General features: G+C 43.0%; 20 non-coding genes across 20 annotated transcripts; 17 read left to right on the top strand and 3 right to left on the bottom strand.

The window, feature by feature from the left end:
- The first annotated feature begins 26293 nt into the window (after positions 1 to 26293).
- On the top strand, positions 26294 to 26365 carry trnag-ucc (transfer RNA glycine (anticodon UCC)). The gene has a single exon. It is a non-coding gene; the product is annotated as a tRNA-Gly (tRNA).
- Positions 26366 to 27239: 874 nt separating this feature from the next.
- On the top strand, positions 27240 to 27321 carry trnas-aga (transfer RNA serine (anticodon AGA)). Its single transcript has one exon. It is a non-coding gene; the product is annotated as a tRNA-Ser (tRNA).
- Positions 27322 to 27680: 359 nt separating this feature from the next.
- trnaa-ugc (transfer RNA alanine (anticodon UGC)) lies at positions 27681 to 27752 on the top strand. Its single transcript has one exon. It is a non-coding gene; the product is annotated as a tRNA-Ala (tRNA).
- A 2071-nt stretch (positions 27753 to 29823) lies between these two features.
- trnas-aga (transfer RNA serine (anticodon AGA)) lies at positions 29824 to 29905 on the top strand. Its single transcript has one exon. It is a non-coding gene; the product is annotated as a tRNA-Ser (tRNA).
- A 655-nt stretch (positions 29906 to 30560) lies between these two features.
- trnas-aga (transfer RNA serine (anticodon AGA)) lies at positions 30561 to 30642 on the top strand. Its single transcript has one exon. It is a non-coding gene; the product is annotated as a tRNA-Ser (tRNA).
- Positions 30643 to 32262: 1620 nt separating this feature from the next.
- On the top strand, positions 32263 to 32335 carry trnas-aga (transfer RNA serine (anticodon AGA)). Its single transcript has one exon. It is a non-coding gene; the product is annotated as a tRNA-Ser (tRNA).
- Positions 32336 to 33020: 685 nt separating this feature from the next.
- Positions 33021 to 33102, bottom strand: trnas-aga (transfer RNA serine (anticodon AGA)). Its single transcript has one exon. It is a non-coding gene; the product is annotated as a tRNA-Ser (tRNA).
- A 438-nt stretch (positions 33103 to 33540) lies between these two features.
- Positions 33541 to 33622, top strand: trnas-aga (transfer RNA serine (anticodon AGA)). The gene has a single exon. It is a non-coding gene; the product is annotated as a tRNA-Ser (tRNA).
- A 987-nt stretch (positions 33623 to 34609) lies between these two features.
- On the top strand, positions 34610 to 34681 carry trnag-ucc (transfer RNA glycine (anticodon UCC)). The gene has a single exon. It is a non-coding gene; the product is annotated as a tRNA-Gly (tRNA).
- A 2962-nt stretch (positions 34682 to 37643) lies between these two features.
- Positions 37644 to 37725, top strand: trnas-aga (transfer RNA serine (anticodon AGA)). The gene has a single exon. It is a non-coding gene; the product is annotated as a tRNA-Ser (tRNA).
- A 439-nt stretch (positions 37726 to 38164) lies between these two features.
- trnas-aga (transfer RNA serine (anticodon AGA)) lies at positions 38165 to 38246 on the top strand. Its single transcript has one exon. It is a non-coding gene; the product is annotated as a tRNA-Ser (tRNA).
- A 3159-nt stretch (positions 38247 to 41405) lies between these two features.
- On the bottom strand, positions 41406 to 41487 carry trnas-aga (transfer RNA serine (anticodon AGA)). Its single transcript has one exon. It is a non-coding gene; the product is annotated as a tRNA-Ser (tRNA).
- A 4354-nt stretch (positions 41488 to 45841) lies between these two features.
- On the top strand, positions 45842 to 45913 carry trnag-ucc (transfer RNA glycine (anticodon UCC)). The gene has a single exon. It is a non-coding gene; the product is annotated as a tRNA-Gly (tRNA).
- Positions 45914 to 47072: 1159 nt separating this feature from the next.
- trnas-aga (transfer RNA serine (anticodon AGA)) lies at positions 47073 to 47154 on the top strand. The gene has a single exon. It is a non-coding gene; the product is annotated as a tRNA-Ser (tRNA).
- A 451-nt stretch (positions 47155 to 47605) lies between these two features.
- trnar-ucu (transfer RNA arginine (anticodon UCU)) lies at positions 47606 to 47677 on the bottom strand. Its single transcript has one exon. It is a non-coding gene; the product is annotated as a tRNA-Arg (tRNA).
- A 9205-nt stretch (positions 47678 to 56882) lies between these two features.
- trnag-ucc (transfer RNA glycine (anticodon UCC)) lies at positions 56883 to 56954 on the top strand. Its single transcript has one exon. It is a non-coding gene; the product is annotated as a tRNA-Gly (tRNA).
- Positions 56955 to 57961: 1007 nt separating this feature from the next.
- trnag-ucc (transfer RNA glycine (anticodon UCC)) lies at positions 57962 to 58033 on the top strand. The gene has a single exon. It is a non-coding gene; the product is annotated as a tRNA-Gly (tRNA).
- Positions 58034 to 59020: 987 nt separating this feature from the next.
- On the top strand, positions 59021 to 59102 carry trnas-aga (transfer RNA serine (anticodon AGA)). The gene has a single exon. It is a non-coding gene; the product is annotated as a tRNA-Ser (tRNA).
- Positions 59103 to 59461: 359 nt separating this feature from the next.
- Positions 59462 to 59533, top strand: trnaa-ugc (transfer RNA alanine (anticodon UGC)). Its single transcript has one exon. It is a non-coding gene; the product is annotated as a tRNA-Ala (tRNA).
- Positions 59534 to 63606: 4073 nt separating this feature from the next.
- trnas-uga (transfer RNA serine (anticodon UGA)) lies at positions 63607 to 63688 on the top strand. Its single transcript has one exon. It is a non-coding gene; the product is annotated as a tRNA-Ser (tRNA).
- Positions 63689 to 71082: the final 7394 nt, after the last annotated feature.

Raw genomic sequence — 71082 nt, 5'->3', positions numbered from 1 at the left:
AAATAAAAGTCAGGCGCACACTGTGAAGAATCAACTCTTGTGAGGGGGTGCTCTTAAGATTCTTGTAAAAAGGGTTTAAGTCTCCTGAGTCAAATCCCAGTGCAAGAAAGCAGAGGGAAGCTTACTGGCACATTGTTTGGCACAGTGCAAGACAAATTCTTTAAACCCAACCTTTGCTTCCCTAATAAAAAAGCCTCAGTGAGTTTGGTGTAGAGTCACAGATACTCTATATCTCTCTGCACCACAATGCACAAGCACAGACTACAGCAAAATCCTTTCGGAGATAAACCCTGAAAGGCCATCCTTTGAGTATTGAACCAGAGCGCTTGAAATCACAACAAGGCAGCGGTGTCCTCTCTTCCGAGACGGAAACTCGGCACCCGCCGGCCGGGCATTGCTACACCCCTCTTTTACAACAAACTGCCCACACAATGGGCACTTTCTTCGGATGAAAGGAGAGGCGGGGCATGGCGGGGGGGGGGGGGGGGAGTGCAGGGAGTAAAGGTTGGGGTTGGGGTGAGAACAGGACAAGGGGATGACAGTGCGGCTCCGAGTGTGTGTCATTTTTTGGAGTCGGCTGGGAGGGCACCGCTGAGGGACATAGTGGAGGCCTGTGCGAGCGACACTTTGAATGCAGATTGTGTTACACTGTACACGGCTCCCCCAGAGTTCAGAGGGAGACGCTCATTTATTTTGTGGATATTATGAATGTCGGGTTTGTTTTTCGGGTCGAGCACAACGCGGATGTTTTCGCTTATGGCTGACATGGGCGGGGGGGGGGGGCTTTTATTTTGGTCATATGGAAACCATGGGATTAATCACTCTGTAACGTATTTACACAAGCGGAAAGCGTTTATAGGAAAAGTTGCAGTCGGGTTACGGTGTCAGAAAATGGTTCGGTTTCAGTCTTAGCTTAGCCGGGGATAAACGAGTGCGTGTACACAGTTAAAGCATGATGTACACAGTTTGGAAATTATAGAAGGGTTAAAAGCTTTCTCTCCGCTGGCTAAAGCACCCAGAGGTCAGCAATAATAACCCAGAGCAGACTTCGCCTGATGAGGGAAGAAGATAAAGCCTCACATGGCAAAAAGGAGGCCCGGGCCAACACAACACCAACATTATTGGCCTTTTTTCACTCTCTTTCCCTCACTCTCCCTCCACTAGACAATGTCTGTATTCACATTTTTTTTCTTTCTTAAAAAGCAATATCGGTCACACAGGAGTGAGGCAAACGTTGAGAGACATTCCATGCGGAGAGGGGCATTTTTCCATGAGAGGCATCGCCGAGAATCAAAAGCCGGGATTTATCTGGGAGATATGGCCGCATTCCACAGTGTCTGTGTGTGTTGTTTTAAAAGCGCGGGCGGGAGGGGAGCCGGAGAGGCGGCTTGTTGGTTTTGCGCTGATGGTGCATATTAAATATTTTTAGAGTGACTACTTAGATTTAGAGGGTGAACTCGGGGGTTTGATCACTTTAGTGCAGCGGCTATTTTAATAAACCGAGCAAACACGCTCGGACAAACCGCTCTTTGTGTGGAAACGCGGCGGTTGTGAAAAAACGTTTAATAATAACTCCCACGACAGGCCCAGGACAGAGCGTGTGTGAGCGTTTTCGGGTGTGTGCGCATGCTTGTGTGGGAAAGTTCTGTCCCCAAAACACTCGCTGTGGTTTTTGTGCTAATCCTTGACATTTGCCTACACTAGGACTTTTTTTTTTTTTTTTTTACCCTTCTTTTGAATTATAATCCCATTTTCCACCTCAGTGTGACTTCCTCCCTCGACAGTATTCTTAATTAAACTGGCCCCGAGTCTGGGGAATTAGCACATATCACTTTTAATACGCTCCACGTTGAGCGCCAGCAAAACTAATGGCTGCCATTAACCACACCGATACGCCGTCCCAACAAGTCCCGTCCCGCTCTGATGAGAAAGATGGGGAGAGATTGCCATCTACTTTTCTTTTTTTTTCTAGTGTTAATAACTTGACCTCTGCGGAAAAAGGTCACACTGTGTGTACCGAAACTGTCTATTAGCTCGCGCCCTGAAAGGCTGTTTCTGGTATTTAATCACGGGGAGGAATTTGAGAAGGTCACTGCTCCCCATATGTGATGGATGCCTTACAACTAATAAAACAGTGCAAGTTCAACACCCCCCCCCCCCCCCCCCCCCCCCCCACCCCCCAGGAGCCAAAGGCCTGAGACAATGGTGTGTGTGTAGAGAGAGAGAGAGAAAGACAGCCATGCAGGACTTGTCTTTTCTCACTTCCATACATTACACATTTAGTGTCAATTCTTCGCTTCCAGTGTTTTCTCCACATTCAAATTAAATGTATAGAAACTAGCTTTTACACCGCAAAAGCTTCCGTTTGATAAGTAAAACTATGTGTCCCATGTAACGGAGCTCGACATCCAGTGAGTCTAAGCAAGTGTTCGGTGTAACTTCTTTTGTTTGTGACCCTGACCTCCATCCCGGGGGCCCCTCTCCCATCTCCCCCTGACACCTAGAGAAAGGCCTTATTAAAGGACGGGGAGGGCTGCGGAGAAATGGGGGAGACCCCCGCCGGCTTTCTTGGGAAGGGCTTTTCCCTTTGAGACGGGCCCAGCTGACTCCATCACTCAGGAGCATGACGTTCAGAGGGAGGTGTGTGTGTGTGTGTGTGTGTGTGTGTGTGTGTGTGTGTGTGTGTGTTGGGGGACGTTGGGGGGGCTGCGTCGGACAGAGAGAGGTGGAGGGTCAGTTGTAGAAGCCCATATTGAAACTGGGACCCCCTCCATAAGCAGTGGACAGACATGCTCAGCAGGCCTGAGGCCCCCGAAGTCCCATGGCAGACTGGAGGTGGAGGTGGAGGAGAGAGGGGGGCATTACAGGGATCAAAGATCATCAGGACCTCCAGTGGGACTCCCTCACCGTCTGTCCCACTCTCTCTCTCTCTCTCTCTGTAGCTATGTTTCCATCCGACTGTTAAGTGAATGTTAAGGGAGCAGGAAAACAGGGGAGAGAGTGCCACATTTGTGTTTATCCAGTGAAAATCTAAAGTAGAGGTTTGCTTGTTGGTGTGGGGTCAACACATTGGAAAGGAATGCAAATCCAAGGCACTCTTCATGAAAATAAAGTTAAAAAGCCTTTAATCCACCGGCTTGTTCAAAGAACAGGGTTAAAAACACAAAACTCTGTTTGGGAGCAAAGCAGATCATACTTCAGCATCAAACTATTCCATGTTCCCATCTATGTGAAGCGATTAGTGACAGTACACATTATATTTGAATTGCATACATTTGAATTTGTCATGCTCATATTGAACTGTAATTTGTTTAATGAATAAACTCAAAAATTGAATTTGTAAGGCACAATTTGAAATGAAATGTGATTATTATTGAATCCAACTATAACTATGATTTCAAATATGTGTTTCCCAAATCAAGTTCAGTTGTGTTTATTCCTGTTCATCTCCTTGAGACACATGGGTGGGCACAAGAGACGTTTCTTCCCAGAGTGTTGACTGGACAACAGCCGCCTCCTCCAAGGCTGCCAACAGTGGGCCTTGTTCTCACTCCTCACTCAGTCCGCCACAAGCCATGTGGCTCCGTGCCTCGTTCACCTCCTCAGCCAACGATCGAGTCATTCTCTCCCAAAATGTATTCAACAAATCTATTTTTTTAATTCACAGGTTCAATATGAGCATGACAAATTTGCAGATTTATGCAATTCAAATACAATCTCTGCTGGCACTTTCTCTGTTTTTTCTACTCTACATAATGTGCATACATTATGTGCAGACTCTGAAAGACTGGATGTGCGCATATCAATGTGTGTGTATGTTTGTGAGAGAGAGAGAGAGAGAGAGAGAGAGAGACAGTCTGATGAAGGGAGTTTACTTGCTTATAGATGTTTATATGTTGGTTGATGAATCCACGGGTGGTTCTCTGGCTTGCTAATGAGAGAACACTGGTGTCTATAATCTAGCTGTCCTCCCTCTCTCTCTCTCTCTCTTTCTCTCTCTCTCTCCCTCTCTCCTTCTCTCTCCCGCTCTCTCTCTCAGTTCCCCTTCTCATTGAGGGATAAACCATTGCATTCTGGTATAATCTTTACCCAAACACGTCCAAAACACCAAACCAGAAAAGCCTTGATAGAGTCGACATCCTGGTGAACTGCAGCATTTAGACAGAGTTCATCAGATGGCGGTGATGCTGTGTGTTTTGGGGCTGTTTCAAGGCAAGGAAACCAGGAAAAACAGCAACGAATGAGAAGCGAAACACGTTCTCTAAAGACACTTCCCTTGTGGTGCCAGTAGACCCTCTAAATATCTCTTTCTATTTCTTGCTGTCTTTTACTCTCTCCTCCACGTTCTCAGGGGTATTTCATCCCTCTTTTCCTCTCGTTCCCGTCCTCTCTCGTTCACTGCATCTTTGGCATGAGAAAAACTTGCTGTGCAGTGTAACACAACTCCACTCTTTTGGTTAAATATTGTCTGAGCAGGTCTAGAATATCTCTGCAATGCTCCGGAGCGGGGAAACTTGAGGGTGGCCTATGTGTCTGCATGCAGCCACACATGTGATTCTCCTCAAGAAGCATAAAATCGACCCTGATCTGCACATACATGTCGGAACACACACACACACACACACACACACACAAGGACACACACCCACTGCGTTTCTCACCGTAACGAAACAGGAGTCTCAGTGTTTCAACCCGCATAAATCTTGTCTTTTCAACTGTTTTATGTGCAAACAGGTCAGCCAATTACGAGCACATAAATATATCAGCTGTCGGTGCACAGCAACTGAAGGTGCCAGACCAGGGAACTTCCAGGATGTTTTATCCCTTGTCAGCAGGCGTGTAGGCAGGCAGGCAGGCAGGACAAACCGGCCGGAGAGCCTTGCAGCTGGGGAGTCGGAGGGTTTGGATAGTGCTGCGTCAAAATAGGAAGGGATGTGGGAGAAAGGAACATAGGAAGAAAGTTTTAATATAGTAATATAGACTCTTCTGATTCCCCCAGACCAGATAGACCTATGTAACACCTACTGGCCAGATCGTGTTACATATTGGTTTATATGGGAATCCCACAGGACAGTACGCTGTTGAGGTGCAATGATAAGGACAGAAAAGAAACAAGGCCTCGTGTTTCTCTTCTGTCTAAATGAACCTTTTTAGCTTTTTATTCACTGTAGCAAACTGCAGCAAATTTTTAAATCACACTTAATTCAAGTATCAACTGTGAAACTGTTGGATTTTAAAACACACTTGGAAGTATCAGTTGTGAGTAACAGTAAGAATACAGTACAATACAGAATCCAGTAAAGAGGGCTCTATAGTGTCCCAGTTGTACTGTTGGTCCAAAAGTGGCATTAATATAGAATGCAAATGGAGATGTATTACAAAGGTCTACGTCTATATCAATATGAGGGAGAAGATGATAACAGCCTGATCATGGCTTTAGAAATCTAGTTCAGCACTGCTGCCAGCCTGAGAAAGTCACACTGACTTCATGAGATTCTGTAGAACTCCAGTTTCTGACTTCAGAGCCAAAAACAAAAGCAAACAACAAGAGACAACATGAAACAGCGAAACTTTTACCACCTTTGATTGGAAGGTGACTTTTTGACTTTTTGAAATGCCTCCCAACCTGTCACTGTCTCGGGACTATGGTGAGTTTTAGACATTCTATTTTTTTTACTGTTTCAGTAAACTAACTCAAAAGAGGCAAAGCATCAAAATACAAGAGTATTAGACAGGATGTTTATCTGACATTTATCTGAAAATCCTTCTACCTGTGACTTTACTGGTGTTGTACTAATTTTTTTGGCTTATACTTCATAGATCCAAGGATCATCCAACCGCCATTTGATAATGAGGAAGAGGAGGATTCTTATGAGTGGACTGATGAGGAGAGCCAGTCATCAAGCTCCTCGTTAGAGTCAACATCAGCAGAAGAGGAAGAGGAAGGGGTGTGGTGAGGGGTGTTGCTCCATCACTTTGCCATCATGCCATCTTCACCTCCCAAAGCTACGATGCTGATGATGAATACGAGGATGAGGAGCTCGCTCCCCTGGAGTCTGATGTGGACCCATCTTTCCCTGTTTGGAGCAGACGGTCTCCTCTGGACTGACCAGAGTCTATGGAAAGAGGAGCAAGGATGAAGAGGAGGAGGATGAGGATGAGGAGGAGGATGGAGAAGGCAGCAACGCTAAGTGTCATCGCTACCGGGCCACTTCTGACTGATTATTCTGAATTGGACCTGATTTTGCTTGATATTTGAGTGCATTTTGAATGAATGACTGAAAACTCAAATTGCATTATGTGTGATGTACATTTGTAAAATTTGAATTGACATAGAGATAAGTGTGCATTACGAATCTCTTCATAACAAATGTGCTGCTGGAAGAGGAGACACATCATCCTCTGATAATGAAACTGTAGAAGAGTGCCTGTGCTGCCACAACCGAAACCTTATTAACCTGTATAAAAACTCCAAAAGCTTTTTTTTTTCTTACTCTGATATTGTGTATCATTAACAGAGAAGGTTTCCAAATGAGTGGGAGGGAGACAAACTGTTTCAATGCTAAAACATTTGTTTAAATTCCCTCCTCTGACTTTCCCCTTGTGTGACTTACAGTAATGGTTAACACATGGTCATCCATACACTCCCTATCTGTCCGTTCCTCTTTCTCTGTCACCCAGCCGAGACGTTTTTCATCTAATGTTGCTTTGACACACACACACACACACACACACACACAAGCACACACCACTAAGAAAGAACGCATGAATGGACACATATATATTCACATGAACTTCTCATGACTTTTAACACCAAAGGCTTTCTGTATCTGCTCAGGGTCTGAAGAGGTCAGAGGTGAGTCATTTATACATGTGTATGCCTTTCTGTGTGCGTGTGTGTGTGTGCGTGTGTGTTGTGCAAGTCGGAGACTAAATCCACCACTGTGCTAACAGCTATTTAGCTCCATCCTATACTTATCCCGTCCTTTACTGGCGCTGTTCTTGCGCAGTAGCTTAACCTCAACACTTTAAATATCCCCGTTTCCACCTTGCTGAGTCAGCGCTGTTGTTTCTAATGGTCTCAGTATAATGTGCCCATGATGCATTACAAACAAAGAGACCTTATCTTCAAATAGCAACCCACTCTTCGGTTTTAAACACACTTCCCAAGAGCCCTTTGAACTTGTTTCCTTCTTAGTGTTAATAAAATCCATTACCGGTCCAAACATCCTCCTCAACTCTCTCTCACACACACACACACACACACACGTGCGCGCACATAGACAAAAGCAAACATAAAGGCACGCACAGATCTCTGGTGCCCCTTGGTTGAAAGAAAACAGGAAGCGAGGGGACTTGGGGATGGGACGGGACGGTTCCTCTGTCTCTCTCCAGTGTTTTGGTTGGACCGTCGCTCCGTCCTGGCCTTCCTCACCTAAAATAGGCTCCATTGACTTTTCCTCAACACACCGGGGGCCCCCAAACGTAAGGCCCCGGGTCTACAGAAGCTCACCGGAACCGCGCCGTCCAAAAATACACACATCCTACATCCAACAACACAATGGCCCGGCCTTCGGGACGCGAGTGAGTCAGCGGAGTTCCTGCCTGCCATGTTTTTTTGTGCCGTCTTTCCTCCCCCTCCCCCCCTCTCTCTCTCTCTCTGTTTCCTCTCAGCCACACAAGGGGCAGCTTGACTCGTTTCTGCGTATCCCCAAGACTCTGCTTCATGAATCCAGCTTTTTTTTCCCTCTCCCCCTCTCTCTCTCTGCTTCCTGTGTTTAGTGCGAGATACATAAACCGGCCTTTATGTAAGAGAGCTTCTGCTGTGTTATTGGAATTGACAGTGGTTGAATAATGTTAAACACTGGCGGTGGTTTCCGCCTCTAGCCACGCAGATCAAACGCAACATTAATTCTGCGTTTCCCCCCGAAGCCCTGGCCTCCCCGGCTGATTTTTATCGCAACACCTCAATGAGGAGCACTGTGTCTGTCTCCGACCCCCGACCCCTACCCCCCGCCGAAGTGTCAAGGTCGTGTGTGTGTGTGTGCGTGTGCATGTGGGTGAGTTGCGTGCGTGCGGTAAGCTGCGTGGTGTTTCCTGTTGGCTCCGGTGCCCAGGATGTGTTCGACAGGCATACCAGCGACAAAAACAAACCCCGTGAGATTGTTTGAACTGGGCTGGATAACACATGTGCCAGTGGTGGTCTGCGCTGCGGAGGCCACGCTGCAAGAAATGTCCATCTTGGCAAATCATTTAGTCTGATATTCAGTCGTAAAAAAAAACTTAGGTTGAAACAAGTGAAAAATTCTGCCAATGGGGTGAGATGATTCCACTTTTCACCAATGCAGTTTAACAAGTTTGGGGAATTTTCCTGAAAATTGTCACTATCTTTAAACAAGGTAGAATAGGGCAGGTCACTCCTCTACTATAAATAAAATGACACTTCTATCTCACCCCAGTGGAAGATTTTTTCACTTTTGTTTTAAAGGACTACATCAACTTTTTGTGACGAGAGGAATTGCTACCAAAATCATCTCTGTGTCTCTGGTAGATAGTTCTGTCTGTTTATGCTAATGCTAATGCTTTAGCATAAAGTATGTTAAGTAAACAAAGTCAACTAGCGTTTTCCTAAAAGTATAAAGTTGGTGTTGGCTTTTAGATTCATAACTTCTGAAAACAAAATCTCAGTCTTCATAATTAGCGAAGTCCATTTCGTCTGGCTAATTTCACTCACTTTCTGTGTCAACAAAACAAACACAAGTGTCGTTGGAAGAGAGATCTGACACAGAAAGTAGTTCTGAAGAGTGCATTTTTTGTCAAATTTTATGTCAATTTTACCAATCCCCTAAACAAGCCTGGCAGGTTTAGATGCATGTCATTAAAATTAAAACCATCAGCCTTACAGCTACTATAAGTTCTTATTTTCTCACTTTTAGGATCATGCTAGTCGCCTATATGATTACTTAACATACTGTATGTTAAAGCGTTAGCATACACACCAGACAGAGCTATCTACTGGAGACACATAAATTATTTTGGTGGGTGATATTGGGTAAGGAGATGAATGGGCCAAACTCCCAAAAAGTTGGTGTGATCACATGACTCAAGTTGTATATTTTTTGCAGAGCAGGTCTAGCTTGGCCAGTTGAATGAGAGAAAGAAGACCTTTCTGGTTATGCTAAGGAAAGCACACACTGTAAATCTAGCTAGTCTAGCTCACTGCCTCACACAGACCCCAGTTGTTTGCGTGCAAAAATGGGAGAGAATGAGAGACAGTCCTCGCTCTGTGTATGTGTGTGTGGGAGTGTGTGTCTGTGTTTAGAAAGAGAGAGTGAATGAAAGACAGTCTTCTCTGCTCGAGCGTCACGACCCTCCCCGCGCCTAAAGAAAAGGCAGAGCACAGCATTGTGAAGAGAGATCATGACCCAAACGGAAAAGACACAGTGTTGATTGTGCCACACTTGTTCGTCCCAGTGCCACTAAGGAGTGTGTGAGTGTGTGAGAGGGACACTCTGGTGAGGAGAGAGAAAGGAGGAGAGATGGAGGGCTGGGGAATATCTGCGGTCTCACTGAGCCGCATGCCAAACCTTGCTCCGGATACCAACCCGCCCAGGATGCCGTGTTTCAGTTTTTTGGATTTTTTTTGTCAGAACAGACCTATGGAAAAACGGAATGTATTAATTAAAAAACGTCCACAAGCAGGTGGGCAAGAGGTCAGCCAGAGTCCCTTCACATTTTGGAAAAACACGGATCAGAGGCCCGGCTCGGTAATGAACTTAGGCCCTCGTCCCGTTTTGTTTAAACTGCAACTATTGATTCCGTGTGAGAGCGAAAAAATACAAGATGACAGTTCAAAGAAAAGACAGGGAGGAACTATAAATACGAAGCAATAACGACAGCACTATCGCCCACTACCGTCACTGGCTCACAACATGCACTTCAAATGCAGCTTCGCCTGGCGGGCTGCAAATTGAAAAAGACAACACTGAACCGGCGTCATAAACTTGAAAGCAAGCGAGTCTGAATTGAGTTGGATTTTCATCTAGTGTAATTGCTTCATATGTTTGTCATTTCCCCTCGGAAAGTTATTATTCAGCCGGCCGAACAAAGCCCGGAGAGATAATGGCTTTTTTTTTTTTCCTCGTTCCCTTCTCTTCTGTTAGTTATTGTTGTTGCTTTAGAAGTGGAGGAGGGAGGATGATGCCATTGACTGTTTTGATTATTCAAAAGGCTGCAAAGGTCTCCGCGCCGCGCGGCTCTGCTGGGACGGAGGCTCAGACGTGTAATTAGGGTGAGATCTGAGGGGCTGCGGCGGGCCTGGGCGGGGCCGCGGGACAATGACAGCAACACACGGTACGGGGAGAGGCTGAGGCAGGAGGCCAGAGACACACGCCAAGGGTCAGCAACCTTTCAGCTTGGCCATCTTAACAAGTCACTCAGGTTTTCCTTAAATCAAGTTAAAAAAAGATATAATTTTGCTTGTTTCCAGTGCAGTTTCACCTGTATTGAACATTTTCTTGAATTGCTAGTTTGTTAATTTGCACTGAATCAAGTGAAATTACCTCAAGCTATTGACAGATTTATTTTTCAATTGTTTAAAAAAAAGTACGATTTTAAGACTCAACACTCTTGAAGTTTACGTTCTGGTGCATTTATTTCTAAAGCCCTTTATCACAAGCATGTCACAAAGGACTTAGAATAAGAGAATAAGCCTAACTAGATCTAACTGATCAACAATCAACCATAGAACAGAATGATGTTAAGTTAGGTTTTGTAAGTTAACAACTCTTCGAAATGATTTGTAAAGATACTTTTTTTTTTTTGCATTGCACTTAAGAGAAAATTGCACTTCCTATTGTGGAAACAGAATAGAGGAGCATGGAAAATATGAATACAAATGGAATATATTTGCTATTATTGCATTATCTCTTGATAATTAGTACTAAAAGCCTAAAAGTATACTACTAATAATATTAATAATACTAATACTACTTCCACTACTACTACTGATACTACTATTATTATTATTAATAATAATAATAATAATAATAATAACAAGTAAGAAGAAGAAGTAGAACAACTACAAAAAGAAGAAGAAGAAGAAGAAAAAGAAGAAGAAAAAGAAGAAAAACAGTTATCAGTTTGAGTTTCCAAATAAACTTTTAAAAAGATCTTTCCTCCATAGTGCACCACCCAGTGGCTACCATTAGGCCCTCTCCTGCCACAGGTACTACTTTTTAAGAGGGTGTTGAGTTGTGTGAAGTGAAAAGAGAGTGAGTAATGCCAAAGCTGGCACATGGATCAGGAAGGAGGGGCGGCGTGGTGCGAGAGGCTCCTCCCGGGCCCAGGCCTGCCCTGCTGTTCTGTCCATCTCCTCGGGAAGAATGAGAGCGTATTTTTTCCTGAGCTGGGTTTAGAAACTCACACATTTTCAGCGTGCTCGGAGGTTAAGCCCCGCGGCCCCGGCAGGCAGTATTAATTTATAACAGCGGGGTGGTGGAAAAGCGTCAGCGGTGTTTATACGTTTCAGCTCAAGGAATAACATAAATCCTTAAGTAAATGTAATCTGTCGGTGATTGTAAACAGTCTGTCACAGTAATGGTCCCGGGAACAAATGAGGACCTCATGGTGGGGCCTCCAGTAAAAGCCTCGGGACCCCCCCCCCCCCCTCACACACACACACCCTCCATCCACTCACCCCTCCCCATCCTTCATCTAGCCCCTTCCCATCTAAAACTCTCCACCAGTACCTCCAGTGTCCCGATCTGGTCCTGGGCTCGGAAGGAGCCGCTATAGGAGCTTCCTGCCTTCTCTCTAAACTCTGGGGGGTTGCGGAATATGAAGGGTGGGGGAGGGGGAGGTGCAAAGCAACCCCCCCCACACACACACACACACACACACACACACTCTGTCTATCTCCTCAGAGGGGAGCTAGAGGCCTGACACCAAAGCAGACCAGGCCAGGATCTCCGTGCGAGATAAGACAGGCGAGCAGGAAGGAGACTACCCAGAACCCCGCACTCCCCGACGTGACAGAGCCACTATTCATTTTTCAGGAAGAAAGAAAGAAAAACAACATCAACAATATCAGATGCAGGATAGGAAAAGGGGAGGGGAGAATGAAGCCCGTCTCTTCCCATGGAACCGCTGGCTGCTTTTTTAACTAGATGTTGTTTTGAGAGACTGAACATAACTTATTTGCCTGTAAAATCAGCCTCCTGGCCTTAAAATTTCCCTACGCCTCAGAGCTTCAACCGGATTTGAGCGTGTCGCCGCGGCATAAACAACTTCCACTGATCTCTCGTTTACCATTTATGCAAATGTTTTCCACAAATAAACAGAGAGTCCGCGCTCCTGGGCTTCAGCCGACTCCGCGGGATGAAAAAGCTGCTTGGCGCCACCGCAGCCCAAACACTTGTTGTTGTCACTACACACATAAATCATTCCTTTCTCTTCGTGCGCACACAGAAGCTGTGAACAATAGCAGGTAAACAGAGATGGTGCTGGAAGAAGCGTCTGTTAGCTCAAGCGCTGTCCTCTCCCACACACATTCCTGGCAGCCTGTGTGTCTAGTTAAGGTGCAGATAAACGGCCGCGGCACCATACGTCAGCGCTGAGCAAACACACTGCGCAGACAGGACAGCGAGAGAGAGACAGAGCGACGATTAGGGTCACACACAATGCAAACACACACTGGCCGCATACATGTGTACTCGCACACTGAAAACCACACGCACACACACGCTAGCAAGAAATGTCAGAGGCAGCACAGACCGCCGCCATAAATCCACCTCCTTCACCTCGGACTTGACTCTCTGTCCTCCGTGAGCCTCAGTTCAGCTTCACCTCCTCTTGTTCCTCTTTTCATACAAACCAAAGGTGCCTTTTGCACTCCACCAGGCCAATAAAAGTGTGAGCTCACCTTGCAAACAGACGTAAGCAAGAGGGAACGTGAGGTTGGCCAACATGACAAAGTGGAAGGTTACAACGGTGAGCTATGAGAGACAGACATCCACAGTGATTCACAGAGGTGTACATTTTTGTTCTTAGTTCCACCTCGTCTGAGAACGGAAGATGGAGGAGGGTAATTTGTACAGCTTTGTCAAGATTTCCTGAATATGACCCAACTCGAAAACGACAAACGAAATACGAATGTAGGAATGTGGCAGAGATTTAGTCTTCCTGGTGTGTAATGTTACCTGAAGTATCCCAATATATTTTAGCTGCTAACTTTAGCTCTGGTAGGCCAAACAAGTAATGTTATCTTGCTAGTATTCCTATTTCTTCACATCCAAATAGCTGTAGCCACTTAGCTAGCTAGCTTGCTAGAGTAAAGCAGTATTTCAAGATTCTTATTTGCATTATCCTGACATAAGATTGTGGACTTTTTGGGGGGCAAATTAATAAAGAGATAAAATACAAAATAGATCTACATAAACAAATAATGTTCAACAAACCCAATGCTTGATCCAAGAACACACCCACGCTTTTGAAGTCATGCTTGGCCTGCATGTCAGGGTCCTGGCCTCTGGCTTTGGGAACCAGGGGTTTGTCCGGCCTCACACAGAGAGCAGAGGATGGCAGGAGGGCAGACAGACAGAGAGAGAGAGAGAGGAGGGAGGGTTGGGGGCTGGAGGACTGGATTGAGAGCAGTGGGTTGCCCAGAGAACAATGCGGGCTCCATATGTGTTTGGTTCCCTGTTTCATGTGAACACTTGCTGTCTGAAAAGAATGAAAAAGGCACCACCTTGCTCTGAGGTCAGGGGTCATGGTAGATCTGAATGCTCATTTATCTCCAACCAGCCACAAGCCAACCCCCTTAGAGAGCTGGCAAGGGTGGAAAACTCTTTACTTTCAAGTAATCAGATCCTGAAACCTCTGATACTAGAATCAGAATCAGAATCAGAATCAGATGCTTTTTCTAAAGATATAGAATGAATTTGGTAACGATAATGACACTGTGCTCTATGTGAGCTGCTTTTAACTGCTTTATTTCATACTGGAAGGGATTTTTCGCTGTAGATTTTGAGAGGAATCACACTCACGGACTCCAAGACTGAACCAGGTGAACGCATGAAGCAAATCATCGAGACTAATGTTTGTGACGGGGAAAGTTTCTTCTCTTTCTGCAAGCACTAGAATTTGTCATCACTGCAAATACACAGCGATATATCAGTGAGAAAATAGTGCAGGTGCTGTGTATGTAGGCTAGTGATTGTTTAATGAGCTGTAAAGCGCACAGTGTGTTTAGACTCCGCGTTCAATCCTCCCTAATACTCCTTCTCCATTCCACCAGCCTGGCCGCCGCAGAAGATAAATCTCCTCGGGAGCCACAGAATATGCTTCCTCGTTGTTAATTGAGATTTAGTGCTTATATTAACAACGTTCGCCGGGCAGTGTTTGAAAGCTCAGATGCGTGCCAAGTCCTCTGGAATAGGGATTAGGGTTAAGGAGACAGTAAAATAACCACGGCATGTCCCGTTAAATCCAACCTGGTGTGTTTTTTCCCTTCAGCCAGATCTCTCATTTCACCTATAGCCTATTTAACATGGACAAGGCTTGCACTCTGGTTCATGTATTGGGGAATAAAATGTGAGTTGCCTGGCTGGCTCTGTAGACTTTCATAGGAGCGGTGGAAAGGTGGAGGGGGGCTGGAGTTTTGAATTTCAGAGAGGGAACGCATAGGAAGTCATAAAGCTAACTATCTCTAATATGAGACAGTGGATGATTAAAGCTAAATCAACAATGTTACCCAAAGCGGGGAAGTTAAAGTTGAAGTCGGTCTGGCTGCTAGGCCAAGTAATAGCATTGAATCACATCCGCTGGTCTTCCCAAAATACACCAGCGCATGCCGACTTCATCAGTGAAGCGGGGCTGGCGTTTGGAAACTGATACTGCGATTCTGCTAACAGCAAAACAAGCCTGTTAATGTCCCAGAAAATGTCCAGGCATTGAATGTGTATATAACTACTTTGTCGCAGGATAATAAATGATCTTTGGTCTTTTGGCTGATGCAGCAGTCACTAGTAATCATTCCGTTTTGTGAGGTGACTCAGCCTCGACTGTTTCCACAGTAGTGCCACAGGCTGTCATCAGGACAGGCTGTGTGCCACCGCAGCAGCTTTCCCTAGACCTTTAGCCCTTTACACAGCCAGGATGTTGAATGAACCTCTAACTCCGCCGTTATCAGCTTCACGTCAGGATTTGAGCCGCTGCTGGGCCCCTAGCTACAGTAGCCAGCCGTGATAGCGATCCCGCTTTGTGCTAGCGCCCGTGTTAGCGTGATATCCATCTCGGAGGGGGTCCCTATGGGGGTCAGCGGAGGGGGTTGCTGGTCGCTTTTACCTCAAGAGAGATTACTGGTATCTGTGCCGTTAAGACTGAGAAACGTACGCACAGCGGTAACACAAACAACGCAGAGCGGCGAGGGCTTAGTAATGCGATACAGATGGAATCCATATTGGTGGCTCGATGTGAGGGCCTACGATTTCCAGAAGCAATACCTTTCCCGGTCCAGGCCACATTAAAATACCTCCGAGCCTCCGCTAGCATCAGAATCCCTCCTGACAGACTCCTCCAGATGGGGTCTTTGTGGTGAAAAGGGGGAGAAAGGCAAACCTGACAGCACTGCGCGAACTCAAGTCCTCGCTAAACGTACCTGACATTGTGTTTATGAAAGGTTTTTAGGTAGCCCTGATAAAATGTCACATGTGATCGAATCGGACCCTGTAGAATGTGATTTCTGGGGGGGAAAAGGCTGTTATACAGAAGGAAAATTGGAGAAATGCTCTGTATCAAAGACCACCCGTGATCTTGATGCATTCTCAGAGAGATTGCATGTGATTCGGGTAACTACTGTTTGTGAAACTGTGCTGCAACCCACAAAGGATTCATTTTCAGATGTTTATTGGCTTTAAACAGATCCAGATCATTGCTCTGCCAAGACGACAGTCACCCTCTTGTCACTGGACAGACTCAGCCGTAGTGTAAAATGTCAGGACCCCAGATATTGCCAATGACAATATACAGTCTTCTACATGGTGGCATACAGACTGGAAAGTCAACAAAAGCCACAAACTGAATCTTCAAGGAGGGTTATGTGTCCGTGTTGTGTTTGTGTCCTCGAAAAGTCCTCTAGTGACAAAGTTTCCGCAATTTGTTTACTTTCGTTCGAATTTGTGTGCTGTTCTACTGCGTTTCCCAAAGGAAAACTGCAGTGAAATTCTGTGTTTTGAAAGGGCTGTTATTCCCGTGGGTGTGAAGTCCAATTTTGAACACAGAGGCCATTCCAGGCCAATCACCAGCGTTGCTTAATCTGAAAATAAGCTGCATTTCTGTGGTAAGACCATGAAATCTAGGTTGTTTCAGTTCACTACATGTTTTGCTTTCACTTCCCCCTAATATCCCTACTCATCATTCAGAGTGGGAACTTTGGACCCTTGGCGAGCGTATCAACGTAGTCTCCTGGGCTGTAAGACTAATCTGGAATTTGATTTCATTTTCATAAACTGCAGATGTGAAACTCTACCAGCGCCGCTTCGGCTCAGGTCGACTCCGCTGTGCGGCGGGCAGCCGTAAGTCTTCCAGTGTGTTGCGGAGGGAGGCTGGAACACACGCGGTTTCATTGGAACAACTTGGGTTCTGCTTGGGTGAAATTTACCAGTCCACCCCTCCTCAAGGGATGGCACCGGGTACGTGTCCAGCATCCCCCCCCTTCCCCTCCCCTCCTCTCCCCTCACACACACACACACATACACACCCCCCGGGCATCGCTCCCTGCCCGTAGGCCCCCAGCCAGACGAGGCGGACAGTGCCAAGGAGTGTGGGGAAACTCACCTCAGAGAATATGTGTCACGTCCCTTCTTAGTCACTCCTGCTGCACTGCGAGCCCGGCTCCCCGGCCCGGCAGAGGGCAACGCAAACAGGCGAACAGCAGGAGGCGATGGCGGCCAAGTCAAACAAAAGGGGGAATATGCATGCACACAGGCGCTACACAAGCAACACACACAAATGGACGCGTACAGCGATGCATATGCGCGAACACACACTTTCATAATCGCACATCCCCTTTCTCTCTTTCACACGCACTCCAAAGCGCACAAACGAAGCGTACGCAGGCAATTACTCTCTCGAACACACTTCATATTTGCAGTCAACAGACCGAAGCAATTTGGGCGAAGGCAAATAAACAGACGGAGTGAGTGAGCCACGCATATAACCGCTGATAATGTATGCATGATGTATGGTAAAGCTACGGCCTTCTGCATGAGGACGCAGCCAGGAAAATGACTCAGACATACAATACACACACGCTCAGACATCAACCCATATACTCGTCAGTGTCAGTGCAGCTGCTGCGTGCGTGGAAGGAAAGAGCGTCTTCTTCATGACCGGGCGTCATGTAAACGCTTGTCGAAATGTCAGCGGCTGAATGCACGGCTCTCATGGAGGCCGTGGCCCACTGGCCCGGATCACGGCAGCACAGACGCAGCTTTGTCGGCGTCGGCGGAGCGGGCCGGGCCTGCTCAGATCCATATTTGTACGTGATGACGGAGCGCCTCGGGCTTGAAGAGGGGCCGCTGCCAGAGCCTCTTCGTATCGTACAGCCTCCAGGATCAGGCTTCTTGGAGAAACAGCCTTGGGTTTTTGATTGGGTTTTTCGTGGTCGAATACTGAAATAAAAGAGGTTTTGGGTTTGGTTGTAGTTGTAGTGTATCTAGCTGAGCTGATGCAGTCATGTCATTTTCAACATCATGATTGTAAGGCACATTTGGTAAAGGCATTGTGATAACACAATATACTAGTGTTGTAGTACTCGAGATCGGTCTTGGTCTCGAGACCACATTTTGAAGGTCTCGGTCTCGTCTCGGAATCGACTGCATTTTTACTCGGTCTTGACTCGGTCTCGGACAAGCAGGACTCGGAATTTTATTTCAAGACCAGTCGAGACCACAACCGCAGTGACATCATTACCTGCCTGTGTATTGTCTGATTTTTTATTTTTTTATTTTTACTGTGATTGGATGTAAAACTCCCCCCTTCAATTGCAACCAATAACTTTGCTTATTTTAAGTTTGAACATTTTACCGCTCTGCCACCCTGACACCCCCCCCTCACGTGCCAAGGAAGAGAACACAAGGAGACAAGGGAGAGAGCAGTGCGCCATCTATGGCTGCAGAGATGTCGTCCAAATCGTCAATCATACGATTTGCTTATACAAAACACAAAGAGTTTCTTTGCAAAACAAGTGGTAAGAAAAAACACTCAGCAGAATGTAAGATCTGTAAAGTAACCTTCACTGAGACGGCTGGGACCACATCCAACTTTTATCGTCATCTTGAACGAAAACGTAAGGAAAGGTAAGTGTCAAGCTAGCAAAGCTAGCTAGCAACACAACGTTAATGTAGTTATTATTTATTAATTAACGTTATATAGCATTATGTGCCCTGTCTCTTCTTTGTTTACCACAAGCAAAAACTTAACACATGACCAACAATTTCTCAGCGCTTGCCCTCTTTTGTCAGAAGCTACGTTACATCCCACTAGTAGTTAACGTTAGCTTGCAAATAACCTAACTTAGCTAACATTATGACAACTCTCCCCCGCATCCCCATGACTCCAATAACTAAGAGATTCGGCGAATGTGTATATTGTATATAATATATATTACCAACGTATATTCAATCATAGTTTTATCCACAACAGACAAGGGTGAGAGGTGAATAGCTGTCTCGTTTTAGCTCAGAAGCAGATCGCCGACAGAATAGCAGCAAAAAACTACATAGGCATTGATTTCTAGTGATGTTAAGTCACATAGATAAAATGCCAGTCAATTTTTATTATCAACGGTAGATTACGCTCCTCTGGCAAGTTCTGTGTGCTTGTGGTTTAATTTGGTGTGGCAGTTTTCAGGCATGTATTGCTGCCTTTTGCCATGTCTCGCCGCTCTCTCACTTGGGCGAGAGACCTAACGTTAGAGGTTTGAATGCACAAAGAGAGGAGAGCGTATAATGCACCTCCGCTTTTATGAAAAGTTTCCTTATTAAATGGGCTACTTCACCTGGTATAAATACAAGGCACGTTACTTTAGCAGTGATAATTTTGATTTTGAATACACAGTTACAGATCGAATATTTAACATTTTACCTAGTCAAAAGATGACAGCCCTTTTGCTTGTGTTGTGTGTTTTGAGAGTCGCAAGCTCCTCTCTCCCTCGCCCACTCACTCAGTCTTTGGCTGTTCAAGGTGCGCAGTGTATGAGACACTTTAAAAATCCAGCGATCTATCAAATATAATCTCAAGAAAACTGAAATTAATTCAATAATTTTTAAGATGATAATTAAAATGGTACTACCAAATCATATGCTTGTGCAACTATCTGAAACACTTAGTTGCACCAGTGGGTTAGATGGTATCAGGAGCCTTGCTGTGTATGTATTATTGTGTCCATATTGTGTTCCAATTAAATACGGTACAGATTTTACATACATTTTTATACCTCTGCTACTTTTGCTTTCTGTGCATCTTACACCATTATGAATAAAATTGCCCTTTTGATGTGATTGCTGTTCATATTACCAGAAATCTTATAGATTCTTCCCTCCTGTATTTCAGGTTCTTGGAGTACAAGGCGGGGCAAGAGACAGATGTCACACAGCCAACTATAGTATCGTTTACCCAGAATGTGCAGGTCTACGGTCTACATTCGCCGAGGCAACAAGCCATCAATGAAGCCATTATCCAGGATTTGATAATTGGGTGTTGTCTGCCTCTGTCAATTGTGGACAATGGACATTTTAGACACTTTCTTGGGATTATGGACAGTAAGTACACACCAATCTCTAGAAGAACAATTTCTGAGAAACGGATACCTGTGCTGGTGAACCAGGTCAAGCAAACTATTCTGGAGGAGCTAGAGACCCAATCATCTGTGTCATTAACAACTGACCTCTGGTCCGATCGCAGGCTACGCTCTTTCCTTGGAGTAACTGCCCATGTGTGCTGCAAATCAAAGGGTTCCTATGCACTTGAGTCCTACCTGCTGGATTGCAGGCGTTTTACAGGAAGACACACTGGAGAGCGAATTGCTTGTGCCTTTGAAGAGATCATGGAAGAATATGGTATCCGTCAGAAGATAAGCTATATCATAACAGACAATGCTGCCAATATGAAATGCGCTTTCAAGGTTCAAATGCCACAGCAGCATTCTGATGACAGTGAGAGTGAGGAAGAGAATCTAGATGATGAACACCTGTGGGAGGACATGAATTCAGAGGAAGACACAGAATTACCCTGGTTAACAGGTGAACGTCTTTCCTGTTTTGCCCACTCTCTACAGTTAGTTGTGAACGACGGCATGAAGGAGGTTAAGACCATCTCCCTCGCTATCGCCAAAACATCACGGTTCACAACACTGTTACATAGCAGCTCACAATTCAAAGACAAGTTTGAGGCTATGTTTGGCACTGATAAGACTGCTCCAGCAGCAAACACCACTCGCTGGAACAGCACCTACAAAAACATACAGGCCCTAACAGCTCTGGACCACAAAGCCCTCACCGAAATCTGCAGAAAGGACAATGAGAATGTGATTTTTAGTGCTCGTGAGTGGAACCAGCTGAAGGAACTGAGTGCAATTCTTGCACCATTCTCTGAGGCAACAGACCTGACAGAAGGACAGAAATCAGTTACCATTAGTATGGTGGTTCCAACTGTCCTGGACCTGAATACACACCTCAAGATGGAAGAGACCCGTGTGCAGTGTCAGCCATTAGTCAGGGCCCTCCGAGAGTCTCTGGTGAAAAGATTTTCTGGAATCTTTGTAACAACGAACATGGCCAAGAAGAGCGGAAGAGAGGAACCTTTCAACCACAATGTGTACTTTTTGGCTACCATGCTGGATCCACAGTTTGGCCTTAGCTGGGTGGATCTGGACGTTACCAATGGGGGAAGTGCAACATCACAGAAGAAGTTCAGAGATGAACTGAAGAAGACACTCACAGGTTAGTATACATTTTTATCCAGTTATCTTTTCCATTTTGCAAAAAATATAACATACACTCACTGGCCAAAATAGTTGGAACACCAGTTTTCCATAAAACATAAGAGCTGTCACATGTTTGTTAAGCAAAACCTGCTCTTACTGTTCTTAATCTGATAATCTAAGATGTTTGACTTCCAATTCATGTGCAACTTTTAGATTGTGACTCGCTTTTTTGATGAGCATGACAATTGACTGGTAATCGTATAATTATCAAATAATTTCTGAATCAAATGCTGCTTTTGCCAATAATAAGTGAGGATACTCTCCTGCTAATCTATGACAGAACTAGCAAACATTTTGGTCATCATTCATTGATTTAAACATCATCATTCAACAACCGAAGACTTTCCGTATTAGCTGAAGATTGTACTTTAATGGTACTTAGTTTAATCAGATTAAGAACAGGGGGTGCAGGTTTTGCTTAACAAAACATTTGACAGCTCCTTTATGTTTTATGGAAAACTGTGTTCCACTTATTTTGGCCAGTGAGTGTATATAATGTAATCATGTCATTGCAAAGTGAACTATCTAACCCTTTAAATCTAACATAACCATTTTTTGTTTGTTTGTTTTTGTGTTTTTCAGATACTTTGATCTTGGAGGTGGAGAACATCATGGAGAGTGGAGATACAACTGACTCAGGGGCCACTGATGTGGATCCAGCCAATGACTCGCCACCAGCCAAATGCCCACGCCTTCTGTCCCGCTACAAGGCCCACAAGAAGCGTAGCTCAGGCCAGAATTCAAGTATTATAACACAGATCAGCAAATACTTTGATGTCATCCAGGACTCTGACATTGACAATGCACTTGTCTTCTGGGGAAAATACCACGACCGATTCCCACAACTCCACATGTTGGCACTGAAGGTGCTGTCAGTCCCTGCCTCCTCAGCACCAGTGGAGAGGGTTTTCAGTCGAGGAGGCATTATAATGAGACCCCACCGAGCACGTTTAGGTCACAGAATGTTGCAATCTCTCATGTTTCTAAAATGCAACCAAACTCTAATTTAAATTCATTTCCCATTTTGCCATGTTTGTTGTGAAGAATAATTTCCAGCTGTAGAGTAATATTACCAAGGTTAGAGTCATACTGCCTCGCCACTTTTGGCATGCATCATATTGAAAAATGTCAAAAAAAAAATTCAAATCTAGTATATCTGTATTTTGGTTCATTACAGACTCACCTTTCAAGTGTAGATATGTTCTTCATACATTGATTGTGACAGCAGTTATTGGTTGCTACTTTTGAAGGCACCATATGTCAACTTATTTTCCACTGTGAAATTATTTTCTACTGCAGGCCAACAGGCTTTACATTTCAAATAAATATGTTTTTCAATATAACCACTATAGACTCATGCTTCGGTTGATTAACAGCACACTCCCGCATACAGATCATATACTGTATCATCATACAGGTTATTACTTACTGAATAATTTAGCAATCAGTGGCTGATGTGACAATTTGGGGGAGTCATAATTTAGCAGCAGTAAGGTGTTTTTACACTTCTGCTTCATTCTGCCCACTGTGTTGAGCCTTTCTGAAGGTCAGTGATATGGAATTGCAGTGTTTCAGATCAAAGGATTGCCTTCTGTCACTGAGTATATTCTGTACATCTATTTGTGTTTTACTAAAATTGCTAAATAATGCTTTCTTTCGTTGGGAATTTTAACAGAGGAATGGTGTAAATGTCGAGCCAACACTATGATTACAGTCATGGTCTTGAAAACGGTCTCGCATTGGTCTGGTCTCGGTCTTGACTCGGTCTCGCCCCCCCTCGGTCTTGGTCTTGACTCGGTCTCGCCCCCTCAAAGTCTTGGTCTTGACTCGGACTTGATATGCTCTGGTCTTGGTCTTGACTCGGTCTCGGTTTAGGTGGTCTCGACTACAACACTACAATATACAGACTATAACTTGTAGAGTGATAATACCCTGCAAAATATCCATCTTAGTGAGTTATTTAATCTAGTGTTAAGTCTTAAAATTTTACTTTTCTGCCAATTTGAAGAAATAATTTCACTTTCGGTCTTATTCTGCTTTGTTTCAAGTTACTGGCACTTTTTTCTAGAAAATCTCTGAAACAAGTGAAACTGCACTGGAAAGTGCAATCATCTCACCCCAATGACAGAATCCTTCACTTGCTTTAAGAAAAATACAATTTTAAGTCTAAATATCACACCGAATGACTTGTTAAGATGGACATTTTTGTATTATCATAATACACTATGGATTTATGGTTTATTTAAGGTGTATTGATCTTAGAACCATTTAAACAGCCCTTCATCCTCAAAGGTTTAAACATAGTTACACTTAGTTTGCATCAGCACAAACATGCCCGTAAGCAAACACACACTCGCTCAAGCATGTGTGCCCATACATACAGTGCATTCATGTTGTATGTACACACACACACACACACACACACACACAGATAAGGTCGAGATAGTACAGTGGTGTGTACAGTGAGGCAGTTCTCCATCACATGCTCTCTCCAAGGTCTGAAGCAGAGTTTTCACCTGCTGGCTCTGCACTCCAGACAAAGGCCTCATTGTGGCCAGTTGGATTCCACTGTTAGTCCTGGGTGAGCTTATAGGACTCCCATAGCTCTGGGCTGTGGCACACACACACACACACACACACACAGGGCACATGCATATACACACACATTCTCTCTCGCTTTTTCTTACTCACCCTCTCTATACACGCAGACATACACACACAGGCACACTTATGAACGCAATCATACACATGCACACAAGAACAGACGTATGGAATGACACACACACACACACCGTCTGGGGCAGCTCACTCAACCTGCTCCTACAAGACTGCTAATCTCTCCATATGTGCGAAGGCTTTCACACTTGCCAACACAACTCACACACTTTCTCTCTCTCTCTCTCTCTCTCTCTCTCTCTCTCTCTCTCTCTCACACACACACACAGTAATGCAGATAGAGAGATTCTGATACATTCCTTAAACATTTGGTATCTTTTTGTGTAGAATTTGCTAGTCTCATATACTGTATATAAATATGTATGTATGTATGTATGTATGTATGTATAAACAGTTTGCTTGATATAACTCATGTTCAAACATATTTATGTAATTTATGTAATTCTTGGTTTTAAGTGCTTTATGCAATTATTTTAGAAGAGTAAAATCATTTCATCTTTGAATGATAGTTTGTATGAGGATCTTCTGGTCTTTAAAGTGAACTTACGCCTTACACCATATTGGTGTAGTATTACTAATGTAAAAATGTTATAGCAGGGAAGTGACAGGCTTGGATTGCCACGCTTTCAATGAATATCATGGACTAATGCCACCATCTGCTGGAGAAAGCATGAATAATATGAGTATGAATAATATATATGATTGAATGTTGCCAGTTTGCCAGTGAAACAATTTACTATTGTTAAAGTGAGTAAAGGGGGTAAAAAGGGTCTAAATACTTTACATAGACGTTAGACTGAAAATCCCAAATAAATGTATTTTGAATTCGGCCCAAGGAAACATGTAAAAGTCCATGGGGTTGTATAACATTCTTTATATCCAGTGTATGTTTCTTACCCACATGGAAGGAGTCATACTGCCTCAGATCCATGAGAGAGAGATAAAGCCCCACATGTTGCCTGGAGTTCAGGATCTTCCTCTAAACTTCAATAGACGTTTCTGATGGCTGAGAAATGAATTGATATTTATTACAGTCTGTGTGATCACAAAAAAAAACTGAAATTGTCAAAAAAAAAGTGCCATTTCATTAGAAGTGCCATGGTATGGGCTTTACTGGACTCCCCAGCTAGACACTCTGATAGCACATTAACAGTAGATGGAAGCATAATAAACAAACTTTTAATGAAGCTGACTGATACATTATTCTTTATCATTCTAGATGGAAAACAGTTTTTTGGAGCTATCATGACCATTCAACACACAGCTCTGTTTCACTGCAGTGGTTACAGACATTACAAATGTAAACCTGTAAACTTTTCCAGTCAAGTCCTGGTTAGCTGTCACATATTGCAAGAGCCAGATTTAATTGAAAATTCAATATAAAGTTATCTAAGGCTATATTTCTGGAAAAAATATTAGCCATTGATACCAATGACGACAAATTGGTTTAACTACTCTGATATTCCCTACATAGACGGTGTAATACTGCCTCAGATCCACGTGAGGGAGATACAGCACCATATGTTTGAAGTTCAGGATCTCCACCTTCACTTCCAGCCTACATGTTGCTGTTTCCTGAGCATTTTACTGATGCTGTGAACTGCAGTTAGTTAATATTTATCTACATCTTCATGTGTAATATTTTGTACGTGATTATAAAAAAAATTGTGGCAAAAAAATGTTTTAAAACATAAAATAAAAATCCCATGGTACAACCAAGGAGGTTCTATATGGTACAACATGGGATAAAGGATTATTTCCTCGCGCATTCTTCCGCTTCTTCCTGTGGGTGTGACTTAATGCGCGCGCTGACATGAAAACACAGCTCGAGCGCGTTGAAGTAACGATGCAACAGAAACTTTGACAAAACCAAACGAAGGCTTCATGTTTACTGTCATGGATTATCCAACAATTTTCAAGTCTGTGGAAGTTTGTCATATTGTATGAACAATTTGCGGCTTCTTCTGAAGGTAAGAGACGTCTAGTTTTTGCTAATCTTCTGGTTGAATGCATTAGGGAAGTCCGAGTGGTTAAAATGTATTGACTGCTATAAAGTCATAACGAATGGAGCAAATTATTATTAATTCTCTCAGACACAAACAGCACACGATTATTTGTAATTGGACACATGCCTGCAACTTGGTGTAGCCTGCAAACTGTGCGTTCGTGTGTTTGGTCCAGCATCAGAGACCTGCATGGTGGCTGCTAAACAGCATCGCATTCATGTGCTGTTTTGTCGGAAAATCAAACCCAGACGTAAAACTGACTGACACAGGTGAAGTCCTGAAAAGCAGGATATGGAGTTGGCTGCTTCTTATTTTTAAAAGGTACGATGTTTAGCCTGGCTAATTACAAACGTGTAATACAGGCGTGTGTGTAACTAAATGTTTTCTTAACATCATCAGACACTGATTTTTCTCAGACAAGGAAAATAGTTGTTATGATATGTCAGATAGCACGTGAATGCAGGGTTACCAGCAGTAGAAGGGTGTTTGAGAGTCGATGTATAGCTCCCTTCTGTTCTGCTCTCCTCCTCTCTTGGATGACAAAAACTGTTGACTGGGCACCGCAGCGATGGTGGTATAGTGGTGAGCATAGCTGCCTTCCAAGCAGTTGACCCGGGTTCGATTCCCGGCCATCGCAGAACTCTCTTTTCCCAGATGGTTCTTACTTCCGTGAACCGTGATTAAAATACCTTGTTTTTGTCTTTTGGTTTTGGTATCAGTGACGTTCGACTGTGTCAAGTAGGTTAGAACTGTTGTAGGAATGTTTTCTCAGATCATTCTCTCATTTACAGTTTTTTTTTTAAACCATCTACATTCTGCAGGTTTAGATTTACATTCATTCTTCCCAAATCCACCTGAAAACCTCATACATGTATTTGTGAATGTTAAGTAATGCAAACTGAATTTCTAGTTTCTTAGAATAAAATTTGTGGACATTAAAATTGAGTGTTATTCCCATTTAGGTTTGCAGGGAGTAGGGAACGAAGTGTTTGTTTAGTTACTGGACATGAGAGGATCTTTGGTTCTGAAAAGATTCCTCTACCTCCATCATCCTCCCTGTGTTTTCTTTATGTTCCAGTGCAGACCGGTCTAGACTGAACCATCAGCTCTCTGTCAGTGTGAAGAACAGAAAGGCAGCAGTCAGACTGGGAGAACTGGGAGAGCACTAAGACTATTCTACTGAACTCTGAGCCTCCACACCAGAGCAGGTAGGGAGAGTTTCAACTTATATCTGATTTTATTAACAATTTGGACAATTTGGCTTTAGCTGATGGAACTCCTCTTCAAATATGGTAAAGGTGTTTGAAATATCACCAGGTGTCTCTTTCCCATGTTGGGGCAGGGGGGCAGGTTCTTTTTTTTTTCTTTTTTTTAACTGTGTTGTCATGGCCGAGTTTGAGTTTATCAGCAGTTGAACTCCTCTACAAATATAGTCAAGCTGTTTAAATATCAGCAAGTATGGTTTGGCAAATGGCAGGTTTCTGTTCTACGTGTAAATTTTTATAATGTGAGTTGTCGTGGCCGAGTGGTTAAGGCGATGGACTAGAAATCCATTGGGGTTTCCCCGCGCAGGTTCGAATCCTGCCGACAACGTGGCGATGTTTTGATATGATAATGATGGAATATTTGCAGTGGTGACAACTGCTAACCATTGGAAATGCTGCCATGTTGGAGACAACAACATGGCAGATTCTGATGTTATCTCTGGAAAAAGACAAGAAAATGTCTAGTTACTCAGTACTTGAGAATTCACTGTGGGAGAACAAGTGGTTTGTGAGGTCATCAAGTATAGCCTATGTACAGTCCCACAGTGACATATAGACCAAATTAATAATCGGTTTACTTGAATATGATCTCAGCTCTGTTGCTCTCTAATTGATCTGCTGCTCTGATCTCTTCTACAGACATGCAATAGCTAATAGGAGCTAATGTGTTCCTGATGTGTCCAGCAGGGGGATGTAGCTCAGTGGTAGAGCGCATGCTTTGCATGTATGAGGCCCCGGGTTCAATCCCCGGCATCTCCATGAGGTTTTCTGTTGAAGAAGAAAAGTCCTGTAGGAGACCAAACAAGTACAGAGACCATGTTGATGCAGCCTGGAGATCTGCTGATACAATACTGTACAGTAGATTAAAGGAGTTTGTACTCTGGAGAAAGCAAACAGACACTTTAAACCATTTATCTGCAACAACAGAGTTCTTCTTCATAGTCCAACTTTAAGGCCGATATTTCTCTCTATTCTCCATGTTTTACATTCTCAATAGAGGCCTGTTACAGAGGGTTTGGAGAGTCATTACCAATGAGGGACTCGCCACCAGAGAATGTTTGATAATTTAATACTATGATAAATTTTATTCTGGTTGTGACCTTGAACAAAGCAAACAGATGAACACAGAGTTCATCGCCGGCGCCCAGCCACAACTTTCAGCACTGCTCAGAGTCTCGGAGCGCCACTCAGCGCCACTCATGCTTTCCACTATTGCTATTAAACCCAGAACAAGACCCACAAATCAATATTAGATATGCGGCTTGAAATGTATCATTGTGAACAGAAGTAGCAAGCTATATAATATTTTAAAAGAAAGATGGATGATGACAGTTAATCAATGAAGTAGGTAAATATCCAGAATTATACGCCACCAATCACAGATTATTCAAGGATAACCAATGAAAGCCGGCAGTTTAGAGGAAGATTGCGGGAGTAACAGGATGTACTGGTAAGTTGTAACGTCTATTATACATATAACCGTCTACTGGCGCTCTCTGTGCAACTCTTCCTATGTGGTATACCTGCGTGGCGCTTCTCGTCCTGTGTGCGACCCCCTTAACAAGACAAGACTCCTATCTGAATGAGGAGTCGTCTATATCTAAAGTTCTGACAGACATACAATCATTTACATTACATATTTATGAAAATTGATGAATTGTTAACAACATGGAGTGTTAAAATTTGTTTCAAAGGACACTGTTGTCACAGAAAAAGTAAATTGGCCATTTTAGCTGACAATACGTCTTATGTTGTCAGAGTCGCCATGTTTAGAGTTACAGATTTTCCCATTCAAAACTGATAGAGTGCGCTGTACTGTCTCTGATATCACTAAGAATGGTGTTTCTTTTCATGACAACTGAAAACTCTGTCACTATAGTGGTGCTGCAGGAAAAATCAGCTCTCCACATCCCACTGGAATTGGTCTGTAGTTCTGGTTCCTCTCTGTTCAGCCAGTCCTGGACAGAATTTCAGGTGGTCCACGACCTAACATGTGACTCCAAAGTGACCGGTCCTTTTGGCCACAATTAGGCTAAATTATTTTGACCATGTGCACTCCTCTGCATGTGTTTCCACATGAAGTCATTGTATCAACTGTAACCAGTCATGTCATGCATGCAGCCTGAGTGTTTATCTCAGGAAAATGGTCACCAGTTGATTTTGGACCATGTGTCGTTTTCATGGTGATCTGAACATGAACTCTTTAGTAACTTGTTCACCTTCCACCAGAGAACAAAACACCAGCTGTTCATGGTAACTGGCCATTTCACAACATCTAAAATATCAGCAAGTATCGGTTGGCAAATGGCAGGTTTCTGTTCTATGTGTAAATCTTGTGGTTAAGGCAGGTTGGACTAGAAATCCATTGGGGAAAACAGTGCGTCGTTGTCGGCAGGATTCGAACCTGTGCGGGGAAAGCAGGTTTGAATCCTGCCGACAACGATGCACTGTTTTCATACAATAAAGGTAATAATCATCTATCAGAAATGCTTTATGAACTGCTAGGAAAATGCCTCCATGTTGGAGGAGTTACAACAAAGTAGGACGTTCTGACTTTGTAACCTGTTCCCCATGATAAAGTAAAGAAAATGCCAGTTTACTCAGCACTTGAAGGGTTGTCATGTCCTTCTACGAAACTGAACTGAAGCAAAGAAATGAAGAAGAAAAAAATAAAGCGCTTACCTCTGCTTTTTGTGCCTTCATTGTCCCTCAGACAATTTTGTTTTCCAACCATGAAGATTTTACCTTCTTTATAGGATTTCTTTATAGGCAAAGTTTGTGTTTCCCATGGTCAATATTGGCATGCTGCTTATGTGTTTTGGTATAGAGAGTTGTCGTGGCCGAGTGGTTAAGGCGATGGACTAGAAATCCATTGGGGTTTCCCCGCGCAGGTTCGAATCCTGCCGACAACGATGTGCTGTTTTCACTGAGGTGTGAAACGGCTGGCTCTACATGACTATGTTGGACCAACTGAGAACTCTGTAGAACCTCTTGCGCGAAGGATATTGCCCATTCTTCTCTGTGGGGGGAAGAGGAAAAAAGAGAGGGAAGGGGGGCTTCCGCTCCCAGGTTGGCGTTTCGATCCCCGGCCGGGCCGAGGACGGAGCAGAGCTTCAGAACAGAACAGCATTCGTTCAGCTGAGACACTCTGTCCCAAATACATCCTGATGACAGCAGAAATTAAAATGTCCACAGCTCATATATACAAGCTTCATCTGAGTGTGTATGTATCATGTAAACAGTTCTTTATGTACATGCTAAAAACACTGAGACTACCAGTAAAGCCTTTGTTGATTTTCAAGCCCGTCTCCTGCTTTGCTGTTCTGCATTTGGATCCACCTGATCTGCACATCTCTGACAAAAAATCTGTTGTGTCTCCTCATAGGTTACATAAAATCCTTCTGACAACACTGGGCTGTTTAAATGGTTATAGAGCTTCAAATGACTGAGGCTAAACTACCTTGTTTTTACCAGTGTGAAACCAATGGAATACAGACCAACACTGGTAAAAATCCATACTCCAGAAATGGCAGGTTTCTGTTCTATGTGTAAATCTTTCTATTGAGAGTTGTCGTGGCCGAGTGGTTAAGGCGATGGACTAGAAATCCATTGGGGTTTCCCCGCGCAGGTTCGAATCCTGCCGACAACGTGGAGAAGTTTTGATATGATAATGATGGAATAGGCAGACTTTCTCTGCACACGTTGGAATCCTGCGGACAGAAGAGGGCCATTGAGATGGTTACAGAGCTTGAAGTAACACTAAGCTTTGTGATTGAAAAGTGTTGTCCCTGTGTTGCTATGTCTCCTGTGCATAAATGCACTACTACAGAGGGAAATGCTGAATGGAATAGACTAGAGAATGTACACTTCAGAAAGTCGTGGTTTATCTCAGGAAGATAAAGATAAAGTCACCAGTTGATTTTGGACCATGTGTCGTTTTCATGATGATCTGAAAATGAACTCTTTAATAACTTGTTCGCCTTCCACCAGAGAACAAAACACCAGCTGTTTATGGTAACTGGCCATTTCACACCAACAGTCCACATGATGTCAGCTCTGTCCATACAGCTGACATGATTTTACACTATTGTGCTTTGAGTTTATCAGTAGGTTAACTCCTCTACAAATATAGGTAAGGTGTTTAAATATCAGCAAGTATGGGTTGGCAGAGGGTATACTCTCAGAACTCAGCATACACCAGCCTTAAGTCTGTTGAGAAGTGTTGTAGAAGTGTTTTCTCAGCTCAGACTCTGGATGTGACCTTGAACAAAGCAAACAAAGGTAATCACAGAGCCCTAACCCTATATTTAGCATTTTCTTTTTCAAGCAATGGCAAAAATAATGTCCTCATAAGTGTTTATTTAGTTATTAGACTTTACTGTTGAGGATCTCTGGGTTTTGTTTGAAATATCACTAAGGGCTCATGCCAGGTGTCTCATTCCCAAAAAGAATGTTGACTTACACATAAGCTCTAATGGTGCGTTCAGACTACGGGCTACAAAGCAACAGGGCATCATTCGTTTTCAATGGAAACGGCGACACAACGCTACAAACGCCAGAGCGTAAAATGTAGCAGCGTGTCGGGCAGCGGGCAGAAGTTCAGCTGACCTCAACTTTTTTCCACGCTCTGATGACGCTCTGATGACGCTCTGATGATGCTCTGATGACACGGTGAAGCGCGAACAAATCAAGGTAGTGCAGGGTCGTTATATTTACGTTATTATTGTTTACTTGATGAATTAGAAGAACGAGTATTTGCCAAATAAAATAAAAACGAGACAAATGCAACGCTATGACAGTCTGACATTATCAGTTGGTGCAGCCAGCGTGACGACGACAGGAACCGTCAGCGACCAGCTGGGCAACACTTTTCTGCTCCATTGGCAACAGTTTAGCTTGGTGCACCAGACCGTTCTGTAGCTTGTGGCCCGTAGTCTGAACGCACCTTAAGGCTCATTTTATGCTGTGGGTCAGGGGTCAAAGAGGTTAGCATGACAGACTAAAAAATCTATTGTGTCCCTCGTAGGTTAAAATCCTGCTGACAACACTGAGCTGTTTAAATAGTTATAGAGCTTCAAATAACTGTATAAAATTGCAAATGGTGATTTGAGGGCTTTCTGAGCCTAATTCTACTACAGAGGCTAAACTACCTTGTGTTTTACCAGTGTGAAACCAATGGAATACAGACCAACACTGGTAAAATCCATACTCCAGGAAGAAGTGGTTTATCACAACACTCAACTGTGTGTTGAAGTTGACTGTAACGTGAGTTGTCGTGGCCGAGTGGTTAAGGCGATGGACTAGAAATCTGTTCCGTGCAGGTTCAAATCCTGTTGACAACAACTGACTCTGCTTGTATGGCTCTATTGAACTGACAGAGAGCCTTGTTGACTTTGACCTCACAAACAGCCCACTACTGTTTGATTGGCTGCTGCAGGTCACGTATTCAAACATGTAATTTACTTCACTCCGTGAAATCTTCTTCTGTCTTTCACTACAGAGACTGCAGACAACATGGCTGCATGAACATCAGTTTCCTCGGGCGCAAAGGAAAGTTGGACGACTGTATTGATCTGTTCTGTCAGAGTTAATGATTTGATTTACCATGTGTTTTCTCAGCAGATATTTCTGTACTAATGTTGAATACACAAATATACACAGGGCTGTAAAATAACTCCACTACATGAAGACATATGAGATGTTAGTTTGACCTGTGCAAATGCAAACTGAATATCTATTCTTGGAATACAATTTTTGAACTCTAAAATTTACTGTTATTCCGAATTAAAGTATAATTCTGGTTATTTTCAGCCTGGGCCTTATTGATGGTTGGGTATATGACCAGCAACAGCCAATCAAATTCAAAGCTTCACATTTGTCTGGGCAGCTGAGCTGACTGTTTCAAGTCGGCCGGGTTAGAAAACCCATTTATGTGATTGTTGGTATTTTGTGTTTGAGACAGAAGGGACAGTCTACAATACAGTCAAGCCAGCAGTGTTGTTTCTCCCCACAGTGAAAACAGCGTGTCGTTGTCGGCAGGATTCGAACCTGCGCGGGGAAACCCCAATGGATTTCTAGTCCATCGCCTTAACCACTCGGCCACGACAACTCACATCAGAAGCAGTTACACACAGAAGAGAAACCAGACATTTGCCAACCCGAACTTACTCATATTTGCCTTCATGTTTGTAGAGGAGTTAAAATGCTGATAAACTCAAAGCACAAGTATGTTGAGTTGATGGTTGAGAGGTTAGTGGTATGGACTAGAAATCTATTGTGTCCCTCGTAGGTTTAAATCCTGCTGACAACACTGGGCTGTTTAAATAGTTATAGAGCTTCAAATAACTGTATAAAATTGCAAATGGTGATTTGAGGGCTTTCTGAGCCTAATTCTACTACAGAGGCTAAATTACCTTGTGTTTTACCAGTGTGAAACCAATGGAATATAGGCCAACACTGGTAAAATCCATACTCCAGGAAGAAGTGGTTTCTCACAACACTCAACACCAAGTTTCATTTCTATGTGTCGGTGTTGTCAATAATGTTGGTTGTCTTGGCCGAGTGGTTAAGGCGGTGGACTAGAAATCCATTGGGGTTTCTCTACGCAGATTCAATTCCTGCCGACAACGTTGGTCTTCATAAGATTGGCATGTTTGGAGAGCAATTACAAATGCTGAGTGTAGAATGATGATGGTGAGAATGATGCCAAGTTCACTGTGCTGTTGTGGACCCAGCAGGTTATCTCTGTCAGACTGAACCAGCAAATACTCCACAGCAATACGCTCACCTGCCGTAAAGTATCATTATGAAAAAAACAAACATATTTTGAATTCAGAAGAATAGACAAGTTTGCACTGGAATGGGTGAGAAAAGTTTATTTGTTGAATGTGTTAGACTAAAGGTGTAGTCACAAGGAGAATGGTGTCTCCTGGAGTATCTTACCAGTGGGTCTCCCAGGGGGAACGAATTCTGGCAAGAGTGCACGACCGAGGACTCTGTTGCTGAGGGCATTTATGTTGTGATCAGGCGGAGGCCGAGTGGTTAAGGCGATGGACTAGTAAATCCATTGGGGTTTTCCCGCGCACGTTCAAATCCTGCCGATATTCATTGTGGTGTGATATAGCTGACTATACTGGCTTGTCTGAACTGGTCCCAGGGATGGGGGGCGAAGGGTCTGCAGATTTTCTTTCCAACTAAGCACTACACAGTAATTGTTTGGAAAGATGAAAGATGATCACTTCTGGCTTGACTGAACTGGTCCAACAGAGAGCTTTGTACATCAGGGATGGGCAACCTTGTGCCATAGACATGGCATGGAAGACATATGAGATGTTTCTTTGACCTGTTTGATCCCATAAAGCTCTTCTGTCTCTAGTCTGAAGTGGTTTAATTTCAGTTTGTTTTGGAAGCACAGTGTATAAAATCAGTTACTAAAAAGTTACTAATAGTACTACTAGTACTGTTACTGTTAAAGACTGATCCTCTCTTCTCTTCTTTTCTCTTCTCTATTTGCTTGCTGTTGTACCTCCCCCTTCTTCCCTCTCCTCCTCCGCCTCTTCCAGTTGAATTCCTGACATAAACTGCTGACTGTGCAGCAGCAGTGCTGTTTTTCCTCAGCGATGGTGGTATAGTGGTGAGCATAGCTGCCTTCCAAGCAGTTGACCCGGGTTCGATTCCCGGCCATCGCAGAACTTTTGGTTTTCCAGCAGATGGCGTCCCAGTGTTCCCCACATGCTGTTCAGTGCCTCGCCAGCTGTCTCTTGTTAGTTAATTTGCTAGTCCAGTATTTAAGTTCTCAGCCACCCACCTTTCTCTGCTTGTTTGTTAGTCTAGATCTATGTTCTGTACTCTTTGCCTGCTGAGACTACCAGTAAAGCCTTTGTTGATTTTCAAGCCTGTCTCCTGCTTTGCTGTTCTGCATTTGGATCCACCTGATCTGCACATCTCTGACAAAAAATCTGTTGTGTCTCCTCATAGGTTACATAAAATCCTTCTGACAACACTGGGCTGTTTAAATGGTTATAGAGCTTCAAATGACTGTATAAAATTGCAAATGGTGATTGGAGGGCTTTCTGAGCCTAATTCTACTACAGAGGCTAAATTACCTTGTGTTTTACCAGTGTGAAACCAATGGAATATAGACCAACACTGGTAAAATCCATACTCCAGGAAGAAGTGGTTTCTCACAACACTCAACACCAAGTTTCATTTCTATGTGTCAGTGTGGTCAATAACGGTTGTCTTGGCCGAGTGGTTAAGGCGATGGACTAGAAATCCATTGGGGTTTCCCTGCATAGGTTTGGAGAGCAAATGCTAAGTGTAGGAAATGCTGCCATGTTGGTGGAGTGACAACAAAATAGTGGAATCTCTTGTGCCTCCCTAGACAAGAAAATGTTCCAGTATACTGTTAAAAAGGCCGTCTGTTCCTTTAAGACTGTGGGGTAGACCGGCTCGCGAACAGTATGGGGAGTAGCAAGTCACCAAGAACTGTTAGTTAAATGGTTTAAATACCGCAGTTTAGCGTTCATTAGTTTAGTTACGGTGTGATTTGTGCGTCCATGAAAACCGTGAGTAGTTTCCTGTGTTTCCTTGGTGTTAACCGTGTGAATATTTCTTAAGTTATACTGTAAAAGGCTGAAAACATTCAGGGTGCTTTTTTTGTCCCTCCTCCTACATGGTTGGATGTCCTGTGTAACACTCTTTAACTCTTCCATGACAGGCCTCCACTGAGACCATAAAACACCAAGAGTAGAGAGTAACACCGTCCTCACAAACTCTTACAGAGAGTTTATCTGCCTTCAGTGACGTATTGACCAAATTAATTATCAGTTTATTTGAATGTGATCTCAGCTCTGTTAGTTTTCAGCCTCCATGCCTCCTCTCACAACTAATCAAATGAAACAACCTGGAAAGGGAAAATCATGAACTGTTCATCACTCTGCATATGCAGCCTGTGACTGGGGGTCGCAGGTAGGCATCGCCTCATTTTAAGGTCTCATGAGGTTGAGAACCACCGCTCTACAACACATTCAAACTGCATGGCTGCCAGTGGGTGAAGTGAGGTGGAAGAGATTTAAATGTAGGCCTGCTTCACTGACTATCAGTGGTCACACTTTATTTGATAGTCCAGTGTTGATACTCAACTTCCTATCAAGTGACTAGAAAGTGTCACTAAAGAGTCTTGTGTGAAAAGTAGTAGATATTCAGTGTCTGGGCAAGGGTTCATCTTAGGGTTAATGTTAGAAACAGGGTCAGGTTGGGTTGGGTCAGGCTCAGTTCAGGGTCACATAGAGAGGAGATTTATCAAAAAGGCAAGTGACACATTGTTGAACATCTACTTTGTGTCACCTGATAGTCAGTATAGTAACATCACACTATCCAAATAAAGGGTTGCCATAATCATTTTTCAAACAGGTCATGGCAGAGCGTCCCACATAGTGACATAAGTTTCATAAAATAAATGAAAAAACAAACACAAACAAACGATTTGCATAAGATAAAGAGGGCTTTATTTAAGAATAAGGCAACTACAATAACTACAATAATTCCTTACAAATTTCTAACAAAAACAAACACATTTTAAATGTTTTTTATACTGATATTATACTGATTGTTTATGTTTAACTTTTTTAAATTATCTTTTATTATTTTTATTTTTTATAATTTTTGGATTATTATTATTGTTATTGTTGTATTATGCTTATAGTTATAGGCTTATATTTAGCACATATTCCTATCTTAGTACTTCCTATTTAAGTAAGCAGTTGTGACTGCAGTAACTGTCTGTAACAACTGTAAGTACCTGCAGGAACAGAAGTTGCATTGTAACCATGGTTCTCTGAGTGCAGAGATCACCTCTTCACAGGACACTTTGTGTTATGGGACAATTTAAAACACGTCGAGGAGATGGTGCAGGTCCAAACCGCCCCGAACCCGTCAACTATGTCACACCAAACAAACTATTTACAAATATACACTGTTGACCCCCCTGGGCTGACAGTGGCCGCCAGACGCTGCACCATGTCGCCATAGGCCCAGGTGCAAGGCGCTACCTGAGGCCTGCTGGCCCTGCCAGACGCTAAGGCCAGCTTTCAGGGGTGAAGGGTCACTCAAACCCTGGCTTTGGCTTTGGCTGATGGAACTCAACACAAATATGGTAAAGGTGTTTGAAATATCACCAGGTGTCTCTTTCCCATGTTGGGGTGGGGATGTATTTTTCCACCGTGTGTTTCAACATGTGACTCCAAAGTGACCAGTTCTTTTGGCCGCAATTAGGCTACATCATTTTGACCATGTGCACTCCTTTGTGTGTGTTTCCACATGAAGTCATTGTATCAACTGTAACCAGTCATGTCATGCATGCAGCCTGAGTGTTTATCTCAGGAAGATGGTCACCAGTTGATTTTGGACCATGTGTCATTTTCATGGTGATCTGAACATGAACTCTTTAGTAACTTGTTCACCTTCCACCAGAGAACAAAACACCAACTGTTTATGGTAACTGGCCACTTCACAACAACCATCCACATTATGGTCTGCCCATTCACCTGTTATGATTTTACAAATATAGTCAAGGTAAATATCAGCAAGTATGGGTTGGCGTTGGCAAATGGCAGGTTTCTGTTGTATGTATAAATCTTTGTGTTGAGAGTTGTCATGGCCGAGTGGTTAAGGCGATGGACTAGAAATCCATTGGGGTTTCCCCGCGCAGGTTCAAATCCTGCCGACAACGACCGACTGTTTTCATACATGGTAATAATCATCAATCAGTAATTCTGTATGAAGCTGTGTGTAGTGGTTGCGAGTGGTGACAGGTAAGGAAATGCCTCCATGTTAGAGGAGTTATAACAAAGTAGGATGTTATGACTTTGTAACCTGTTCCCCATGATAAAGTAAAGAAAATGTCAGCTTACTCAGCACTTGAAGGGTTGTCATGTGCTTCTACGAAACTGAACTGAAACATAGAAATTGAAAAACCAAGAAAGTGCTTACCTTTGCTTTTTGTGCCTTCATTCTCCCTCAGACAATTTTGTTTTCAAACTGATCATGATCATCATGAACATTTTACCTTTATAGGATTATTGATGAGCAAGCTAATGCCAAGTTTGTGTTTCCATGGTGAATACTGACATGCTGCAGATAGATGCTGCTTATATTTTTTGGCCTAGCGAGTTGTCGTGGCCGAGTGATTAAGGCGATGGATTAGAAATCCGTTGGGGTTTCCCCGCACAGGTGTGAATCCTGCCGACAACTACTGATTGTTTGCGTGCAATAATTCTGTATGGTAGAGCTTTCCCGATCCACACTCCATTCCAGTTGGTGGCAGTAATGCACCTCTAAGCTGGTTTGCCAACCGCCAATAAACACTAAAGAAGAAGAAGAAGACAGCAGAGCAAAAGATGGCTACATCAATGTTGACTCCTTGGTCGACGGCGTAACAACAGAAGAAAATCGCTATGTACAAGCAAATTATTATATGGACATTTATTAATTTTCGAATTATTTTTTATTTACTAGCCGGGCTTGATATTGAAATTGTCGATGTATGTGTCTCCACAGTTGTCCCCTTATAGTCTTGTCAGACGCAGCACCTTTCCCACTGATTTCAGTTCAGTTCAACTTTATTATGATCCCAGAGGGCAATTGTTTCGCAGACCAAAAGCAACACAGCAATAGACAACACAAAGAACAATACAGAAGTTAAAAAAGACATAATCAAACACACATCGCAGTGGGTTGTAGTCTAGGGTAAAGTAAAGTGCATTACAGTAAAGCATTACTACAGCAAAGTGCGAGTGGCTATCTATTTAACAAGCTAATAGCTGTTGGAACAAATGAGTGCTTGTGTCTGTTTGTTTTAATCCTCGGTACCTTGAAACGGGTACCTGAGGGGAGAGTCTGGAACTCTGAGTGTATTGGGTGGGCAACATCAAGAAGGATGGCATGGGCTTTCTGCAGGGCTTGTCTCTTGAATAATTCGGGCAGACCAGCCTGACTGACTCCTATAACCCTGCTGCAGTGCTTCACAATCCGGCTAAGAGCGTTTTTACTTTTCACACTTAGATTTCCGAACCAACAAATCATAGAAAAACACAATACTGACTGAATAAAAGATTTGTAAAACATGGTCATTAGTGTATTGTCAACATTGAAAGACCTCAGTTTCCTCAAGCAAAACAAGCGTTGTTGACCCTTCTTACATAAGTATTTGTGTCAAAGCACAGTTTGCTGTCAATGACAGTTCCCAGATACTTATATGTCTCGACACTCTCCACCACCTGGCCCTTGATGGTGGTATGTATAGGAGCCAGGGGTTTTCATCTAAAATCAATGGACATCTCCTTGGTTTTGGTTACATTAAGCTGTAAAAAGGCAGCATCACACCAAGCAACAAAATCATCAACAACTGGACCATGGCCTGTCTCTTCCTCCTCCAGTAAGCTGACAATAACAGAATCGTCAGCAAACTTCACAATGTGTTTTATTGTTTACACATTGTTTACGACTCAAATCATCCAGCAATATGGTTATGTAATATAGCTACACAGAAGCATTTTGTGATATATACCATTAGAAAGCTTGAAATCTCTGGGTTTTGTCTGACATTTACCCTGATATTTTCAGAAATGACGAAGAAAGGTAAACCCTACGCATATTGGGCAGGTATCCTGTACCAGTATGCCCAGGGGAAGTACCGGTTTACCACAGGTAAGAAGCCGGGGGCCAGGAAATGGAAGGCTGTCATGCAGCGCATTGACGCCTGTCCATTGACTCCTCTATACAACCACCAAGTCCGTGAATATGACATCTTCGGAAAAAAAATCACCTGCAAATGTGGATATCATAAGGTAAGTGATGATTATATTTAATTTAGATATTTTAGTTAAATGGGGGTTGCCATAAACCATTGTCTATTAGCTTTTCCAATAGGAAATTTTAAATATCTAAACAGGAAAATGCATTATTTATCCCATTAGTTGTGCTTGGATTGTTTCACAATTGTTAACAATGAAGTTAAAAACTTATTTTCAGACCTAGGGAAAAAGTTAACTCTTTTTTCACAGTCAGCTGAGCAGACAGGTTCATCAGGGAGTCAGCAAACAGGCAGAGAGCAGCTCAAGGTCAGGGAGGCAGCCGATGGAGCCGGCTCAGAGCAGCTCAAGTGCAGGGAGGCCGCCGACAGACCGCGCCACACAGAGCAGCTCAAGTGCAGGGAGTCAGCCAGCTCAGAGCATCTCAAGCAGTCAGACTCCAGGGCAGATAAAGTGCAGTCTTTGTAGCAAGGACATTAATGTCGAACAGTTCTCTGAACATTTGACTTTCATGCAGAGGAATGTTGTGAGCAGTGTGGAAAAAAGGTCAGTGGTGGTGCAGGGCTGCTCCACCACATTGAAGAAGGCCATCTTTCAGGCACCAGCAAAATAAGTGGGGATCCACCACGACAACAACCACCACCTCCTCCACCACCACGACAACCACCACCTCCTCCTCCTGCCACATCTCCATATGTTGTCCACCTGAGGCCGCCAGAGGTGAATTGGGTGAGTTTTCTCCCCAAACAATTCATGCGGGTCATCAAGCCAGCCGACCGGGTGTGGATTGCCCAGTGTCTTTACGACCCCACAGGACAGCTGAGGCAGCAGTTTTCCCAAAACTGAAGAAACACATGGTAAATCAAATCATTAACTCTGACAGAACAGATCAATACAGTCGTCCAACTTTGCTTTGTGCCCGAGGAAACTGATGTTCATGCAGCCATGTTGTCTGCAGTCTCAGTAGTGAAGAAGAACAGAAGAACATTTTACGGATTGAAGTAAATTACATGTTTGAATATGTGACCTGCAGCAGCCAATCAAACACCTCTTAGTAGTAGGCTGTTTGTGAGAGCAACGTCAACAAGGCTCTCTGTCAGTTCAATAGAGCCATGGAGGATTTGAACCTGCGCGGAATGGAGTTTTAGTCCATCGCCTTAACCACTCGGCCACGACAACTCTATGCCAAAACACATAAGCAGCATGCCAATATTGACCATGGGAAACACAAACTTGGCATTAGCTTGCTGATGTACCACATCAATAATCCTATAAAGAAGGTAAAATCTTCATGGTGATCACAAGTTGGAGAACAAAATTGTCTGAGGGACAATGAAGGCACAAAAAGCAAAGGTAAGCACTTTCTTTTTTTCTTCTTCATTTCTTTGCTTCAGTTCAGTTTCGTAGAAGGACATGACAACCCTTCAAGTGCTGAGTAAACTGGCATTTTGTTTACTTTATCATGGGGAACAGGTTACAAAGTCAGAATGTCCTACTTTGTTGTAAGTACTCCAACATGGAGGCAGCATGGAGGCAGCTAGCAGTTCATAAAGCATTTCTGATTGATGATTATTACCTTTATTGTATGAAAACAGTACATCGTTGTCGGCAGGATTCGAACCTGCGCGGGGAAACCCCAATGGATTTCTAGTCCATCGCCTTAACCACTCGGCCACGACAACTCACATCACAAAGATTTACACATAGAACAGAAACCTGCCATTTGCCAACCCATACTTGCTGATATTTTAGTTGTTGAGAAATGGCCAGTTACCATAAACAGTTGGTGTTTTGTTCTCTGGTGGAAGGTGAACAAGTTACTAAAGAGTTCATGTTCAGATCACCATGAAAACGACACATGGTCCAAAATCAACTGGTGACCATTTTCCTGAGATAAACACTCAGGCTGCATGCATGACATGACTGGTTACAGTTGATACAATGACTTCATGTGGAAACACATGCAGAGGAGTGCACATGGTCAAAATAATTTAGCCTAATTGTGGCCAAAAGGACCGGTCACTTTGGAGTCACATGTTAGGTCATGGACCACCTGAAATTTTGTCCAGGACTGGCTGAACAGAGAGGAACCAGAAGTGGGATGTGGAGAGCTGATTTTTCCTGCAGCACCACTATAGTGACAGAGTTTTCAGTTGTCATGAGAAGAAACACCAAAGACAGCATGTCCACTACTTGGTAAACAAACTTGTGTGTGCCCAGCTTGATTAAAAGGCTGTTCACATCTTAACAGTGCAACGTTGTCAGCAGGATTTGAACCTACGTGGGGAAACCCCAATGGATTGCAAGTCCGTCGCCTTAACCACTTGGCCGAGTGGTTAAGGCGATGGACTAGAAATCCACTGGAGTTTCTCCGCGCAGATTCGAATCCTGCCGACAACGTGGAGATGTTTTGATCACATAATAATGGAATATTTAAGAGTGGTGACAACTGCTAACCATTGCAAACACTGCCATGTTGGAGGTGACAACAACATAGCAGATTCTGATATTATCTCTAGAAAAAGACTAGAAAATGTCCCGTTACTCTGCATTTGAGAATTCACTGTGGGAGAACGAGTGGTTTGTGAGGTGAACAAGTACAGACTGTGTTCAGTCCCACAGTGACATACAGACCAAATTAAAAATCGGTTTATTTGAATGTGATCTCAGCTCTGTGGCTCCAGTTGATCAGCTGCTCTGATCTCTTCTATAGAAAATACAGTAATGTCAGTTGTGTCAGTGATGCTGCTGTAGTGGTGAGCAGAGCTGCCTGCCAAGCAGTTGACCATGACTTGGTTCCTATTGCTGTACTTCATACAGATCACACTGAAGCACTGCTGCAGGACAACTGATATCACTTAGTAAATCCTGTGCTTGGATTTGTCTTGGTGACAATGGTGCAGAGAAATATTGACATAGTCACACAAGTATATAGTGACACACTACAGGGACAACAATACCTTACAGACAGTGCAAGACAGTAGCCTACATTTATCCATTTACTATTTCATTGCTAAGTGCTACTGACCTGCTTGGCATACAGTATGTTGAGCTGTACAGGGAAGTGTGGTGAGCAGAGATGAAGTAGAGGGGAAAAGCAAAATTCATTTTTTTTCTGAAAATATTATTGATTTTTGCTTCTACTGGTGGTTATTAGCCTTGTGATGATCACTGACTGGAAGTCAAAGTTTACTCACCTTTTTATTTACCACTACATCACTGAGTAATGACACAGTGCCAGTTCTCAATGGTGATTGGCCACTTCACGCCTCCTATTCTCACCCAGACAACCTGTCTGTTCAGTTGTGTGGAGGAAAGCTCATTCTTTTGTTGAACCTATTGTTCCAGTGCTTTGATAGTTATGTGATTGTCCAAATTATACTGGGAAAGGTGAGAAAGATCAGGCAGGAAGACGAGACAGTCTTTCCTCCTCCAACATGGTGACATGTTCCTCATAGGAAAGGAAAGGAGGAGGTAATGGAGGAAGGGAAAGGAGGTGATAGTGGAGGGAAGGAGGAGAGATCACATTACATTACATTACAGGTAGGGCTGCACGATATTGGAAAAAACTGACATTGCAATATTTTTTTTTTCTGCGATATATATTGCGATATGAAAAAATACAGGAATTTTCACCAAATGACTTGAATAGCTCTATCAAGTCTTGCCCCTTTAAGAAGGTGGCTTTGTGGGTAACCTGCGCGGGTGACGTAGTAGGAAGTGAGTGTGTTTTTAGCCGCAGCCAGAGTGAGTTGCAGGATGCTAAGTGAGTAAAGTTACCATAGTTAGCAGGAAAAGAGCTTAGAACGTCACCGAGAGGCCGTGCATTATGTTCGCTGCTGTACAGAAATAAAGTGCCAGTTCTCCACTGCAGAGTTGATCCGGACTCTGAGTAAAAAGCTTGTTACCAGCTACGAGCCAGGCTAAGCTAAAATAGGCTAGCACAACACCAGAGGCTTCCCAACTACGGTTCGGAGCCGCGAAAGCTGGAAAGGTAACATACGCTACTCTTATAACAAACCCTGAAATCGGAGTAAATGATGTTATATCAGACAGACTTCTCTTGTAGATTAGTCATGGAAAATGAGAACCGTGCGAGTTTTCCTTTTGTATCAAGCAGCAAAAATGTTGTAGCATGACGTGTTTGAGTTAATTTGCCTTACTTGATATTGCACGTCCTGCGATGTGACTATTGCGCATGCGCACATCGCGATGGCGATGCTGAAACGATATATCGTGCAGCCCTAATTACAGGAGAGATTTCAGAGAAGTCTCCTTGGTTTTAGTGAATGAACCTTGACCTGCAGCAAGTCAGTGGCAGTCAGACAGTTCTGTTTACCTGCTTTCTGTCAGACTGGTTAATGCAGCCTTCATCAGGGAAAGAGGAGGTACCAACTTTTACCCTGAAGAAAATTAGAATATGAAATTATGTTTTGGCAAAACATTTTGATTGTATGACTAACATTTCCTCATTCATTGTTCACCAAGTGTATCTAATGTGTTCCTGGTGTGGCCAGCAGGGGGATGTAGCTCAGTGGCATCTCCCCGTGGTTCAATCCCCGGCATCTCCATGAGGTTTTCTGTTGGAGAAGACAAGTCCTGCAGGAGACCAAACAAGTACAGTGGCCATGTTGACATGCAGCCTGGAGATCTGCTGATACAATACTGTACAGTAGATTAGAGGAGTTTGTACTCTGGATGAAGCGAACAGACACTTTAAACCGTTTATCTGCAACAAGAGAGTTCTTCTTCATAGTCCAACTTTAAGGGCGATATTTCTCTCTATTCTCCATGTTTTACATTCTCAATAGAGGCCTGTCACAGAAGGTTTGGAGAGTCATTACCAATGAGGGACTCGCCACAAGAGAATTTTTTATAATTTAAGACTATAATAAATTTTATTCATTCACATTTGTTGAGAGGATATTTGTGGCACGGCTGATTGCATCCCTTAAAGGAGGTTTAAAAACTAGTGGACACAACCAAACATTCCAAAAAGTGATGGGGACATGTCCCCAGCCTCCCCAGTGTAAATGACGCCATGTTCCCCACGCAGGTTTGAATCCTACCGACAACGACTGACAGTTTTCATACAGTAATGGTAATCATCAATCAGAAATGCTGTATGAAGGTGTGTGTAGTGATTGGTTACCAGTGGGAAATGCCTCCATGTTGGAGGAGTTACAGCAAAATAGGTCTTTCTGACTTTGTAACCTATTCCCCATGATAATGTAAAGACAATCCCAGCTTACTCAGCACATCAAGGGTTGTGTCCTTCTACGAAACTGAACTGAAACAAAGAAATTAAAAAACAAAGAAGAAGAAACAAAGAAAGTGCATTGGGCTGACAACGACTAGCTCTACTGGCTTGGCTCTATTGAACTCACAGAGAGCTTTGTAGAAACAATTGTCTAGAGCCCACTGAACAGACCACTGAGAAGCTTTTGATTGGCTGCTGCAGGTCACATATCCAAACATGTAATTTACTTTGAGACTTTAGACTGTAATTTCCTCCACTACTGAGACTGCAGACAACATGGCTGCATGAACATCAGTTTCTGGATCACAAAGGAAAGTTGGATGACTTCATTGATCTGAGTTAATGATTTGATATTTTACCTTGTGTTGTCTGAGCAGATATCTCTGTACTGATGTTGAATACACAAATATACACAGGGCTGTAAAATAACTCCACTACATGAAGACATGTGAGATGTTAGTTTGACCTGTTTGATCACAGAAAGCTCTTCAGTCTCTAGTCTGAAGTGGTTTGATTTCAGTTTGTTTTGGAAGCACAGTGTATAAAATCAGTAGTACTGTTACTAATAGTACTACTAGTACTGTTACTGTTAAAGACTGATCCTCTCTTCTCTTCTCTGTTTTCTTGCTGTTGTACCTCCCCCTTCTCCTCCTCTCTCCTCCCCCTCCTCTTTCCCCTCCATTCATTTTCCCTGCCTCCTCCTCCTCCTCCACGTCTTCCAGTTGAATTCCTGACATAAACTGCTGACTGTGCAGCAGGAGTGCTGTTGCTCCTCAGCGATGGTGGTATAGTGGTGAGCATAGCTGCCTTCCAAGCAGTTGACCCGGGTTCGATTCCCGGCCATCGCAGAACTTTATTTTCCCAGGTAGTACTTACTTAAGAACTGTGATTAAAATACCTTGTTTCTGTCTCTTGGTTTTGGTGTCAGTGATGTTCAGCTTCATCAGTCAGGTTAGACGTGTACTAATTCATTCTCAGATCATTCTCTCATTTACAGGTTCTTAAAACCATCTACTTTCTGCAGGTTTAGATTTGCATTTGTTCTTTCCAAATCCACCTAGGAACCTCATACATGTATTTGTGGATGTTAAGTAACGCAAGTTAAAGGGTAACTTCGGTATTTTTCAACCTGGACCCTATTTTCCCATCTTTTTGTGTCTAAGTGACTAAAGGGGACAACAATTTTTGAAATTGGTCCAGTATTGAGCGAGATCGCTTCAGCCGGCAGCTGCGAAACGGGCTGCAATGTAATCCGACCGGGCAAATCGCACCGTAAATGTACGTCCACTAAAAGTGCTTGTTTTTGCCACTGACAGGCTCAGATTGTTATTATAAGTGTCTGACAACATTATGGAAAGGACCCTACAGAGAAATGAAACGTTTTTCTTTACCTTTCGCTTGATCCGGTCTGTGTGTAACCAAGTCTCGCGAGAGTTGAGTTGTTGCAGGAAGTTACACACAGACTGGATCAAGCGAAAGGTAAAGAAAAACGTTTCATTTCTCTTGTGCTTGGCAAAAACAAGCACTTTTAGTGGACGTACATTGACGGCACGATTTGCCCCGTCGGATTACATTGCAGCTCGTTTCGCAGCTGCCGGCTGAAGCGATCTCGCTCAATACTGGACCAATTTCAAAAATTGTTGTTCCCTTTAGTCACTTAGACACAAAAAGACGGGAAAATAGGATCCAGGTTGAAAAATACCGAAGTTACCCTTTAAGTAACTGAATTTCCAGTCTTGGAATAAAATTTTTGAACACTAAAATACAGTGTTATTCCTATTTAGGTATGCAGGGAAGTAGGGAACCAATCGTAGAAAACTAGATTAATAGACAGTGTTTGATGAACAACAAATCTGTCCATTCAGCTGTCATGATTTTACACTATTGTGCTTTCAGTTTATCAGTAGTTTAACTCCTCTACAAATATAGTCAAGCTGTTTAAATATCAACAAGTATGGGTTGGCAGATGTCAGGTTTCTCTTCTATGTGTAAATCTTCATAGTATGAGTTGTCGTGGCCGAGTGGTTAAGGCGATGGATTAGAAATCCATTGGGGTTTCCCCGCGCAGGTTCAAATCCTGCCGACAACGACATATGATTTCACTAAGGTGTAAAACAGTCGACAGTGCTGTATTGAACCAACAAAGAGCTCTGTTGACCTTCACAGACTAATATTTAACACTGCAAGTTTCACTCAATGGATAATCAGACATTAAAGGCTGGTTTTGCAGACAGAGATTACAGGACCTGGAGTTATGAACGTTCTACACTGATGAAATTTTCAGCACAATCAATCATCATGATGGCAAAAATTAGGGGAAAAAAAGGTTCACTTTGAAAATAACCAGAATTATCCTTTAAATGGAAATAACACTGAATTTTAGAGTTCAAAAAATGTATTCCAAGACTAGAAATCCAGTTTGCATTACATTACTACAAACATTTTGCTAAACCTCTAACCAGACTGATACAGCCAACTATCTCTAACATGGTATTTTCATCTCAGTTCATAAGTAAGTACTACCTGGGAAAAGAAAGTGCTGCGATGGCCGGGAATCGAACCCGGGTCAACTGCTTAGAAGACAGCTACGCTCACCACTATACCACCATCGCTGAGGAAAAACAGCGCTCCTGTTGCAAAGTCAGCACTTTATGTCAGGAATTCAACTGGAAGAGGAGTAGAAGAGAGGAGGAGGCAGGGAAAAGAGGAGTAGGGAAGGAAGAGAGGAGGAGAAGGGGGATGTACAACAGCAAGCAAACAAAAGAAGAGAAGTATTTTAAAACCCTGTGTGTAGAGGACAAGCTTACTTTTGATTCTCACCTCATATACTTGCAAATGAAAGCATCCTCTTGTTGTCAGCAGGATCAAACCAACACAGATAAACATCATCAACTTCTAGTTAATCTCTTTATGCTTAAATGCTTGAACTTTGTTTCTTAGACAAATATAAATAGTGAAGTTGATGCCTCTGTATAAAATTCCAAAGCCTTTGCCTTTCCATCAAATCAAAGGGCGGCTACTTTAAAGAATCAAAAATATAAGATACTTTTGATTTGTTTAACACTTTTTTGGTCACTGCATAATTCCATTTGTGTTATTTCATAGTTTTGATGTCTTTACTATTATTCTAAAATGCGGAAAATAGTAAAAATATAGAGAAATGTGGTGTGTCCAGACTTTTGACTGGTAGTGTACAAATTGTCAAATACACTCAATAATTATTAAAACAGATTCATACAGCAGCCACTTCGCAATTCCTTTCGTCCACTACCACCATATATAGTATGTTACATACACTATTTTGTACATCTCATATCTCAAAAAATATTTTTTTGGACTTCTTCAACCAATCCAGATTTTGTACTACATCTAAACCACAGATTCACTGCATGAGTTGAAATGCACACACTTTCGCATGGTACGAACACAGTGTTTTTCAGAATTAAATTCACTTCTTAATTTATGAAGCCCTTCCCTATTTGAGAACATATACAGTAACTATTTGTAAATAAGGACAAATTCTAAATTAGGACACGGAAAATGTCTTTAGGGTCTTGGCAAGCTAGGCAAAACATTCTTGAGTGTATTTGCCGATTCTTATTCCAAGGCATTTACCCATTAGACATTTGTTGCACAGACGTATAAGGACAATTGTCAAAGTAGCGATATCCTCTAACGTGTAAATGCATGAACATGTGAATGGATGGATATATTCTATATATATATATGTACCGTAATTTCCGGACTATTGAGCGCACCTGAATTTAAGCCGCACCAACTAAATTTAGATAGAAAAACAAATGTGTACATATACAGGCCGCACTTGACTATAAGCCGCAGGTGTCCACGTTGCAACAAGATATTTACGGTACACAGAAAGATGATACACAGAAAGATTTTTTTAATTTTTAATTACCGTATGTAAGGGTTTGTGCTACCACAGAGGGGATTGTCGGGACAGAGATGGCTGTTTGGGGAAACTTCCCTTTTATTCACAAACTCACTGGCCAACCACAAGCACAAATAATAATAAACGGTGCGCTCCCAGCGCTAAGTCCCGGCAGTGATCTAACAAAAAACAAAGGTTACGGCGTGACGAGGCAATAGAACTCTTCCGTGTGTCCTCTCACAGTCCTGCCGTCAGCATTCAATGGCTCTCACTGCCAAGGGGAGAGAGAACAGGCACATCTTCATCTTCTTCCTGCGTACTAAAACCACCGAAGTCGTCTTCTTCAGTGTCAGAATCGAACAGCCTCAGAATGGCTTTGTCAGCCACTCTCTCAGTCTCTCTTTCGTTGTCGCTCTCAATGTCACTTTCGTCTCGAGGCGAATTTGCGCCGTCCTCTTCATCACGCAGCAGTCCAGCCTTTCGAAACCCGTTGGTGATCGTGGATTTTTTCACACTGCTCCACGCTGTCAGGATCCACTGGCAGACTTGAGCAAAAGTTGCTCTTCGCATGCGACCAGTTTTGGTGAATGATTTCTCGCCGCTAGTCATCCAAGCCTCCCACTGAACTCGTAGTGCCACTTTAAATGCACGATTCACACTGATGTCGAATGGCTGCAAATTCTTCGTTGTGCCCCCAGGAATCACAGCTGGAATTGAGTTTGTCCTCTTGATGGCTGCTTTCACAGAATCTGTTATATGGGCCCTCATGCTGTCCAAAACGAGCAATGCTTTTTTTCTGTGAAAAAATCCTCCTTGTCGCTTGCCATAGCACTCCGTCAGCCATTCCTTCATTACACTTTCTATCATCCACCCTTTTGTGTTGACTTTCACGGCGATGTCTTTCGGGAGTTTTTCTTTTGGCATAGTCATCCGCTTAAAAATCACCATTGGTGGAAGCTTTAGTCCGGATGCTGTGCAGCTCAGAACACAAGTGAAATGCGTTCTCTCATGGCCAGTTGTTTTCAACGTGATGGACGATTCACCTTTCTTGTTAACAGTCCTAGTGAGAGGCAGGTCAAACGTCAAAGGTACTTCATCCATATTTATGATCTCGTCCGGTCCGATGGAATTTTTGGCTATCTTTGTTTGTGTGAATTTGCGGAAGTTTGTAATTTTTTCCTTGTAGTCGGGAGGGAGTTGCTGACACAGAGTCGTCCGCGCCCTGATGGACAGGCCTTTTCGTCTCATAAATCTGAGACACCACGATGGTCTACCTCTAAAATCTTCAATCTTCATTTCGGTGGCGATTGTTTTGGCTTTCAGTCGGATCTGCACGGTGGAAACACCTCGGCCATCTGCTCTCTGTGTGTTCACCCAGTCTTCAAGAACGTTTTCAAGTTCAGGCCATCTGCTTTTATTACCTCTGAAAGCTTTTGTCGTCTTTTTGCATTGAGTCAGTTCTTCACGCTGCCGTCTCCAACGTTTCACCATTGATTCATTGATGCCAAGTGTATGTGCAGCAGCTCTATTTCCTTCTTTGATAGCCAGATCGATTGCCTTTAACTTAAAAGCTGCATCATATGCATTTCTTCGTGTGTTTTCCATAATGAGGGTGTGTGCATGAAACGAAAAATGGCTGTTCAAAATACAATTGCTGTTCAAAATACAACTAGCGTCTTCCTTGGTGCGAACTGTCTGTCTCGCTCTTGCGCTTCCTGCTAGAGCGCCCCTGGTGGCCGTTAGCTGTAAAAATCTATAGATTAGCCGCATCGTTGTATAGGCCGCGGGGTTCAAAACATGTGAAAAAAGTAGCGGCTTATAGTCCGGAAATTACGGTATATATATATATATATTCTAAATATAAATATTTAGAGAAATGCTTGAAACTACACTGAAATATGCCAGATATTTATATCCATGTAGATGGCATTAATTTGAAATGTAATTAAACACTGGAAATACATTTTCGTCAGATGTCCTGTTGATAATGAGAGTGTGGAACAGGCTGTGGAGCGACAAGGAAACACACACTGAAGTCATTAGTGTGAACATCTGAAGCACAATCTTTATTCTGACACTTTCTTCCACAGTTATCCTGACCTGACAAAGCCTTATTCTCCAAAATACACCTTAAACCCATTTTCCTTATCAATTGCCATTTACACTGGTGTAATATTAAGTGTATCAAAATAATCCCTAACTGAATAAAAATGCATCTAAACTAATTTTTTACAGTAAATTCTCTTCCTGAACCGTACCAACTTCAGTCTCTATTCTGCTAACATATGCGTCAAATGGAGACAGCTGTAACCAAAACAGTTTTTCCAAACACTCACTACTTACTGGTATTATCTTAAATCACATTACACTTCTTGTACAGATTAATTAAATAATATTAATATTTTTTTCACTTTTTTGTCATTCAAAACACATAGAATCTGTGTGGGCATCAGTCAAGGGGAACTTGGAATCTCACTGACATAGTGACATAAACACAGAAACAATGATAGTCAGTAGACAGTGGAGGCACAGCAACACACACGCACACACACACACACACACACAATAATAAATAGGAGGGGATGGAATTATTTTTCTGTTATTTAATTGTTTTTTTTTAATTATTATTTCTTTATTTCTTTATTTTTGTTACTTAATAATTTAATTGATGATTAATCTCTTGTTACATGCTTTGGCAATATTGTTTGTTTGTGAACTGTCATGCCAATAAAGCACCTTGAATTGAATTGAATTGATATAACAGTAGAGGGGACATGTCATAGAGAATTCCTATTCTGGAATGGGACCATATGGCAGCCATCTTACCTGGGTACACTTCTCAGCTGACTGTCATTGGAATCAATGGTGAAAGTGGCTTATGCTGCCATTATAATGCTAATATTTTTTTATTGAGACATCACTACTACTTTTTATTTAGCTCACTGTATGCAAGACAACTGTGACTGTCTAAAATGGTGCCAAACATGAGCATTTTTTGTAGTCTGTAGATAAAAATAGCTAAACTATGTTAAGTAATTATGTTTTAAATCATAAAGATTATCTTCTAGAAGTATTTTAATAGTGCATTTACTTTACAGAAACTATGAATCCTATTTTCAAGAAGACTATAATTCTCAGATTTCTTTGGTACTCTTTGGTACTGAGTAGTTGTATTAAGAGTATATATGAAAATCTGCTTATTTTTAATGTAAAACCCCCAAATGATCTGTTGTTGTAACAATAGACAAATGTTGGCAGCAATTAAATATCAACATCACTGAAACACACCTAACAATACACCCAGATAAAATATACAATAAAAGGCAAATGTAATGCCATTAAGTGGTTAGTGTGACAGCTTTAAGCCAATTTAAGCAAGTAATAATGGACATAGGCCCTCACTTTTTTTTTTTACTTTATTGGCATGACATCTTAGCCTACAATTAAGATTACAATCCATAAAGAAATAATTTATATAGATGCCATCATGTAAACAAGTAGGCTACTACAGTAAAAACAAACATCTCTACACTTGAATCAACTTAAAATCCACAGTAGCCTATACAGATATGCAAATGAATGTCCTCTCTGTCTGCCACCACACGCCACTATGTGTCACTTCCATCATTAAGTTGCGTCTTGGCAGAATTAGCCTGCAATTAATTAAAAAAAAAATCGCCGCATTTTCAGCAGCGGTGCCGCTACTGAGTACTATAAAAATACTATAGAAAACACTATAGAACGTATGTTTAGCACGGCGGGTCGCGACTTTACGGTGGCGACCTGCCACAGTAGAATATAAACACTGGTTGGACATAATGCTGAATGATGTGTGCTGATTGTTCTCAGAAACAACGTGTTTGTATGGCAGCAGAGCTGGCCAACTAACATACAGCTGAAATGTAAAGATTACATCTAACAGCTAACTAGCTAACACATACGTTACCGTTACAAACTGTTTCAAATAGAACTCCAGTCTGTTGGCTACTACTAGCCAGAAATGTTGTGTTTTAAGTTGTGTCAGTTAAATTTAGCATATAAAACAGCCTCTATCTTCTACTCAACTGACGTGTGGAAGTTGATGCCAGCTTCTCTGGTCTCTTTGGTCCTTTTAGTGCAGCAGTTTGGTCCAAATCAGGACAACAGTGGTTGCTTCCCATAGACAGCTGTTGTAGTTGCTGGTAAACTGTACCCAGGTAAGATGGCGGACGGTTATCCCACAGTCTATGACGTAATGTCCTCTCTAGTGTTATATCTCTATGGTTCAAACTCCATTCTTGTGTTTGGCGCGATGGAAGCAACACGGAGAGGAAAACCTCAAAGAGCCAAGTGGAAAGAAGACATGGAGTTCAAGCAGACAGAGCTGGAGGCCCAGGTAAGCCCCGCCCACAGAACATCCGGGCGGAGAGCCTACCTGGAGCCCCCTATGGAGAGGAAGACTGGGGTCCTGACCCAGCTCCACGGGAAGGAGGAGGAGAAATTGAACAGCCAAGCGCATCAGATGGATATGAAAGCAGCAGAACATCTCAGGCCTCCTGAGGCCCAGAAAGAGGCACTGGCCAAGGCCAAGGCCCAGGAGGAAAAGATCGTGAAGCAGTTTCTTGGGTTGCATGAGGAGCAGAACAAGCTGTTCCAGAAGGCCATCCGACTGAGTGCCGGTGCGACGGAGAAGGCTGCAGACGACATCAAACAAGTCGGTCTGCAGATCCAGAAAGTGCAGATGACACTCCTGCAACAGGCCATCCGGCTCGACGTCTCTGGGGCTAAGAAGACCTTCGGCAACAGGACCTGGACTGCCCAGGCTGCAGGGAACAACGTTCCTGAGCTGAAGAAAGCTGAAGACGACGCAGTTGTTAAGATCAAAGCCTTAGAGGCAGAGAAAGAAGCTCTCTGCCAGAAGACCCAGGCTGCAAAGATGGCTATTTCTGAGCTCCAGCTCCAGCTCTATAGAGCCCAGAGTGATGCTGAGCAGCAGGCTGCTCAGATCAAAGCCTTTGAGGCAGAGAAGGAGGCTGTTCAGCACACGATGGAGGAGCTAAAAGAAAAGCTCAGCGCAGAGAAGAAGCTCAGCGCCCAGGCTGCAGCGAAAAGCGAGGCAGCCATCCTCAGCCTGCAGGCTCAGCTACTGGAGCAGGACATCAGGGAGAAGCAGGCTGTCTGCAAGGCAGAGGAGCTCAGTGAAACTCTGCGAAAGGAGAGAGAGAAGGCCCAGAAGGCTCAGCAGGAGGAAAGTGCTGCAGAAAACAGCATCGCGGCCGCCCTGAAGGAGTCTGAGCAGCTCCTGGACAAACAGCTCCTCCAGTGGCAGGAGGAGAAGACCGAACTCCTCAGGGCCAAAGATGAGAGCCAGAAGGTCCTGGAGGAGAAAGAGAGAGAGTGGGCCGAGACAGAGAGAAGCATCATGGAGAAGATTGCTGATCTGCACAGGGACGTCTTCGAGTTTTCTGTAAAGGAAAAGTCCAAGAAGCGTAGCTGGCTGCGCAAACTCATTGGTGCCCCGGCCCGCAAAGAGGAGAAGAAGGAAAAGAAGGAGAAGAAGATGGAGGCCAAGGGCTCCAAATTCCTCCAATTCTTCAAGTGAAGAAACTGAGCGCACCGACACCTGTGCTCACACACACACAACCCCCCTACATCCATTTCCATCAAATTCCTCCAAACCCTTTTTTCCTTCAATAAACGATATCTACAATGATATCTAAAATCATGTACTGCCTGTATAGTTTTATTGTAGAGAGTTGTAAGTTCCACCACAGTCAACAGTGTATCACTGAGGCCTGGACACAAAACAAAGTCAAGCTTTTTTATTTAGCTGAATAATAGTTGGAGTGAAGCTACTGTAGAAGCAGCAATATTCATTATGTTGTGTCTAAGTTGTGGCAAAGTTCCTGCATCTAGTATCATTTACCACCAAGACCTCCAAACCTGCTCATATGGACTCAAGCTCTGGGGACAAAGAGGAGCAACAATGATGACTGAGAAGAAATTATAAGTTGGTCAGTGTGATAAATTATTACAAGCAGGTCACCAAACTATCCTGCAGAGATGCACACAGCTTAGAGCAGTGGTTCTCAACTTTTTTAGCTTGTGACCCCTTAAAACAAAGTGATGTCTACTCACTGGCTGCATATGCAGAGTGGTGAACAGTTCAACCAAAGAATGATTTTCACTTTTCAGATTGTTTCATTTGAGTAATTATCAAAGGAGGCCAAGAGGCTGAAAAGTATTCAGTTTTTCAAAAGCAAAAATGACATTAGATTAAAAATAGATACATTTGTATAGTAGAAATATATATTTTTTCCTATCCCATAAATCATCTTGCAACCACCCAAAATTACAACCAGCCATTTCGCAGTGATGTAGTGGTAAATAAAAATGTTAGTAAACTATGACCTTCAGTCAGTGACTGTTATTCAGGGTTTCTTTCTGATTTGGACCAGTTGATTATCTTAAATTCTCTTTACTGCATTTCAGGAAACTCACTCTACCAACAATGATTATACTTTCTAGTGAGAAAACACTTGATGGAGACTTGAGATGTTTTAAAAATCTTCTGTCACTTCCTCCACTACTGAGACTGCAGACAACATGGCTGCATGAACATCAGTTTCTGGGTCACAAAGGAAAGTTGGACGACTGTATGGATCTGTTGTCTCTGAGTTCATGATTTGATATTTTACCTCATGTGTTGTCTCAGGAACGGTTAAAGAGATTAACTAGAAGTTGATGAGAGTTTATCTGTGTTGGTTTGATCCTGCTGACAAGTGGATGCTTTCATTTGCAAGTATATGAGGTGAGAATCAAAACTAGGCTCCTCCTCTTTCAGTTGAATTCCTGACAGAAATTGCTGACTGTGCAGCAGCAGTGCTGTTTTTCCTCAGCGATGGTGGTATAGTGGTGAGCATAGCTGCCTTCCCAGCAATTGACCCGGATTTGATTCCTGGCCATTGCATGGCCTTTTCAGCTAGTGCTTACTTTTCTGAGATTTCTGTCTCTTGTTTTTGGTGTCAGTAAAGTTCGGCTCTATCAATCATGTTAGAGGTGTTGTAGAAATGTTTGGAAGCTCTACAAAGCTCTCTGTTGGATCAATACAGTCAAGTCAGCCTTAACCACTCAGCCACGACAACTCATATCAGAAGGATCATATTGAAGAGAAACCATACATTTGCAATTCTTAATCAAATTTGAGCACCTTCATGTTTGTAGAGGAGTTAAAATGCTGATAAACTCAAAGCACAATAGTATGTTGAGTTGATGGTTGAGAGCTTAGTGCAATGGACTAAAAATCTGTTGCGTCCCTCGTAGGTTTAAATCCTGCTGACAACACTGGGCTGTTTAAATAGTTATAGAGCTTCAAATAACTGAATTTGCAAATGGTGATTTGAGGGCTTTCTGAGCCTAATTCTACTACAGAGGCTAAACTAGTTTTAGTGGTTTGAAACCAATGGAATATAGAGCAACACTGGTAAAATCTCCAAGTTTCATTTCTATGTGTCAGTATTATCAGTAATGTCTGTTGTCGTGGCCGAGTGGTTAAGGCGATGGACTAGAAATCCATTGACTGTTTTCATTGTGGTGGGAAACAGCCGACTCTACTGGACCAACAGACAGCTTTGTAGATCAGCGATGGGCAACCATGTGTCATGGAGGGCCAAGAGTGTGCAACCAATCACTGCACCAGGTGATTTCACTGATTAGCACAACTTCAACCAGCGAGCAGGAACTAGGTTAATCACCTGGTTTAGTGAATGAAAACCTGCAGACTCTTGGCCCTCCATGGTAGACCTTCCCCCTTTTCTCCTTTCTCTGTTTGCTTGCTGCTGTACCTCCTCCTCACTTGTCCTCTCCTCCTCTTTTCCCTCCTTCTCCTCTTCCAGTTGAATTCCTGACATAAACTGCTGACTGTGCAGCAGCAGTGCTGTTTTTCCTCAGCGATGGTGGTATAGTGGTGAGCATAGCTGCCTTCCAAGCAGTTGACCCGGGTTCGATTCCCGGCCATCGCAGCACTTTCTTTTCCCAGGTAGTGCTTACTTATAAAATTTACATACTAATGAGGAAAAATGAGGGGATGTTAGGCTGCTCAAGTGCTTCTTGTTATTGGACTTATGAAAATGAAGTTATATCTTATTTATTGAACAATTAGGCAAATTTGGCATTAGCTAATGGCAACTCGTCTACAGAAATTGTAAAGGTGCTTGAAATATCACTAAGCATTGATTGGCTCATGCCAGGTGTTTCTTTCCCATGTTGCATGTAACTAAAGTACAAATAAGTTCAGTCAGGAACTATTGGGCTTCGTCTTTATCGGTAGTTTAACTCCTCTACAAATATAGTCAGGGTGTTTAAATAGCAGCAGCTTGGCAAATGACAACATTTTAGTTATGTGAGTTGTCGTGGCTAAGTGGTTAAGGTGATGGACTAGAAATCCATTGGGGTTTCCACGCGCACGTTTGAGTCCTGCTGATGACAGACTCTACTGGTTTGCTTCTGTTGAATTGATGGAGAGCTTTGTAGAAACAATTGTCTACAAAGAGCCCACTCACCAGACTACGGAGAAGCTTTTGATTGGCTGCTGCAGGTCACATATCCGAACATGTAATTTACTTCAAGACTTCTGTTACGTCCTCCACTACTGAGACTGCAGACAACATGGCTGCATGAACATCAGTTTCTGGGTCGCAAAGGAAAGTTGGCCGACTTTCTTGATCTGAGTTAATGAGCTGATATTTTACCTTGTGTTGTCTGAGCAGTCTGAAGTGGTTTTATTTCAGTTTGGTTTGGAAGCACAGTGTATAAAATCAGTAGAACTGTTACTGTTAAAGACTGATCTTCTCTCCTCTTTTCTTCTCTTCCCTGTTTGCTTGCTGTTGTACCTCCCCCTTCTCCTCCTCTCTCCTCCTCCTCCTCTTTCCGCTCCCTCCTTTCCTCCTCTTTTCCCTGCCTCCTCTTCTTCCAGTTGAATTCCTGACATAAAGTGCTGACTGTGCAGCAGCAGTGTTGTTTTTCCTCAGCGATGGTGGTATAGTGGTGAGCATAGCTGCCTTCCAAGCAGTTGACCCGGGTTCGATTCCCGGCCATCGCAGAGCTGTCTTTTCTCAGGTAGTACTTACTTATGAACTGAGATTGAAATACCTTGTTTCTGTCTCTTGGTTTTGGTGTCAGCTGTATCAGTCTGATTAGAGGTGTTATGGATCTTTTCTCTCATTTACACGTTTTTAAAACCATCTACGTTTTGCAGGTTTATGTTTACATTTCTTCCTAAATCCATCTGAGAACCTCATACATGTATTTGTGAATGTTAAGTAACGCAAACTGAATTTCCAGTCTTTTTTGAACTCTAAAATTCAGTGTTATTCCTATTTAGGCATGCAGGGAAGAAGGGAACCAATCATTGATGAGGAAAACTAGATTAATAGACAATGTTTGATGAACAACAAAGATAATCACAGAGCTCTAACCCTAAATTTAGCATTTTCCTTTTCAAGCAATGAGAAAAAAATAATGTCCTCAGAAATATTTATTTTTCTTTTAGACTTTACTGGACTTTACTTTAAAGATCGGTTAAGAAGAACACACACACACACACACACACCTCTATCATCCTCCCTGTGTTTTCTTTATGTTCCAGTGCAGACCGGTCTAGACTGAACCATCAGCTCTCTGTCAGTGTGAAGAACAGAAAGGCAGCAGTCAGACTGGGAGAACTGGGAGAGCACTAAGACTATTCTACTGAACTCTGAGCCTCCACACCAGAGCAGGTAGGGAGAGTTTCAACTTATATCTGATTTTATTAACAATTAGGACAATTTGGCTTTAGCTGATGGAACTCCTCTTCAAATATGGTAACGTTAAAGGTGTTTGAAATATCACCAGGTGTCTCTTTCCCATGTTGGGGTGGGGGGGGCAGGTTTTTTTTTTCTTTCTTTTTTTTAACTGTGTTGTCATGGCCGAGTTTGAGTTTATCAGCAGTTGAACTCCTCTACAAATATAGTCAAGCTGTTTAAATATCAGCAAGTATGGTTTGGCAAATGGCAGGTTTCTGTTCTACGTGTAAATCTTTATAATGTGAGTTGTCGTGGCCGAGTGGTTAAGGCGATGGACTAGAAATCCATTGGGGTTTCCCCGCGCAGGTTCGAATCCTGCCGACAACGTGGAGATGTTTTGATATGATAATGATGGAATATTTGCAGTGGTGACAACTGTCAACCATTGAAAACGCTGCCATGTTGGAGACAACAACATGGCAGATTCTGTTGTTATCTCTGGAAAAAGACTAGAAAATGTCCAGTTACTCAGTACTTGAGAATTCACTGTGGGAGAACAAGTGGTTTTTGAGGTCATCAAGTATAGCCTATGTACAGTCCCACAGTGACATATAGACCAAATTAATAATCGTTTTATTTGAATGTGATCTCAGCTCTGTGGCTCTCCAATTGATCAGCTGCTCTGATCTCCTCTACAGAAATACAATAGCTAATAGCAGCTAATGTGTTCCTATTATGTCCAGCAGGGGGATGTAGCTCAGTGGTAGAGCGCATGCTTTGCATGTATGAGGCCCCGGGTTCAATCCCCGGCATCTCCATGAGGTTTTCTGTTGAAAAAGACAAGTCCTGTAGGAGACCAAACAAGTACAGAGACCATGTTGACATGCAGCCTGGAGATCTGCTGATACAATACTGTACAGTAGATTAGAGGAGGTTGTACTCTGGAGAAAGCAAACAGACACTTTAAACCAGGGGTTCTCAAAGTTTTGATGACTGAGGACCAGTTTAGGGACCCAACATTGGATTGAGGGCCGCTCAAGAAAAAACGGAACACAAAGTAATTCCAAAACAAATCTTTTCTTTAATAGCCTATTCTAGACTAAAAGTCATGCCAATTGTGAATCATATGAGAAATGTATGTTGTGTTTTCTGGAGGAGAAAAAAATCCCATTTGTCCATTTGTAGATGTTTTAATGACAAAGGTGCAAGTGGGAAATGACACAATCCTGTGTGCAGTCATTTCAGTATATTAGTTCATGTCAGTTCATTCAGTTGTCTCAAAAGTGCCTTGCAAACACACACAGAGAGAGAGAGCCTTGTGCTGGAGTGAGTGATATGCTGTTGATTTCCTGTCTTATCAGCAGGGACCTGATTGAGAACCAATTCCAGCTGCCCAAGCACCACAGGAAAACCTGCAGAGAGAGAGAGAGAGAGAAAGAGAGAGATAGGCAGACAGACAGGCAGGCAGACACACACACACACACACACACACACAGACAGACACACACACACACACACAGACAGGGAGAGAGAGAGAGAGAGAGAGACTTTTAAAATAGAAGCTTACCAAATACTACAACATGCATCATCATCATTATTATTGTTGTTGTTATTATTATTATTAGGCTATTATTGCCTGTCATCAATAGGCTATTCATTAAGTCACATTGATTCACCTTCACCTTTTCTTACTTCGAATGGGATTTATGGTGCTGTCTTCGGTTCGCCACAATTCCTTTGATGTCCGGTTCCATCTCTGTCGTTGCTATACGAAGGACAGCATGTAAATGGTCATCCGTCAGCCTGGATCTCAGCTTGGATTTGTTGATGGCCATGGTGTAGAAGGTTTTCTCACAAATGTAGCCTATGTGCTTCCGAACATAGAGGCCATTCTGATGGCATGTTGGCGAACAGGGCATACAATGTCAGCCACTTTCAAAATGCAGTCTCGCACAAATTCTCCGTCACTGAACGGCTTGCTCCGCCTGGCAATTTCTTGAGCTACCACATAGCTAGCCTGTGTTACAGCTTCACCGGATTTTGCCAGATTTGTGAAAACTGACTGCTGGGCAGTTAAGCCTCTTTGAAATTGTTCAAGCTTAGTTGTGCGCTCCTCGCCGTGAACTTGTCGTACATTTTATGATTGGTATCATAATGCCGTTTTATGTTAAACTCCTTGCGCATTGCATTCACCTGCTGATTAGGCACATCACTTTATCCGACCCGTGAGGTACAACAAAGTAAGCTTTGCTCCATTTCTCCTGAAACTTCCTTTTCTCCTCACTGACACAACGTTTTTTGCACGATGGCCCCGGCTCCTCCATCTCGCTAACCGGCTAACGTACATAGCTGTTATGAAGACGTAATCTGTCTCGCGAGTACGCATCTCGCGAGTCATACACGACTCGCGAGTTGCCTAGTTACCATGCAACCATTCCTAACTTGACAGTTTAGCCCAGGGGGCGCAGTTTTACCCTTCTTAAAGCAAAGTACTGTACTGTGTGATGTAGGGTGGTTTAAAACTGTATTATTGGAACCGGACCAAATATAACACATGCATTTCATCATGTCACCTTAACTCATCGCGGGCCACCAGAAACGTTTCCGAGGGCCGCAATTGGCCCGCGGGCCGCACTTTGAGAACCCATGCTTTAAACCATTTATCCGCAACAACAGAGTTCTTCTTCATAGTCCAATTTTAAGGGCGATATTTCTCTCTACTCTCCATGTTTTGCATTCTCAATAGAGGCCTGTTACAGAGGGTTTGGAGAGTCATTACCAATGAGGGACTCGCCACCAGAGAATGTTTGATAATTTAATGCTGTGATAAATTCTAATCTGGTTGTGGCCTTAAACAAAGCAAACAGATAAACACAGAGTTCTAGCCCTAAATTTAACATTTTTGATTTCAAGCAAAGACAAAAAAAAAATTGATTGATTTAGTTACTGGACATGAGAGGATCTTTGGGTTCTGAAAAGATTCCTCTACCTCTATCATCCTCCCTGTGTTTTCTTTATGTTCCATTGCAGACCGGTCTAGTCTAAACCATCAGCTCTCTGTCAGTGTGAAGAACAGAAAGGCAGCAGTCAGACTGGGAGAACTGGGAGAGCACTAAGACTATTCTGCTGAACTCTGAGCCTCCACACCAGAGCAGGTAGGGAGAGTTTCAACTTATATCTGATTTTATTAACAATTAGGACAATTTGGCTTTAGCTGATGGCAAGTCTTCTCCAAATATGGTAAAGGTGTTGTAAATATCACCAAAGTCCCTTTAAGGAAAGTCGGTTCACTCGGGCTCCATCTTCCTAACGCCCCCTGGGCAGCAAGTTTGTGACTAAAGGGGGTCGCACACCGGACGCGTCTGGCGGACGACATACAGCGTCCAAAAATTCGAAACCAGTGTTTACAATGAAGGTGCACACACCGCCACCGACGCCAGCGCCCAGCTATGACTTCCAGCGCTGCTCAGAGTCTTGGAGCGCCACTCAGCGCCACTCATGTTTTCCACTATTGTTATTAAACCCAGAACAAGACCCACAAATCAATATTAGATATGCGGCTTGAAATTTATCATTGTGAACAGAAGTAGCAAGCTATATAATATTTTAAAAACAATAACTTGTTTTTATTTTGTCAGCTGACATGTTTTCCATCTAAAATATGATCGGCTAGTAAATCAAATAAATGTAGGCTATCCAGTATATCCATTCATTCACTTTATGAATGGTCCTCAAATAAAAAAATAACGAAAGATGGATGATGACAGTTAATCAATGAAGTTAAAGGTAAATATCCGGAATTATACGCCACCAATCACAGATTATTCAAGGATAACCAATGAAAGCCGGCAGCTTAGAGGAAGATTGCGGGAGTAACAGGATGTACTGGTAAGTTGTAACATTATAACGTTAATCTATTATACATATTAACGTCTACTGGCGCTCTCTGTGCAACGCTTCATATGTGGTATACCTGCGCCTGCACCTCATTTACATTACATATTTATGAAAATTGATGAATTGTTAACAACATGGAGTGTTAAAATTTGTTTCAAAGGACACTGTTGTTACAGGAAAACTTTCGTTGACGACACGTCCTATGTTGTCGGAGAATCCATCTTTAAGGCCCTGACACACCAAACCGACATCAAAGAACCAGCAGCGACGAAGGCCGACTGTTGCGTCGCCTCACGTCACCTGTGTCTGATCCAAAAAGTTGCACTTGAACACACTGCAAAGACTACAGCCAACGGCCAACTAGCATGTACGTTCTGCGCCTGCGTGAGGGGAAATAACTCTCCATACCAGCAGGTGGCGGTAGTCTGTATTCGTCATTCAAAAAGGGAAACCGGAAGACCTAGGACTGCGGATATACAAACCGTAAACAAAGCAGCGTTTGCTTACCATTTTCACACCACTCTCGCTCATCATAGACGGTTTCGCTACTTCTAATCGTTGGTCTTCAGTTTCTTCATTCCAGACGGCCATGTCGTTGTGAAAATATTTGCGTATTGGAATAGAGATGGAGAATGGAGAAGAGCCTTCTGTGTGTGCCCTCTTGACTTCGTCGTTTGCTTGCTTTCATCACTTCCGTTTCTCTTCTCATGCCAATCAGAGTGATCTCTCTCACGGGCTCCGCCGCCGATTCAACATGCTGAATTGGCTGAAAAGCCGCCGACAGGGGTCCGACTAGTGCCAACGGTGCGGGACACACCGCAAAAACTAGGGACACAGACGTTTACCGACGGCCCGACATTGGCCAACGGCCGACCGTCGGCCTGGTGTGTCAGGGCCTTTAGAGTTACGGATTTTCCCATTCAAACTGATAGAGTGCGCTGTACTGTCTCTGATATCACTAAGCATGGATTGGCTCTTTTCTTTTGTTAGTTGTGTTGTCATGGCCGAGTGGTTAAGGCGATGGATTTGAAATCCATTGGGGTTTCCCCACGTAGGTTCAAATCCTGCTGACAACGTTGCACTGTTAAGATGTGACAGCCTCTTAATCAAAGTTTTTAAGAGAAAGTTGTATCAACCCAGTTTTTAGCTTTTATGTGTCATAATAACATCTTTGAGAAATTTCAGTCAGGTTTTAGAGCTTTACATAGTACAGAAACTTCCCTCCTCTAGGTAACCAATGACCTCCTTTTAGCAACTGACAGGGAAAGTGCAATTTTAATTCTTTTAGACATAAGTGCAGCCTTTGACACAGTAGATCATGCCATTTTAATTGACCGTCTTAACACCTGGGTTGGCATCAAGGACACTGCACTTAGTTGGTTTTATTCCTACCTTTTAGAAAGAACAATTCACATTACCTGTGGTGTACCGCAAGGTTCTATTTTAGGTCCAATTTTATTCTCAATCTATATGCTGCCACTTGGCCAAATTATTCAAAGACACAATGTCTCTTTTCATTGCTACGCAGATGACACACAGATATACCTTCCCCTGTGACCTGGTGACCCGAATAGCCTAGCTGCTGTTGTAGATTGCCTCAGTGATATCAGCTGTTGGATGGCACAGAATTTTCTTCAGCTCAATAGCTTAGCGGAAATCATATTGTTCAGTCCCCCAAATTCTAACTCTAGTCTTATTGAGAGTGGCCTTGGTCCTCGGTCTGCAAATGTGAAGCCCACTGCCAGAAACTTGGGAGTACTATTTGACTCTGACCTAACCTTCGAACCACAGATAAAAAAAGTTGTCCAGTCCTACTTCCTTCAACTGAGAACCATCTCCAGAATCAAACCAATACTATCACACAGCGACCTGGAAAAAGTAATTCATGCCCTAATCTTCTCACGACTCGACTATTGTAACTCCCTCCTTTCTGGCATCAACCAAAACTTCACTTCACACCAACTATCCATATTATGGTCTGCCCATTCACCTGTTATGATTTTACAAATATAGTCAAGGTAAATATCAGCAAGTATGATTTGGCGTTGGCAAATGGCAGGTTTATGTGTATGTGTAAATATTTGTGATGTGAGTTGTCGTGGCCGAGTGGTTAAGGCGATGGACTACCGACAACGATGCACTGTTTTCATACAATAAAGGTAATAATCATCAATCAGAAATGCTGTATGAAGTGGTAGGGAAATGCTTCCATGTTGGAGGAGTTACAACATAGTAGGACATTCTGACTTTGTAACCTACCCATGATAAAGTAAAGAAAATGCCAGTTTACTCAGCACTTGAAGGCTTGTCATGTCCTTCTACGATACTCAAGGGTCAAGTACAGTGAGTCAGCATAAGGAACCAGCCCCACAAACCAGTACAGTGAGTCAGGGAACCAGCCCCACAGACCAGTACAGGGAGTCAACGTAAGGAACCAGCCCCACAGACCAGTACAGGGAGTCAGCGTAAGGAACCAGCCCCACAGACCAGTACAGCGAGTCAGCCTAGTGAGTCTGATCAACTGCAGATCAAGTGCTCTCTATGTAGCAAGGAAGTTCATGTGGAGGATTTCACTGAACACTTAAAAGACTACCATGCTGAAGAGTGTTGTGACCAGTGTGGCAAGACAGTCAGGGGTGCAATTGGATTGCTCCAACACATTGAAAATGACCATATTGTGACCAGTCTGGCAGACCCACGGAGAACAACTGCGGATCCACCTACAGCTCCTCCCACAACATCAGCGGTGAATCATCATGCAGTTGCACAAGCACCAATATCAGTTGCTACTGGTCCACAAAAATCAGCTTTTGCCCAAGAGCGGCAAGGAGCTTCACAAAATGCACCATATTTTAATCTGAGGCCTCCGGAGATTAACTGGGCCAGTTTTCTCCCCAAGCAGTTCTGCATTAGGGTTAGCAGTTCCGCATGAACCCACTGAAGGGAAGCAGGGTTTGCACAAGGTGCTTGAAGTGCTTGAATTTTGAGGGGAAAATATCAAGTACTGGAATACCTTGAAAATAGCCCCTTTTTTAACAAAGTGCTTAAAAAGTCCTTGAAATTCAAATGAATCACATAACGCTGTCTTATATTTTGACCAAAGTTTTGTTCAAGTCATTATAATTAAATTGCTCAGAATCAGAAATCGCTCAGCTTTTTCTTTTTTAAAATTCTGACGCATCACCGTCTCGCGCCACTCCGCAGCGCGCTCTCCCTCTCCTTTCTTCCTCGCCTTGATGAGCCCGTTACAGAAAACTAAATGCCAGGGAAGTGTAAATTGAATCCAGCATGGCTGGAAATTGATCTTTATAGCGATTGGCTTTTGCCAAACAACACCAACCCTCATCGTGCAAGATGTAAAAAATGTTCTAAAGAGTTTGACCTATCGAGTATGGGTGAGTCGGCCCTGAAGAGCCACATGAAGTCAGCAAAACACAAGACAGTCCTCGCCCGTGCAGCCTCTGCCTCAGTTCAAGACTTCTTCGGGCCTCAACCGATAGGAAATGAACAGGTAAGAAAGTAATTTAATATCTAACGTTTGAGGGGATGATCTGATGATTGATTGATGAACATGGATAGTAGGGTGTCAGCTAGCTAGCTAACGTAAGTAAGCTAGCTACTAGGAGCGGGGATTCGCGGTGTCACGCGCATTGGGATGTGATTTTTCCGGATTAATCCGGAATTCCGGATTTTCCGACCCGAAAATGTGACCCACGTGAATCATGCAGATTCGTAAAAAAAATATTTATTTATTTTTGGGGGGGGTATGAGCTCGGAGCGCTCATTGGTAGACGCCAGTAAATAGTCGGTGCCAGGATGTTTCGCTAGCCTGCAAAACACTCACACCGGGGCAGCGTCAGCCGTTAGCGCAAGTTTTTAGCTGTAATTCGGCAGTAAATAAGCAGCCGTGTATGTCTGACTGTGGATGGCGGAGCTGGTGAATGGATTTGTGGAGTTTGTTGGTTGCAGCGGTGGCTGTTAGCAGTTAGCTCTACTTGTTAGCCGCTGCACTGCAGCATGCAGCAGAGCGAGCAGCCGCCGGACTTCACATCTGTTCACTTCTGGACTCCACTCAGAACCGGACTGTCTAGAGAAGGTTTATGGTTTGTTTGCTGTTTGACAGGCAGGTAGGAGGCTCGGTTGATCTGTGAGTGTAGCTGTGCTGTAAGTAAACAGTCTGAAACCTTAAACCTCCAGACTAACTGACTAGATGTTGCAGATTTAGAAAGCTGCGCCGTGCTCTGCGCTCTGTATATTTTCCTGCTTTTTTGTCCTTTGCCAATCAAGCGGGGGGTGAACAATGCTGGTGTGATGGATTTTTTTTAATGTTGTCTGTCTATGCACTTTGTCTTCATGTTTTGTCTGAATGTTATTAATAGAGCTGGCTGGTATAGGGAGGTAGGGGCTCGCTAACGTAGTACTCGCTACTACGTGAAATGTACTATTAAATTACAAAAACGAGATCTCTGCGTTTTACAAGCACTTACTCTTGGAACTATTTTGTCCTAACAAAAGCGGCGTTGACAGAACTACAGCTAATAATCACTGTACAGTGACAGTGTGACTGTGAGGGAGAATGCCCTGTCGTGTGTGTCACGATGACAGCTTGAGAAGCGCTCGTTGTGGTGTTTTGAGCCCTCAGCGTTGTCTGTCAGATGATATTTGTGATATTTGTTCATTTTCTCTATTGATATTGGCCATAGTCTTTGGATAGTGTGCACAGAGCAAGTCCCATCTGTGATAGTAAGCATTTCACTCCCGCCCGTTTTCTCATCCCGCTCCTGTGAATCTCTCAATTTTGAGCTTGTATCACACATTTTTGAGCTGGATGCAAGAACAGACGCCCAGTGACCAGTCTGGCCTGTTTTGCTACATTTAGCACCGCTCAAACTCAATATTTAAATTGACATTAGACAAATATTTTTCCCGTCCCGCTCACAGGATTGATAGTAGAATTGACTTGTTAAAGTACGGTGACCAGACGTCCCGGTTTGTCCGGGATTGTCCCGGTTTCAAGATGGGTGTCCCGAGTCCCGACAAATATCTGTAAAACACTAAAACGTCCCGGTTTTCAACATTCACTACCAAATTGTCCCGGTTTTCACCACAATTAAAATAATAATAATGGTATTATACTTGTTTTCAGCGCTTACATAGATGTTTATCATGTTCTGTCCCGCTCATTATTACCTAACCCAATCAAAAAACATAAACAATGCACCATGCGTCTGAATTCAACACTGAATTGTCTGTATGTGTGTCAATCAATCAATGTGTCGTTGTCAAGGCTGTTGCTAGCCTATGACGCTTGTGGCTCTGTCTGATGCTGTCTGTCTGTCTGATCTGTCAGTACGCTAACGGTTAGCTGTCATGCCGAAGAGAAAGTCGGTCTTTTCTAAAGACCTCCAGAAGGCTTACTCTTTTCTTCATGAAGTAGCCGGCAACGAAAATGCTGCGTTCTGCACACACTGCAAGAGTACATTTTCCGTCGCGCACGGTGGAAATGCCGACATAAAAGATCATATTAAGACGGCCAAACATAAGCGGTGGCTACAAGCTAGTAGTAGCACCGTTGCGACCTACTTGATCTGAAACTGAAACTGGCAGCTCCGGAGGGGACCTTTGCAACCATCTGGTGAAACACAACCAGAGCTTTCGATCCATGGACTGTACAGCTGGTCTAATTCGAAAATTCTATGATGAGCATTTTACATGCGCTCGCACCAAAGCCGAGGCAATTGTGAGCAATGTAATTGCCCCTCACGCTATGGAGTTGCTGAAGGCGGACACTATGGATGTCGACCTCGTCTCTGTTGCTGTCGATGCCTCAAACCACAAGGCGGTGAAGCTAATTCCAATAGTGATCCGGTACTTCAAACCATCTGAGGAGGTGAACGTCAAGATCCTCGACTTCACGTCAATCCCAAATCAAAAAACTATGTTTTGGTGTATTTTTGGAGACAAAACATCATTTTTTGTTTGCTGAGGCGCTGTCCATGGTGTTGAAAGGTGCAGTCACTAGGTGTGCTAAGCGCTGAAATAATTGTCCCCCATCCTGATGAAAACGCTTATGGTGCGTGCATAAGCGCATACATGTGCGCATGCATGAACGTGCGGTACACTTAAGGGTCCTGGTTTGGGGGTTTGAAAATGTGGTCACCCTATGTTAAAGGCACAATCCGTAATGCAAATTTGATGCCCCCTTTGGTACCATGATAGCCCTACTGGCTTTAAAAAAAAATTGGATTGACATTTTTTCATTTTCAAATTGATCAAGTTATTGATACAATGATTGATAGTATGTGACAGCTAAATGTGAGTTTTAAATAGTATATTTTTAAGCTGTAAAGTGTTTGTTTACATTTGCATTGGAGCAAAAACGACCTGTATCTACATAATATCCACAATGCTTTTAGAAGTGCATTCAGTGCAACTGGATGGGACATTGACAACACATTATGTGCCTTCCATAGGCTCTTCCATGACACACCAGCAAGAAGAGAGGACTATGTCACCATCACTGGTTCATCAGTGTTCCCTATGAAATTCTGTCCACATCAGTGGGTGGAAAATATTGATGTCGCCACAAGAGCATTACAGGTGCTCCCTCATATCACCACCTTCATCAAAACAGTGGAGCAGGATAAAAGATTCACAACACCAAAATGCAAGACCTTCTCTGTGGTGAAGGAAACATGTGCTGATAAGTTCATTACAGCCAAGCTCCATTTTTTTATTTTTGTCTCTAAACAACTGCAAGGCTACCTTAAGAAATACCAATGTGACAGTCCAATGGTCCCGTTCATGACCGCTGATTGGGTGAAGATGGTTAATAGTGTGATGAGTGCAGTGCTAAAACCACAGGTTACAGAGTCTCTTAAAGATTGCTAAATACTCTACAGATGACAAGGATGCCCTAGCCTCTACAAAAACAGACCTAGGGTTCTCAACCACAAAGGCACTGAAACAAGTGACAAATGTAAGTGAAAGACAAGTTTTGGAGTTTCAGGTCGACTGTAAGAACTGCCTCCTCACTCTGTTGAGGAGGCTGCTGAATAAAACTCCAATCCAGTCAACATTTGTCCGACAGGCTGCCTCTCTGCAGCCGCAACTGATGACAGCCTTTCCCGAGGCCTGTGAGAGAAAATGACTGCTCGCACTTCTTGTCGAACTAAAAAGGTTCCCGGAGAGTGCCTGTGATAATGCTCTAAAGCAATACTGATCTTTCCTCCAAGAGGAAGTTTCTAGAAATAGATCGAAATTTGAGTCACAAGTGTCACGCCTTGACACCTTCCTGGGGGGAAAGATGAAAGGTAAAGAACAGTACAAAGATGTGTGGCAAGTTGTGAAGATCATCCTTGTTCTGTCTCATGGTCAGGCCACCGTGGAGCGAGGATTTTCTGCAGCCATTACTGTTGAGAACAAAAAAGAGGAGACATACACAGCTCAAAGAACAATCTGTGATGTTGTGGCAAGTGCAGGGGGGGTTGAAAAGGTTAACATCACACCTCAGATGATTGCATCATGCAGGGCAGACAAGCAACGGTATGAAGACTGTTTAAGCAGAAAGCGGGAGAGTCAGAGTGCTGAGAAGAGGAGTGGAGACATGGAGGAAAAAAGAGCAAAAAGAGAAGACTTGAAAGAGATATTGAACACTTGGAAAGGGACGCTGAAAAAGCAGCCACAGAAGCAGAGAGGTCCTCTCATCCAAGAGACTGTATAGTGAGGTTTAATCTCTCTCAGAAAATCTCTCAAGGAGAAAAGAACAGAGCTTGCTGGACTCCTGCCAGACACAGAAATGTAGCCAGAGATGTACATTATGCAGCTTCACTGTCTTGTAGTGTTTGCCTCTGGATACCTATTTCCATTTTAATGGGTTTAAAGAGTCACAGGGGGGGATTTAGAGAGAAAGGGTGAAGGATAGCATTCATGTTTTTTGGAGAAATTATCAGATGCATTCTTCTGCTTCATGATTGAGTCTAAGAATTAGTCATTTATGTTGTTTACCACTCCTTAATTACCATGTAGCTGTGCATGTTTAAAGGTGAAAATATACTATAGAAACTGAATACAACTAAAGATATCACAACATGAAAAACTGGATGCAGACAAAAAACAAGGCTTGTTTCAGACTTAGTATTACATAGTTAAATTGACCCATCAACAGAAATTTGATGTGATAAATTTTAATTAATTAACTTTGGAGCTGTTTAAGGCTTGTTCAAGTTAGACAAGTCTAAGCAACAGTTAACTTTTAATTATACTTTAATTTTACATTTCAAAACCACATCACAGAGGCTCAAAATATCTTGACATTGTGAGAATTCTGTTTAAGAATTACTTACAATACTGCATAAACCAATTTCAGCCTCTGCATCTGTACATTGAAAAGGTCTATTGGTTATAGGCATAATGTAGTAGCAGTGGTAGTGTTCCCGAAACACTGACATGAAATGCTTAAACACAAAAC

Source organism: Centroberyx gerrardi, chromosome 22 (assembly GCF_048128805.1).
Source record: "Centroberyx gerrardi isolate f3 chromosome 22, fCenGer3.hap1.cur.20231027, whole genome shotgun sequence".
In the NCBI taxonomy this organism is placed as follows: domain Eukaryota; kingdom Metazoa; phylum Chordata; class Actinopteri; order Beryciformes; family Berycidae; genus Centroberyx; species Centroberyx gerrardi.
Note: the sequence above shows the minus strand (reverse complement) of the source record. Positions and strands in the feature narration are given on the sequence as shown.